The sequence below is a fragment of the Manis pentadactyla genome, chromosome 16 (genome assembly GCF_030020395.1).
Source record: "Manis pentadactyla isolate mManPen7 chromosome 16, mManPen7.hap1, whole genome shotgun sequence".
Taxonomy (NCBI): Eukaryota; Metazoa; Chordata; class Mammalia; order Pholidota; family Manidae; genus Manis; species Manis pentadactyla.
The window spans coordinates 5,177,377-5,249,465 of NC_080034.1; the positions used below are offsets into that span (position 1 = coordinate 5,177,377).

The 72,089-nt window shown below is 43.0% G+C and overlaps 1 long non-coding RNA gene across 1 annotated transcript; it reads left to right on the top strand.

Moving 5' to 3' along the window:
- Positions 1 to 2,047: 2,047 nt before the first annotated feature.
- On the top strand, positions 2,048 to 47,983 carry LOC118912746 (uncharacterized). The gene is made up of 3 exons (XR_005024901.2): positions 2,048 to 2,170; positions 2,283 to 2,340; positions 47,435 to 47,983. It is a non-coding gene; the product is annotated as an uncharacterized LOC118912746 (long non-coding RNA).
- The last annotated feature ends 24,106 nt before the right edge of the window (positions 47,984 to 72,089 follow it).

The window sequence follows — 72,089 nt, forward strand, 5'->3', positions numbered from 1 at the left end:
TCAAGTGATTTAAAAATAAGACAAAACAAAAATTAAGCTACATCTCGTATTAGGAAGACTTCAAGGTAAAAATAAACAAAACTATTAAACAGATATTACTTTCAAAGGATCAAATAGTTCTGAACGATATTCAGTGGCATATGCTGACCCCTTTGAAGTAAAGACGGTTCTTATCTTCGGATAAGTAATGGGCTGAGACACGATGTCAGGTATGAAGGCACGAACTGAACACCTGTGGTGTCATGATTACAAAGTGCCAAGTGCCTCTATTGCCTCCATCTGTCTGCTTCCTGAGGAGTATGTATATATGTTCAGGAGCTCCCCATGGCGATTATTAAGGTGCCTCTCTATTTAAGACAAAGGCCACGTCACCCTTTCCTAATTAGGTCAGGCTAACCCTTCAGTCTGCCCACCTCACGTTGGCATGCTTCAGAGAAACTAAAGGCGAACCTACACAGAAAGACATTCTAACTGAATGCCGTGAGGAGCCCCACTGTGACCGCCCTCTTCCTGCTCTAAGGTAAAGAGCCCAGCAGTGCTGTCACCCAACAGAACGTGAGAGACGTGAGATCTGCCGCGCCGGCAACCAGGCCTTGCTGAAAGAGGTGACGAGAGCAGTGTCATCGCAAAATGTTGGTTTGGGGAAAGGACTGTTCTTCCTACTAGGCAACAAATGATGGTCATAGTTAATGTTAGTTGTATTTCTCTCATGAAGTAATAAGCTAAAATGTTGCTATTCCATTGGTCTTTCTTTATCTATCTTTTAATTTATGGTTAGACATCACTGAGTACTGGGACTTCCCCAGTTCATGTGGCACAGCAGTGAGAGTGACCCCGGCAGCTGGGAATCCTGGGGGAGGTGAAGCCCAGCCAGGGGACAGGAGGGGACACAAGACAACGGGAGTCAAGATGGAATTTAGGATTAATGAATAAGATGGAAGAATTCCATAATATAAGCAAAACCTACAAATACTTAGGGACCTTAGATTTCTGTCAGCCCCACCCTCTCAGTCAAGCAGAGGAGACCTAGAGGCTGTTAACCTGAGCCGGCCGGAGGGTCAGCTCCAGGCAGAGTTGGGACTGGAAGGCCCACCAGCCTCCACGAGCAGTGTCCACTCTCTCCCCGCGCGCCGCTTCACTGGGCTCAGCCTGCTCTTTCGCGGTGAGAAAGCTGCAGTGTAGAAGCTTTGTGAGGCTAAACGCTGAAAGAAAGAAAATGTGGGTGCTTCTGTTGGGGGAAATAAGGTGGACACTATGAGAAACAAAGAGGAAAATCTGACCTCCAGTGAGAAGAGGAAACCAGAAGCCACGGTGAGAGGAGGTGCTCCGAAACAGGTGGGGGCAAGGCGGGTCTGGTGGAGGGCTGGCCCAAGAAGTGGGCCTGGGTTCTGGGCTGAAGCAGCAGCCCAAGATGCCCCCTGTCGCCCCACCCCTCGGTGCAAATCCCCTCCCCACTCTGCTGGCTGATATCTGAAATGGCTCAGAGTGGGTTCAGGTAAAAGAGAGAGAACTTTGTCACAGAAGCTCCCAAAGATCTGTGGACACCCTACAGAAGAGATGGTCATGAGAGAGGGAATTTTCTTAGCCGGCTGGACAGAAAGCAGAAAGCAGTGCAGACACAAAGCCGAGGGTGGTGCGGAGTCCACAGCAGGTTCGATGACCCACGCGCAGCAGACTGACGGCCGGTGTGGCAGGGCTGCAGAATGGCAGCACCTCTGGTGCCTGGCAAGGAAGCTCCATCCCTTCCTGGGCTTCCTAAAAGGAGTCACTAAAGACTCACAAACTGCTGGGGGAGAGGAGCTGGAAATCATCGGTAATGCAATCAGCAAGCCCAAGGGCTCATGGGACCAGCAGGGAAAGGTTATTTCTCTGGGAAAATATGGGCCTCCCGCCAGGCACAGAGCTCAGATGCCAAACAAAATGACTGGGTGTTTGTGGAAGTGTGACACATTGGTATTCACAGGCTTCAGAGTGTTGTTTGTCTGGTTATGCCTGCACATGATAACCAGCGATGGAGAGAAGACACAGCCACAGAAGGGGTGGAACAGGAAAGAAAGAGCGCCAGTCGGAGGCCATTTAGCACAGGCGAGCGGTGCCATGGGGCTGATTCACCACCTGCCTGATGCAAGGACTACAGACCCACTCCAGAAACTGTTTCTGACATAAAATGGTTTGAATGTCTCTTCACCTTATATTTTCCAATGCTGTGTCCTTATTTTTGTGATTAATCAAGGAGAAAGTTGTTGATGGCCTTTAACACTTCTTGGTCTGCCTTTTCACAGGGATGGCTCGAAATTTCAGAAGGTGTGGTAGCAGCTGGAGGACAGTCATCAGAAAGAGGTAAGACTGAGGCCGTACAAATAAAAGAAGACGATAGCAAAATCATGAGGCGCGGCTTCTACTGCACTGTTCTTACTGGACTTGACAAGTGCACCCACTTCCTGTCTCTGACTTCTTTCCGCTGTGTAACTAGTCACGGGTTAGTTAGTATGCGTACCACCTGGGAATTTGCGGTGTGGGTGAGGCAGGGGCCTGGCCTGAGACTGGCTCACATCACATACTCCAGTGCAGATTGTTAGAGAAGACGGCCTCTGGACATGATGCACTGGCTTGGTGGAGCTTAAGATACAACGCCTCCCATTTTCGCATTGGTGAGGTTTACTTCTGGGTACATCGTTTGAGTGAAGCGCCCCTTGTAAGAAATGGTGATTGACAGAGTGGGATTTGGTAAATCTTTGGTTCCAAATGATAACACTATGTGTTATGGGTTGAATGTGTCTCCTCAAACAACAAAACAAACAATAAAAACGAGATATATTGAAATCCTATGCCCCAGTACCCCAGAATATGATCTTATTTGGAAATAGGATTATTGCAGATACAGTTAGGTAAATGAAGATGAAGTTGTACTAGGTCGGGTGGTCCTTAAATCCAGTATGACTGGTGTCCTTATAAAAGGAGATTTTGGACACAGAGACAGAGAAGACAGTCATGTGATGACAGAGGTGGAGATGAGAGAGATATATCTGCACACCAAGGAATTCCACAGATTTCTGGAAAACACCAGAAACTAGGAAGAGGCAAAGAAGGCTTCTCCTTAAGTCATCAGAGAGATCAAGTTTCTTTCATCTCCTTGCTTTTGGACTCCAGCCTCCAGAACCACAAGAGAACAAATTTCCTGTGTAAGGCAGAGTTGGTACTTTATTTCCACAGCCCTGGGAAACTAAGATGCCACAGAGCACACAAAGCTGCTGTGTGTCCTGGCACTGCTGACACTTTCTTTATGGAATGTCCTATAATTTAGGAGCTAATTATCTTTTTAAACCAGTAGCCAGCAAAATACAACCTGCAGGCCAAATCTGGTGCTCTGGTTACTTTTGTAAATAAAATTTTATTGTTATACAGCGACATCATTCATTTATGACTTGTCTATAGCTATTCTTACACTGCTGAGTAATTGCAGCATAACTGCATGGCACACAAAGCTGAAAAAATGTGGCCTTTTATATAGGAAACTTTTGCCAACCTCTGCTCTAAGCCAGTCTACATTTTTCTTACTGGCTGAGATGCCGTTTTTCCCAGGCTCGTGTCTTGGAGGCAATGCAGAATGAAGCCAACAGACAAGAGTACAGGGCAGCCAGCAAAGCTTTTCATAAAGAGTGAAGAAAGAGCTCCCACCAGTCAGGAGGGCTCCACAAGCAGAGTCTGTGTGGGCAGAATGGCCGGGGTTTATAGGCACGTCAAGGAGGAAGTCCACGTGGGTGCCTGGGGCTTGTTGCTAGGGCCAAACTGGATGGTCAGAAAAACCGCTTGTCTCTCAGGCAGGACATTCCAGGGAGTGGTCCATGCATCCTGCTCAGCCAGCTGATCACAATGCCTGATGCCAGCATCCCGCTTGGCCGTTCCCTACCGGGCCTACATGTCCTGTTCTGCCTGTCCCAACGGCTCCCTTCTGCCTCCCTTTGATTCTTTCAATCATTAGACAGGATAGAAACACTAAGACACAGAAAGACAGAAACACTGACAGAATCTCACAAAATATTGTATTTCTTAATGTCACAATGTCCCCCCAAAACGTAGACTGACTTCTTCCTGAAGGTAGATGCTGTGAATCTGAGCGGCCGTGAGGCTCTGCAGGCCTGGCCCTGTTGTGGACGCACAGGGTCAGTGTCCACAGTTTAAAGCTGAGCCGGGCAGGGGCCTGTGAGGCCGTGACAACCGCACGCCTGGAGGTTCTGCTTCGACGGCTTGGAATCGTCGGGTCTGAGGGTGGGTGTTGTGGTTTCATGACCAGATGTCCTCCTAGCTTCCCTGGAGTTTAATGCCCAAGACCTCGCTGGGAAAAACGCTTGCCCAGACCCCAAACAATGACAGAGCAGCAGTCACGACAATGAAAGCAGAGAATCGAGGCCACAGAGGGGAGGAGCGTGCAGGGGAGAGCAGAGCTCCTGCGCACAGGCGGTGTTTGAGATGCGGTGCCCACCTTCGCAGCCCGCGCACGCGCGCCGCTTTCCCCTTGTCCTACCCTCCGGGGAGCAACCCGTGTGCTCCTTTCAGGGCGCCTGCAGGGCCGGCGGGGCAGGTCAGCGGCAGTAAGTCCGCCTGGGTCTCCGGAGGAGAAACTGCTCTTGGTTGAACGTTGCTGTCTCCCTAATATCCTTTCCTCCCTTCTCCTGGGCAATCAGATTCAGATTTTATTCAGGAAAATAATACATGTACCTAAAAGACGACGTTTCTCAGGCTCCTTTACAGCTAGTTTGGCTAATAACCATGCTCTGGCCACAGAGATTTAAGTAGAAGTTGGCAGGAAAATTTCTCAATGAAAAGTCAAGGATCATGACAAACGCCTTTTTAGCCTTTAGCCTTCTTCCTGATTCTTGCTTTAAATGCTGTACTTCTGACAGCAGCGCGGTGCCCTGTAGGGAGGGGGGGGGAACATCCTCAGCTTGACGAACTAGATACATTGAGGGATCCTGAATCCCCAGGGCCCCCTGAAGCAGCCATACTGTACTTGACATTATTTGAAAGAAAAATAACTCTGAGTCTTGCTTAAGCTGCTTTCATTTGTGGGGGGATCAAATGGAGCTCCCCCACCCCCACCGCCACACGCCTGGTACTGGAATGAAAAGACCCAGAATCGTCCACCATGACCCATGCCTACCCTGTTGAAAAGAAAATGACAAGCAAATGTACTTCAGCATGAAAAAAGTAAAAAAAGGGCATCCAGGGATACAAAAACAATAAACTAATAATAAGGAGAAAAGAACAAAATGCATGATTAAGCACAACTATTTATTGTAAAATAAATGGGAATGAAGTTGGGGTAGGGTAGGTATAGATAACAGGAGAGAGTGGAAATAGATATAATTGCTCTATATTTTAATATAAAAAATACAACTTTAAGGTAAACCCTGGAAGAATCAAAATAAACGCATAAATATTAAACATTTTAAAACTTTTATTATATGTGGCTGTGTAATAATTAATGCTATCTTGAATATATATATGCATATATTTATTTATTTATAAATAATTGAGCTTTAAAAAGTAAAACATGGCCCAAATATCCTAATATCTAAATTATATATGGATTTAATCTTCCCTTCCATTCATACATTTAATACATTATAAGCACCCTCACATAGCAACAAATAATCTAATTTTCACATATAAAAATATAATTTTCTTTTCCAGATAAAGGGGCATTAGCCACATAAGAGGATGCACCCCTGCTTTTCAGCTCCGTGTTAACGTTTGGCTCACAAGGGAGCCAATCAATTACCAAACCCTGTTCTGGTTGGACCGGCCTTAAATTGACTGATAAGTCAAAGTAAGTCACACATGAGCATCTCAAACACTGCAGAACAAGCATGTGGAATATTTAAAGTTTAGGCTCCGCAGGTCATCACCGATAGCTGGTGGTGTTTCCGCTAATTGGCAGAGATAACTGCAAAAGAGTATGTTCCTCCCACGCCGGTGACTCACCACGTGGTACAGTTCATGCAGGAAAGGAAACAAATGCTAGAGAGTGTCCTTTTCTTTCCTCAGTTTCCAAGAGAGGTAACTGGTTCTTTGGCACCCTCAGAAGGCATTTGGTTTGTTTTCCTTTTGTACTAAAAGCTCACTACTTTAAGCATATTCAGTAACTTGCAGCCCATTACAAGTTCATACTCACATGAAACCTTGAGTTGCTGTATTTTGAGCACTGAAGCCTCCTCAGACCGACCTGGCTGGGTGTCCCTTTGGTAGGATTCTGCTGGTTTGAATAGCTATTTTACCATCGGGTATAGATCTTCCATGCTCAGATTTTCTTTACTACCACAGACCTGGACCAGCCAATTTTCTAAAATGCCCTGTTACTTTATAGTATTTAAAGTGAAATGGTATTTCAAGTCAATTACTGTGGGAATATCAATTTTTTTTAATGTAACTGATTTGTTGTAGAGTTTCAACTTGTTGGTTTAAATCATGCAGTGGTTATTATTTTTTCTATTAATTGCCACTAATTGTGCTTAATTTTCTTCCAAAATGTTGTTATAAAGTTTTTCAAACATATACAAAAATTGAAGAAATATTTACAGTGAACACCTGTAAACCCATCAGCTAGATTCTATCCCCAATATTTTACTATTCTTGGTTCATTGCATATCCATCTAGCAATACCTCTACTGACCCCAAAATTTAGTTAATTTATTTGTAATAACTTTACTGACATATAATTTATATCACGTAAAATTCCTGCACTGTAAATGTAGTTTGATGTTAGCAAATGTTAGCGAATTTGTATAATTGTGCAACCCTCACTATAGTAACCCCAAAAAGTTTCCTTGTTCATACATAAATTCTAAGTGTCAGAAAGAAATGTCAGAATAAACTGAGTATTAGTAAATTGAATAAACTACATCTAAAACAACAATCCTTTTCTAAGCATCATCATCTGCTTAGCTGTTTCCAGTCTGTAGTGGGCTGAGGAACTGTGTAAAAAATCGTATTCCAGTTATTATGTCTAATGAGGGAGATGTTCAGATTCCTGGTAACAGTATATGCAATTCAGTGCATATGGAAATCCAGTTGATAGTCATAAAGAGGAAAGTTTTCTTTTATATTTCTGGGTATCACCTGTATTCTCAGTAAAGTGACTGGAGAAGAAATTTCTTGTAAAGTAAGACGTTACCATATTTCTTTCACCAATTTGATTCATGCTATTTCTCCAAGTGATCAAATACTGTGTGGAACATACAATCAGTTCTCAATAAATATTTGATGATGGGTTGGGAATATCCTCTCTCATAGTTATAATTTCAGGGTTTTTAAATGGAAAAGAATATAAGTAATATTTTTTCATCTCTTACAGACTCTCCATCAAGCCAGTAAACTAAGCATGATGATTGTCAATAAATGATCACTTGAGTGATAACGTGAGTATTTACTTTAGGTTAAACATGAGTATTTTATATATTACAGGATATCTTATTTGCACATTTTCTCTTAAGCATGATATAAATCTTTTGATATATTGCATCTATTGTACTCAATATCATAAATAATCTTTTGGAAAGCAATTGCTTTTGACATATGTCAAAAATCAACTATGAAGATTAATGTGGGATAGAGAATGTCTATCTGCCATGCCCTTCAAGCTCCTTGGGGTCCACATAGGAAACACACCTTAGGCATGTGGTCCTGCTCATTAACTTTGAAGTGTTCATTATTGTTTATAATGTACTAATGAGTGGACAGATGAATTTGAATATGAAATGCTAGAGGCACTGTTTGCAAAAGGCTCTTACTTTTTAAAAATTATGACATGCAGAAAGTTATTCCCAATAACCAGGGGGAAAATGTATTTAATTTGTCCCAGATTGTAATTTTCAAATTCTTTAACACATCCACTTAAAATCGATTTAGCTTTTGTTTGTAACCAAAAAGTAAAATCACATTTGTTTTCCTTAAATATAAATTCTTCTTTAACTATAGATGACTTTTAATGAAGGTCACTTTTAAGGCCAGCCTCTTAAGAGGTTTGTTTTCATTCTTTTTTAATGCTATGCTGGTGAAAGAAAAACCAAACTCTAGTGTAACATGACCTAAGAATGTATTTCATTCATGTCAACAATTTATGACAATAATTGATGTCATCTCGAACTTCATGAGGAGCAGTATGAATGCGCCTCCCTCTTATTTTCTCTTAGACTCTCCTTCCTGATGCTTCCAAAACACTCTAGACCTCGTCTTTCCAGGCAGGTCCAGAATCTATGAGTTCTGCGTCACAACACCTCTTGTGTGGGTTTTCTATATATTATTTCAGGGTAATGACTTACAGTAAAACAACTGGCTATGAAAGGGCAATTTAATTCCCCCTTAAAACTGTATTTTAGCAGGGATGATGATATCAGCAGAAAGGTTGTTAGCTGATTTCTGGTAATATATTTCTTTGTAATCCTGGTCTTCAAATTCCAATGATTTTGAACATGAGGTAGTTTATGCCGTCTGGGTTTAAAATACTAGAGTAGGATCAAGGTCATGTAGCCATCAATTCTGGACACATTTTGCTTTTTTCTTAAGAGTCTATTATCTTCCAAATAGAAAAGAAAAATTACCTAATGAATGCCACAGAAGAAAACTGTGAAAAGTATTAAAATATTTTTAGCAGTTTTTTAACCAGAATGAACATTCCAGTAATAGATGTACCATGTTTCAGGTGGGTGAGTCACCTGAACAAGGGCAAAGCATTGTAGGAGGTGACAGGGTGTGTGTGTCGGTGACAGTGACTAACTGTAACTCAACGGATTAAGCATCTGAAATTTTATGGTTCCATTTTGGAAATACCTACTCTTCAAAGGCATTGTATGAAGTGGGAGCCCCAGAAGTAGCAGATTTAATTAACAAATTTTTAAATATGTATCTTCAGTGCCCTTGACACTTAGTGTGATCACAGGCCTAATAAATTATACAAAAATAATGCATCGCTTCTGAAAAAAATTATTTTCCTCAGCTAGATATGGGATGATTTAATGACATGACCATTCACTTTGGACAAGTAAATCACAGCTTATTAAAAGATTACTGCTAAAAAACTCAAGTAGCATAACTGAAAACTTCCTGTACTGTCATGAATTTTGACTACATATTACAGTTATCATCTTTCCATACATGGGGAGGGATTTATCAAGAGTCTATTGTGTGGCAGGAACTGTTTCTCAGTCCTGGCGAACAAGCCCTGACCCTTGATGTGAGAAATTTCTTTGGCTTTATCATTTCAAATAGATTTCTTTTTCTATCAGATGCCTCAGGTTTTTTGCCATTTATTTGATACTTCTCCCTGTGTCTATTACTCCATTCTATTATTCTGACTTTTATTTGCTTCTCAAAAGGATTTAAATTCTTTTCTTACACTTACACCATTCAGACACAGGAACCATGCTCAGTATCTGTCTTTTGGATATTGTTTTTATTTTCTCATGTCTTCATCTCTAATTTGATTATCTTTCAAAAAAGTTATCATCTGGGTAATCTTGAATAAAACACAAATTTTACTTTTTTCTCTGGGTTAGTTACATTATGAAATTTAAATAATCAATTCAAATATGTTTCTTCTTTCAAGAATGATTTGAAACTATTTCTTAAAGTTTTTAATAGCCTAACTGTATGTGTTTATATTTCTCTATACAATGGCTCAAAGCATCGGTTAATAAACTGCCCTTAACCATAAAAGTAAAATTAGGAAAACATTTTCAAACTCTTTCCTCCAAGCCAAAGCGTCCATTGGTGTTTTTTACATTTATTTATTTATTTTGTATGGGAAATACCTCAGAAGCCGCAAGCAAAATGTTAAATAAACCAAATTAAGAAATTGCTGTCGCAAATCTCAGTCAATGAACGGCAGGTTACCCGCAGGCTTGACAGACCCCACGTTGGGTCGTCAGCGCGCACTGCCCCGCACTGTGGCCCGGTCCTGCTGTGGACACACCTCTCACACTCTGAGGTGTGAACAGTGTAGATCAAGGCAGGCCACTGTGATGTGCAGCGTTTCGTGGTGGTGTTGTGGTCAAAGCCAGCGTGCACCAGGACGGCGTGTCATACCTCCCCTCCGTTTTCTAGGCACACATCGATGCGCATCTGTGCAAGTGAATTAGGCTCACATTTCTATGGTCTCACTTTGCGGGGAGCTGGGAGTGGCGTCAGAACGGCATGGCCGCGAGCCGGCTCTGTACCTCAGTGTTCCCACCTAGAGTACCTTTCTCATATACTCCCAGATCTCACTTATTTAAGTGGCGTCCACTACCCACTACTGAATACATTCCTCTGTGGAAACCGTCAGGACAGCTGAATTCCCCGTCCCTCAGGGGCCTCTGGCCCCTCAGCCCCTGGGGGGTCAGGATTCCCCGGGGCCTGCCTTGTCCCTCGCCCGTCCCCCTCGCTAAAGTTTTGCTAAGAACTTGGGGTCCCTGCTAACAGCCACGAGGGACACCAGTCCCACGCTTTGCAGCCCTCAGGCAAGCTGCCAACCAGGTCATAAAGCATGGCTGCCACCAGAGCGGTTGTTTATGTGGTTCACACCCTTTCCCCCTCGCGCCAGCATCGACCAAGATGCAGGGTCTAGAATTCGGGGTTCCAGCCCCAGGTCGTCGCCATGTGCTACCGAGCTCTTCTCGTTTGCCTCTCGAGGTTGCATTTCCCCCCTTACCTGGACACGGGGCCTAAGCCCTATGCACAAGGACCTGCAGGTCACGGCAGCCCACGGGCTTTTTTGCTGGTCCTCAAAGACCCCTTCAAAGCACAGTTTTTTGATAAAAGAGATACAAAGATCCATAAACAATACAAAAGTACTTGAAGATAATGGGCGTCGTGGCATAGCTGGGGCTCCCGTGAAAGGGCAGCTTCTCTGGGCTTCCCACCCAAACCCTTAGCGTCCTGCGGCTTCTGAGCCTCCGCGGCCAGAGGGCGAAATGACCCTGAAGAGCCTTCATCTGGCTTTCCTCGCGTTTGCTCTGAGCACTGAAAAACGATGGTCCCGCTCGGGTCAGGCGCTGACCCCGGTCCCTGCGCCTGGGGAGCCGCGGGAGGTTCCGGCTCAGCGTCCAGCTCTCCCTCCGCGGTCGCCCCTGCCAAGCCCTCCCTGCCCGCCCCAGAGGAGCCTCCGCCCTTTACCAGCCTCGACCCTATCGCTGCGTTGAGTTTTAAAAAAATTTAGCACCTGATACAACCTGAATTGTCCTCTTTGCTCTCATGTGCGTTGCCCACTTTCCCACCCCGGGGCAGAAGCTTCTCTAGGGCAGATTGTCCGCCTTGCAAGTTCTCTGCCCCATTTCTAGACGTTCAGTAAGTCATCCTTGATCCAGTGAAATAAAATTGCAGTGAGGCAGTGAAGCTCCCCAAGTACATATTGGGTTGGTAATAAACATCACAGATGAAAACACTTTGGGTGCAGTCTGTGCTTCTACAGCACCCCATTCCTCCACGGCTGTGCAGCGGTCCGCGTTCAGTCTCCGTGCTCACACTTCACGTTCTGCTCAGCGTCAGCCGTGCACGCCTTGTGGCTGCGCCCCAGCCCCGGCGCCGGCGTGGTTCTAGAAGCGAAGGGGAGCTCGGTCTGCTGGCTGGAAGGGTGAGTGGGTGGATGGGTGCACTTAGTATCGATGAATAAGTGTGAGTTAGCTATTAATTTTTCTAAATAACTGTGTTGTGTTTGTGAAAATAGTCATTAGTAGATCCTGAACTGAATCCAAGATACCTCCAAGGAAATGTTTATAATGTCTCAGAATATTGTGATTCAATGCACAGCACCCAATTTATGTATGTATGTCTTCAGTTTCTGTGGGAAGATGCATAACATGGATGCAGATATTAAGGATCATTAATGATTCCACAGCCAAATCAGTCACCCACCTCCTATCACCTGACTGAGGAAGTGATCCAGGGTCCTTGGGATGCGATCCGGCTCCAGACCCCCTCCACCGGGCCGCGTTCTTGCATGTGCATCTTCTGGCACCCCACTTCTACATCTTCATCAAGCCAAAGTTTTTCTTCTGTTTTCCTTATTTTCTCTACACTCTTGCTGATAATTTTGTATTTGGAATCTCATTTGATCTTAGCCCTGAAGTTTAACAGTATATGTCCCTAGTTATTGTTATTATTAACATAGTATTATTATCTCCTTGGCTGGGAATAGAATATAAATAAGCCATCTTTTCCACACGAAGGCTTTAGTGCTTCTTGAACTACCAGATGGAAAATTACCCTCCCGCGCATCACCAAGGAGGGGCTAAGGACCCCGGGGACAGGGGCCCTCAGCATTTCTAAGAGAGTTTTGGATGTACAGCAGCCAGATTAGGAAGTTTCCTTTTCAAATTCACCTTCAGACACCTGAGAAAGTGGGGCCTGGAAGTAAGCGACATGAGGGTTTTTTCTGATGCATCATGCCCAGCGCTTCCAGAATGTTCCTCGTGGCACCAGAGCATGGAAACTACAAAAGAAGAAACTGGCTGGGAAGAATTGGTGGGGTTAAACAGATAATAAGCGGCTGTTAAAAGAAATCAGTTTTCATGAGTGAACTAGAAAGGGTGACTATGGAGACAAATAATTAGAATGGCAACTCTAATCAGCCGCTTCCAGCAGGTCATTAAAATAATTATATTATCATATTATGACTGCCAGAGAACAGCCACATGCCATAGATGAAAAATGAAGTTTACTGACTTTCAAAAGAAGTCTGGATATCTTTTAGTTTTGAAAGAAGTTTTTCTTTGTTTCTTTCCTCCTTTCTCTCTTTTCTTTTTTTTGCAATTGGGGGCAAAAAGAAGCTGTGGAGAAGCCACAGATACAAACCAGGAAAATAAGGAAAAGGTATTTTGCTGGACATGAAATAACACCTCAGAGTAGAATACAGTTAAGTTATGGAATCCCGGACGGCACATACAACTAATGAATAGTTCTCTATTAATTACTTTTTAATTTTGCTGTGGTAATGAGATTCCAGAAATACACCTTTGTACATTCCCAGTGCTGCCATCTAATTTCACTGTGCTCGGGAGTCTATCCTCTCTGACTGTAGTGTTTCATGGGGCTCTAACAGGAATTTTTCTGGACAGAAAGTGTGTGGGTTATTTTGTATTTGTCTTAATAATTATTTTTGGTAAATGAAATATGAGCATTTTATGCCAAAATATCAGCTCTGAATCAGCTTTCCATTTCTTTTCTTTCCTCAACAAGCTGCCAATGTTCCTCCTCACTTACCAATGTCTCTAGAACTTTTTCTTTTATTCATTCGTCCATCCGTCCATCCATCCACCACTCACCGATTCAACAGAGACTCTCTCCTTAAACAGATTTGACACTTGTTCTTTTCAGACCTCACCTCAGCTAAGCCCTTGCCTTGCCCCTGTCCTAACTGCAGCTTGCCCAGCCCAGTATTTGCCAAGCCTGGTAAATCAGGTCAGCAGGAATCATCCCACCCTTGACATCAGACCAAGTTCTTCATCCCCCACCTTTGATGTGTACGTCCTGAGCTGGCCTTTAGCAAAAATCCTTACATCAGTTCAGGAGGAATCCCCCCCTCTCCGTGATCCACCCACTTACTCCCTCATCTGTTCCTTGGCTGTAAATCTCCACTGTCCTGAATGTGGAGGTGAGCCAGATTCCTCTCCCCTGTTGCAATACCCTTGTTGGACAGTCTTACCTAAAGTCTTCCTTATCATTTAAACAGGGGTCAGAAAAGTTTTTCTCCAACAGTATGGCGCCCATGACTTGGATAGGGTCAGATTCACCTTGGCCTCCTGGACCTCCCACCCGGGACCCCAGGGACACCCTCTGAAGCCTCTGTCTTCACGCCCGGCTAATGGGGCTCCGCTGGTTAAGTCCAGCTCCCGCTCCAGCCCAGGGCTCTGGCTGACAGGCCACCGAAGCGCAGGAAGGACAGATTCTGATTCTTACATTCTGAGAACACTGAGACCAGGTTAGACTCCAGGGCCGCTCCGGATTGGCGGTGACGGTCTTAGCAGGAAGCTCCTGTGTTGGAAGCCCTCTGGGCTCCTTTTTGATGGGACTTGCTTCCTGATTCTTGAGTGGGATCCTCGATGGCACATAACAACTCTCCCGCGAGACGTTGCCCTTTGTACGGCAGAGATTGGATTAGAGCCCAAGTTTCTCTGTGAGGTTGAATTAACTGAAACTGTAGGAGCTTCTCAGTGAACTGAAACTTCCCTCCTCAAGCCCCTACACTAAGCTGACCACCAGACAGTGTCTGCTTCCTTTCATGTGGGTGTGATTCTACTCAGGCCAACTGGAACTTCCTTAGCTTCTTTAAGAAACCATCTCCCCAGCCTGACTCATCCGGGACCTCCCCCTTCCCATGACCTCCTTCCTGCTCTCACCACTCCAGCCTTCCCTGTGGTTCCTTGACCCTTTCAGCCTGTCACCCTTCACACCCTCACCTCCTTCTTTCCTCTCTTCTCCCCCATGTGAACCTTCCTTGCCCATTCCAGCCCCTCAGCTCCCTGAGGATGCTTGAACTCTAGGCTCCCTGCCCCCATTGGGGGCTCTCAATGGACTCAGGGACCCCCCAAAAGTTACTTCATATCAGGGCAAATTAAAATCTTAAAAGTCCCTTCCACAAATAAAGTTTATTTAGAGCTCAACCACCTAAATTTGGCCTCAGGCCCTAAGCCACTCCTCACTGTATCTCCATGCTGTTCACCTTGTTCCAGGCTGAAATGTCTCTTAACTTCATAATGATTTTCCCACTCCCCCTGCTGCAATATTTCTAGAAGATTTGTTTATGACTTTATTTTGCTTTGAGATGTTTAATCTGGAAATTGTGACCTGCATATCTGTCAGTCCTCCTTCCCTTAATAACATTCTTCCTTCAGTATCTGCTCTAATTCCCCAGGGGTGCTGTGCAAAGGACTTATATAAGCCCCGCTGGGACTCCTGCTACGATCAGAGAAGAACAGTAATTATAACAACTGGGAAATCATGTTACATTTCTCAATTCTTACTGCATCTCTGCAGTACCTTGTGCACCAGCCACTTTCTAAGCACTTTAAGTATGAAAACTCATCTAAAACCACAAAAATTCTGGAGAGTAAGCGCTGTAAAGCCTACTGCATGGAAAACGTGATTTGTCCTGGGCAGTGTGGAGCCACGAAGTATGTACGTCCAGTCCTGACCAGTCCGGCTCCAAGGCATAATCAGAAAACTACAGTAGCCTTAAATCTCATACCCGCTGGGCCATCCGTACATCAGAGAATCAGAGAACCAGAGAACCTCCCCAGTGGTTCTGCCACACATACAGCAGAGATGCTGTGCATGCTGTGCCCGCATCTGGCCTGGTTCGCTGCCTTGGAGAAGGGCCATGAATCACTTTTGGGCAGGAATTCATTTTGTGTTTCAGTGCTTAAATTGTACCAGTTCTGATCTTAGCTTTCAGAAATCTTCTTTTAGGATCTGAGCTTTTATTCCTTTGTCCTGATGTGGATTAGTGTGACACACATTTACTTTTTTGCTAGATGATGAGCTGGTCTTTAACATTCATAGGCATTTTGGGGCAGCCATGATGGCCCCGCATCTCTGCCTTACCTTGTACTTTAAAGAGAGGACTGGGGCCCTCACCTCTGTTCTCATCCTTTATTGTTTAGTCCTTTATCCAATCTCTCTTTATAAGGCATGTTTTGGCAAAGTATTTACTGTCAATCTAAACATCAAGAGCATGTATTCATTCCCATAGCACATTCCACTTGATTATGACTTCATCACGTAAGATTAATGTATGGGTATGTTAATTATTTCAAGAAATAAACTGAATTTTAAGGCCAATCTTCTGGGAACATGTATGAAATAAAACAAGTAATCAACACCCATTAGTTACTTCAATCCGTGTGACTGATAGCTTTATTATAATTCAATAAGACCAAACTACCTTGAGCATTTTAAAAATGTGGTTGTTGCCCCAATACAGGTAAAAATAGCATGTGACCTACTGCATCACAGTCCAACTAGGGAATCAGCACATAAACTAGCCTGTAACATACTTGCCAAGAGAAAGAGAGTATAACTTCCCTGCAGGACTACAGGTGTCTCGATCGCATCCAAACGAGAACTCCTGCCTCCCATGTGCCCCATCGAGTCTTCTGTTTTCCCGTCGTCACTGTCTCAGTAACAGAGCCACTGTCCACCCAGCTGCCCGAGCCGCAGCCCGAGCTTGTGCCTGAATGCTCCCCTTTTCTCACCTCGCGATAAATTCTATTAATCCACACCCTCCTACTCATCTCTGCTACTCTCATTCCATAACCCAAACCACTTCATGTCAGACTATTTCAGTGGCCTTAAACTGTTCTGACTAGTTTCACTCTTGTACCCCACTCCAAAAGCTTTTCCCAGCATAAATCAACTTATGCTGCTCTTATGATATGCATATACCCTCTAATGATTTCACATCACATATAAAATCCCAAATGTAACCATGACTATCGACAGCTGCCCCCTGTATCCCGTGGTTTCCTCCGGCCCCTCCTTGTACACAGCTCCCTCGGGAGCACGACGCTCCCCACACAAGGCCCTCCTTGTCTGTCTGGGACACACTGAGCTCAGGACGTCCAGGGCTTCTGCTCCGGGGTGCCTTTGCTCGGCCACACCCTTCTCTTCATTCAGGTAGCAGCTCAAATCAGCCTTTTCCCGATACCAGACTAAACTGAATGCTTTCAAAGTCCTCCCATTACGTCAATCCGTGGATATTTGCTGCTTTTGTTATTTACTTTTTGCTTATTTAGTTATTGGGTTTTTCTCTTCCATAAAGGCTGATACCAGATCTCTTTTGCTCAGCACTATGCCAATGAACATTTTGGAGGAATTGGGTGAGTGAATGAAGGAACAATTCACATTAAATATTAAGGGACATGTGAACATTGTGGGATTTAGATCAGGGAGCAGGGAGCGTTTATAGGGAGCTTACTGCCGTCACGACTCTGTTGGCTGGGAAGGATTTACAGAGGTCGAGAGCCAAGAGGACAACCATGCCCTTCCTGAGCTGTGGCTCAGGAAAGACCAGAAAGTGATGGGAGCTCACGGCCTGGGCATGTCCGGGAACTGGTCTGGCCCCGCCCCTCGCTGTCTCCGGCTTTAAGGTCTCTCACCACCAGGACCTCTCTCACTGCCCACTTCTGTGGAGGTGAGAACTTCATGAGAGACTCTGTGTGGAATTTGATTTCAGCTTTGCCGAAAGACGGCATCTCAGCAGCTCCCCCCCACTCCCCAGGTGCACTCGCCTTGCAAGCTCTGGCACTGCTCCTGGAAGCCCCCACCACCACCCCACAGGGGCCCTAGCTCTGGTCCTGCTCTACTCCGCAGGGTACGTGGGGACCCGGCCAGGAGCAGGTGAGGCAAAGCAGGGGAGGAATGCCAGCAGGACCTGGTGAAGAGACTTGGAGTTCAGTGCCAACATTTGATTCTGACGGGATGCCACTTCTTAGAGGGGCAGGGCCCTGCAGAGAACGTGCCTTTGAGCCTTCCAGGTTGGCACAGTGTGGATTAGGTATGCTCTTGGCAACATTTTTAGTGGTGGCGTAACTGAATAGTTTTTACACGCAGAAATTGTGCAAAGAATGGTGGTGATGGATACCAGTTAATGGTCTAAGAGTAATGTTCTACTTCTGAAAACAATAGAAATAATAACCATCGTGGTGAACACATTAACATTTATTGAGTGCCTATTAAATAGCAGGATATATGTACATATCTTCTCATTTAAACTGATGGAAAGTTGGAGGAAATAGATACTTTAGCCCCTGTTTTCAGATAAAAGAATTGGTTCTCAGTCCCAAATCTTAATTGATAAGTTGGTAAGGTTTGAATGTAAGTCTGTTTGACTCCATAAATCTTTGTTAGCACTAAATAGGTAAAGAATCACTTTGTGCGATTAGACTACTAAAAGAATAAATTAAAACAATAATTTTGTGAAAATGGCCGATATGCATGAAACAAAAAGCATATACATCTGTTTTTCTGTTATGTCTTCAACCAGTCTTATCCAGAGAAGGATTTTGATAGAACTCTTATCAAAACGTACACACTTTTACATACACTGCCAGGACAGTTAGAGCACTAAAGAGACTATCCCTTAATAACTGGGAGCATTTAAGGGAACTACCTTCTATTCTAGGACTTTTTCTTTAATTACTGATGTGCTAAGTCTAGAAAATATTAATTTGAGCATCAGGTTTTTCTAGACTGCCAAACAAGGGAAGGGAAGCTAGCAGGCTTTCCAAGATTCTGGTCAAAGACCTGCATGGTGACCCTTCTCAGTGACATTGTTAACAGTGACGAACACCAGTCACACAGCAAGAGTTCTACCTCTTACCTGAACTGGCTGCCTGCATACTGCAAAGCACTGGACAGAGATAACGTGTCTTACACCCAGGCAGCTGGGAGCCAGTCTAGGCCTTTTGCCTTAAAGACCCTGCTTTGTTCCATCTCTAACCGCACCCCACCACAGGTGGGGGAGTCCGCGGGCGCAGTAAGGCACAGCCATCCGGAGCCCGCACTCCAACCCATGCTCCAGAACCCCATGCAGACAAACTCCCTGCAGCCCATCCACAGGCTCTGCATAATCCTTTTCCCACATCAACTTCCCACGTCTGCTCAGGGTCTTAGTAGCAGTTTGGACATGTGGCTGGGTATCCACATGTGTGTGCAAAAGGCTATCTGCAACTTGTGAGAGTGTCAGGGCTGGGGAGAAGGAAGGTGACCCTCAGGTGTGCTAACTGTTGGAGCGGGCGGGAATCTGTGCATGAATCCGCAGAGGTGAATGCCTATCTATGTATTTGTCAGGGTAACAATAATAAAGTTGAAACTGCTCCATGAACCTTCACATTTTAGCATGTAATATCTACTGCTAACTGGCCCTGTAATATTCCCACATTTCCCCTCACCAAACCTCAAATTATATCAGTCTCATTCTAGTATTCAGGTAACTGACAATGAACTCTTAGGGGTGTTCTGAGAACAGTGGTGACACAGAGGTCTATTTCTCAAATACAATCCTCAAATTTGAAATTTATGAATTAGGGAACCTTCAAGTGTGTTGTTTCTATTCAGAATTGAAAAGTTGTATGATATATCTAATTATCACATTATGGCTTACATTAATGTGAAAGATATTGTATGTCAAATAATCTGAGGATAAAAGTATGTTAGTGCATCAAATATTTATCTTAAATATCTAAAGGAACTCCTTTATGTGTCCCAGAAAGCTCAGGGCTTCCTTAGGCTATGACCACACTGTCAAAATAACAAAATCAATTTAGTGAAGCTGCAACCAGAGAGAGAGGTCAAACCTGTCACTGAATCATGATCGATGTGAAGGCAAAGCAACGGACCCGTCAGTCCTTTCAAGACCGCTTACGTGGCAGTTTTATGTGGAACACGGAGCTTCCTTCTTAACGTCCTTCTCCTGCCTTATAAACAGTCATTTGCCAATCTCAGTAAAAGCTGTGTAAGTTTAGTTTTAAGAAAACAAAAATAAATCTAAATAATACCTTTGTTTTTTGGAACATTAAGCTCTAAATCTTATAGTCCAAATCACTATTTTAAATCTTATAGTCCAAATCACTATTTTTTTCTGTGTTCCAAAGGGCTCTACTCAATTGCATGTTTATTATTCTAGCTGTCCACATTTGAATATACCTCTTAAGTTTTATCACTATGCTAGCTGAAATAAAAGTAATTTGCTTCAAACAGGGAAAAAACTGTTAGGTTTGTTTTTCAGTTTGATGATACAGAATCTAGCACTGAGCTAATACATCTGTTTACATGATGAATAATGGAATGTATCATTACGGCTGGAAAATAGGATCAAAGGAAAGCATCTTTTTTTAACCCTTTCTATAAAGCGAGATGTATCACTTGGAGAATGACTAATTATCAGATAAAGGTTTGCTAAGGATGCCAGCTGAAAACAAATGAAGTGTTAGGTAAATATCTCAAGAAGAAAAGCAACATGTTTGGGGACTAGAATATAACAGACTAAAAAGGATGCAAACTGAACTAAAAAAAAAGTTTTAAAAAATGCACTTGTTTGAAGAAAATGTATGAATACTAGGAAGAATTCAGAGGACTATAAAGAAAAAGTGACTTCTGCCAAAATATTGGATCTTCAGAAGGACTTAGAAAGGACAAGGGAGTAATTAGTCATCTAACAGCGCCAGAGGGTCAAAGGAAAACCCATTCATAGAGAAAATTACTCCAGAAAGAATCTCAAATCGATGTTAAAAATATGCCATAGTCATTCAGATTGGCTTTGAACAGCTCCTCGCGTCTAAATCTGAGCGGCTCCCCTGCATTGTCCAACATGAGGCAAAGGCATTGAGAATCCTCTGGTGGAGAAACTGGGGTCCTGGCACGCAATCTTGTTGAGAAGCGTCTCAGCCGGTCCGTGAGGTGAGGGAAATCTCTTAATTCTGGGCAGATGTGGCAACATGGGGCCAAAACAGGAAGAGTGTCTGGGAGGCTTTCCACGCCTGGGTCGGTTCCACTTTTGGGGAATTTGTCCCAAGCTGAGTCTTTAAGGAACTACTGAAAAGAATTAAACACTGCCCCAGATCTTTCAGCTTTCCAACTGGGAAGGTTTTTTAGAATTTGGGTTCTTGGCCTTACCCAAAATATTTTGAATAAGAATTTACTGGGGTATACAGCGTAAATCTGCATTTTAAATAAACACCAGGTGGTTCTGATACACCGAGATGGAAATGAGTGGAGGACCTGATAAGCCAGATGGGGCAGAGACCTCAGAGGTGGGAGCGGGTGACACATTGACACAGGAATTGTGCTGGCCGGTTATCAGAATGGACTATGATTTCCATATCAAGAAATCACATAGATCATAGATCCAGGGTTTGGAAGATTAGAATCTTCCTTCAAGCCAGGTTTTCTGCAGGAGTGAATCTGAGTGTAAGCAGACCATACAGGCCTGACTAAAGAGAGATGATCTCCATGCAAACATAATGTCACCGAAAGACACACCCAACAAAATCTACCCTCCAGAGATTCGGCGTTGGTGCAACAAAATCACCAATACAGTATTGACTGAGGAGATGAAGTCCTACAAAAATAATCACCAAAAGCCAATCAGACAGGACAGGCCGTTTCTGCAATCAGAACACGCAGACGTCAGTGGCCTGCGGTGATAGCATTTATCACACACTGCGGCCCGGTTGTCTTGTGCAAACCACCGCGGGCCTGGACCCTGTTCTGAGAGTGAGCAGAGGTCTGCTTTACTGAGTGGGAGGAAACCACCCCCTGTCCGTGGGGAACCACAGGTTCAGGCCGTGGTTTGGGGCTATGCAGGCAAGTGGCAGAAATGCTAAGGAAAAATAGAAAACCAGCTCCAAGCCCAGGTTTACTATGCCCGTGGTGACTGAGGGCAAACCTGGCCACAGAGACCCACCTGCCCCCACAGACCCTGAGCGTTCAGGCCTGCTGTGCACCCCTGCTCCTGGGGGGATGACGCTCCAGCCAGGACCCCCCCTTTCGGAGCAGGTGTAGGATGACAGAGCCAGGGACACGCCACACCTGAACAATGATTTTTTAAATTAAAAATTAATGTAATAATATAATTTGGTAATTGTGTATTTTAACAAGAAAGTATGACCAATAGGTATTTACTTGAAATTATGTATTTTTCTGTACTTTTTTACTTTAATGTTTTATAAATGCTATTGATTAATCAAAACAGTAAGACTAGTTAATGGCAGTAATTAGAAATTAATAGGACTAATTAAACAAATGTAAGCAAAATATAACAGTATTTTTAGAATGTTTATATTCTGTTACAGCAATTTATTTTAACTTTTTTTTACTATTGGCAGTATTGAAGAAGTGCTGCCCTTACAGTGTCACTGAACGCTGGCCCCTAACCCAGCCGCGCGGCAGGGAAGAGTGTCTGCAGCTCAGCTCCGCCTTCATCAGGTCCCGGCTGGATGATTAACCCCCCTTGTCGACAGTCGCTGTGTGTGGACAGTGTACTGAATATGGACGTAACGCAAGGTGCTTCTGGCATTACTGACAGTCTTAGTCCAAGCAACTAACCTCATTAGATTTTTTTAATGCCCAAGGTTCCTGCAGCAATGGAAACTTCTCTACTTAAATTTGTTATTGAATTTATAAATTATAATAATTTATTATTATCTATTATAATTTGTTATCATTATAGACAGATCTGAAGTTTCATCAGAATTATGACTTACTATGTTTACTTCGTTTTTCTCAGCAAGACTGATTTACCCAAGAAAGGGAGAGGTGTTAGATTTTGATGCCAATATAAAGTTAAGTATGTGGCCCTTGGACACATAAGACAATTATGTAAGAGACGGTAACTGGCTTCTCACTGGTGGAGATCTGAGTCTGTGGCAAAGACACAACATTCCAAATTTTGTGAATGTCCAAATTAATTTATAGTAATAAAAGTCATACTCTTCTATTTGTTGTTTTTGACAAAGTAGTATATTTAACAAACTTATCTTTAATGGAATATCTACTTTCTTTGTTTGACTGTCATCTGCCCTGATAGGAGAAAGCCCCTTCAAAGGACAGCTCTGCCCACCCAGCACACACCTCATGAGAAAAGAAGAGGCGAGGGGCCAACTCATCACCATGTGTCTCCCTAGCCTAGGACCTTCTAATCTAAAATATTTTCTGACCCCTTGTTATATGAAGTGATGTTTCACACTGTATTGTTATGGAATCACACACAAATTTATCATCTATTAGGGCAAACATATTTACCCCACATCTTCAGCATTGCAGTTCTTCTCAAAGACAGTAAGTAGTATTTTTATTCCTCTTTAACTTCCCTAAGCCAATAGTTTAGATGTAGTGCTAATGCAATGTAATTTTACCATTTTGGACAAAGGATAAAGGAAGTTTTCCCCTCCTGTTGAAACTGTTCAGAATCAAAACTTCTGTTAATCTAATTATTTCTCTACCACATGGTGCCTGCTCACACCACCACATGTTAGGAAATAGCAGGAGAATCGATTCTGCAGTGTGTGAGCTTAGACGGACACTGTGGGAAAGAGAAAGACAATCCCACAACGGGAGAAGGTTTGCAAATCACGTGTTGTGATGGGCATTTGTATCCAGATTGTCTAAAGAACCCTTGCAGCTCAATAATAAAAAGACAAGTAGTCTGATTAAAAAATGAGCACAGTGTTTGAATAGACATTTCTCCAAGGAAGATAGGCAAATTACCAATAAACAGTTAAATTACCAATGAGAAAATACTCAACTGCATTAGTCGCTAAGAAAATGCAAATTAACACCACAATGACATAGCTGAAGTAAGACAGATAAAAACAAGTGTTAGCAAGGATCTTGACTCATTGAAACCTATATACATTATTACTGGTGGGACTGCAAAATGGGGAAGCTATTTGGAAAGCATTTGGGCAGTTACTCACAATGCTAAGCATGATTTACTATATGACCTTGCAACATCAGTCATGGGCATCTCCCCAAGAGAACTGAAAACAGATGTCCATGCAAAAACGTGTACATGAGTGTTAATAACTTCCTGTTCATACTAGCCCAACTGTAAAAACAACCAAAATGTCCATCAACTGATGATTGGATAAACAATATGTGGTATTGGATTATTATGTAGCCATATAAAGGGATGAAATACTGATACACACTGCAACATGAATGACTTGAGAACCTCATTCTAAGTGAAAGAAGCCAGACACAAGAGGTGACATCCACTATGTTCCACTCACAAGAAAGTTCTAGAATAGGCATAGCTATAGAATAGGGTTGGAGTAGGAAATGTGGAGTGACTGGTAATTGGTGTGGAGTTTCTTTCTGGGTGATGAAATGTTCTAAGAAGACAGAGAGGTGATGGCTGCACAGCTCTTTGAGTACAGTAAAATCCCTGAATTATGCACTTGAGGGCATGAATTTTTACTTTATGGTATGTGAATTATATCTCAGTAAAGCTGTTTTTTAAAACATAGGGGCTTCAAAGAAATATTTTATGAAGCTCACTGAATCTGTGGGTCAGGACTTCAGGCCAGGCTTTGTGGGAATGGTTTGCCAGGGTGTCTGGGGCTTCAGCTGGGAGGATTCAAAGGACTGGGTGTGACTGTATGGCTGCGGACTAGAATCTTCTGGAAGTGTCCTCACTTACACGTTGGTCAGTGTGCGCTAGTTGTTCCTGAGAGTCAGCTGAGCTTGTTAATAGCACACAGTCATCACATCTTCACGGGCCTGCCTTTCTCAGTGTGCGTGGGGGCCGCAAGGTAATCAGACTTCTTAAAAGGCAACTCAGGACTTTGCAAGACAGCGTCCTGGGACACGAGGTGGCAGTCACGCCGCTTCTCAGCCAGTGTCATGACTCACACATCAGTCCTCCTCATTCCATGGTTTCCAGCAAGTCAAATGCCCGCCTAGATCCAGGGGGAGGAGACAGAGAGCCTACCTCTCAGTAGATGTCAGAGAAAGTGTGGCTGTGTGTTTCCTTTAGTTGTGTCAAAATACACAAAACATAAAACTCACCATCTTAAACACTTCTAAGTGTAAGTTCAGTGATGTTAAGGACATTCACATTGTTGTGCAGCCAATCTCGAGAACACTAGTCATCTTGGAAAACTCAAGAATACTCTGTGCATGTTAAATACAAACCCTGCATTCTGTTCCCTGGTAAATACCATCTACCTTCTGTCTCCACGCATCCGACCACTCCAGGGAATCTCACAGAAGTAGAATCATACAGTGTTTGCCCTTTTGTGACTGGCTTCTCTCACTTAGCATATCCTCAAGGTTCGTCCATGCTGTAGCACGTGTTGGAACTTGCTCCATTTTTAAGGCTGAGTAATATTCCATTATATGCATACATCACTGTTTGTTACCCGTTCTTCTCTGGATGGGTTGCTTCCTGTCAGCACTGGGGCTGCTTCCATCATTGGCTATTAAGACTAATGCTGCTACAAACACACGTATACAAATGCCCTTTTGAATTCCTGCTGTCAATTTTTAGGGGTATATATGCAAAAGTAGACATGCTGGATCATACGGTGATTCTTTGTTTAATTATCTGAGGAAATGCCATGCTGTTTCTACAGCGGCTGCACCATTTTACACTCACACCAATAGTGTAAAAGGATTACAATTTCTTCATACCTTGTCAACACTCATTATTTTCCAGTTTGCTTGTTTCTTTGTTTTAACTTTAGTAGTCATCCTGTTGGGTGTGAGATGGTGTGGCTGTGTGGCTATATTTTTAAATACCAGTTGGGCTGACAGATGCAAGAGAAAAAGGTCACTAATTAAACTGCTTTCTTGTCTCATCAAAATGGTTTCCTGCATTGAATTTGAGCTGGTTGTGACTTGCTTGGCTGGCTGACAGAATGCAAGGAGGACAATTCTGGGAAGCAGAGCAGAGTCTCAATAGGCATAGAAGTTGCTCCTAGCGCCTTCTTGGAAATCCGCCCTGGAGCCTTCAAGTACAGACCCACAGTAGTCAGACGTGAGTGAGGCCACCTTAGTCCACCCGGTCCCCGCGGAGATGCCTCCCAACCACAGCCACAGGAGTGGCCCCACGAGAAAACAGCAGAGGAGCCACCCAGGGACCCCAGACAAAATCATTGCCCAGAATTGTAAGCAAGGACGAGCTTTGGCTTTAAGCTGGTAAGTTTCGTGGTTTGTTGTGTCACAGCAGTTCGTCGATGGCGCTGAGGCAGCGATGTGCTGGGAGGTGCTCCCACCTGTCACAGACACCACACACGCAGCTCTTCTCGGCTCCACAGACCCCACGTCTGACGACCTCATGTTGCCACATGAAACTGGCCATCCTGTGAGTATTTACACACTCACATGCGGGAATCAGCCAACAAACTGGAGCTTTTTTCACTGAGAGCTAGTAAGCATTTGTAACCGGGCAGGAGGTGCCGTCTTTCAGATGCCAATATTAGCAGCTATCCAGTGGCGAAGGAACAGACGAGGAAACCCAGTGAGCTGGTGACGGACAGTGGGAATGATGGCAGCCCCTGGTCCTGGCCACTGAAGCATCTGGAGCTGCTGCAGCCGTTGGTGTCCACTGTCGATGGGCCTCACTCGTGCTGACAGACGGCAGCTGGTTGTGTGTGTGCAGGTGACACACTCTGAGTGGGTAGGACTCTGTTAGGCCCAAAGGTTGCTGAGTTATTGGCCACAGGGCCGACTGCTGGTGCATGGGGCAGGTACACTGCATCGGATACAGGATATTTCAGGCTATAGGCTGCCTCCCTGACAAACGGCTCCTAAAAGCGATGTCACAGAACTGTCCAGTTTGTTTCAGTCATCACAATGCGAGAGGAGGCGGACAGTACACTGTGGGAAGGTGGCTTTGCATCCTGAGGCCTGCTGGGTACCCGGTCTACCCCCACGCTGCTCCTGCGTCCCGCAGGGGGAGGTCCTCGTGGGTATGCCGAGCCGCTCACTGGCATCACACCCGGTGTCTGGTCTGCTGACAGGTGATGAGAGCAGGACGCATGATTCCTTTTTATGGAGCACACACTGAAGTTGTGTGTATCACTTGTGCTCACATACTGTTGGTAAAACTTACATCCTCCACCCAAGCACATGGGGACATTTGTTTCAAACTGAGCACCCACGTGTCCAGCGACATTCAGGAGCTTAATCTATGACTGAGGCAGAAGGGAAGAAGGGTGCTGGGGACGATCACCAAGCTCTGCTGCACCAGAAATGACTGTGATAGAATCATCCATTCATCTAAGAAACATGAGTTCCACCGTGTGGGTGATACTATTTTAGATTCATGGATCACAGAGAAGAAAGACTCAGTAATGGCTCTCAAAGTGCTCACAGTGTAAGAGGCATCTGAGTAGGTGGGATGCAATAAAAGGTGAAATTATAACAATACAGGGAACAAAATATCATGGGGTCACAGAAGAAAAACCAAGTAACTGCCTGAGGGCTCTGAAAGGCTTTTACTGAGTGGAATGTAAATAGAGTCTTAAAGAAAAAACTAGGCATTCCTCAGGCAGAAAAAACAGGCATTTAAGCAGAGCAAGTCTCCAGACATCTGTGGAATGTTCCAGATGGGCTGAACCTATAATGAAACCTAAGGAAACCGAAGGCTCAGAAACCCAGCCCTCAGAATTGTGGAGGGAAATGTAGATTGAAGAAAAAAAAAAAAACCAAAAAGCCGTATCACAAATTTATAAAAGAAATGGCTTAGCGTTAAATGTTTAAATCATGCATTTATTTTTGAAGTTGATTTTAAATGCCATTTAAAAATGTAGCCACAAAATGTGACTAAGCTTTAAATGTGGGAGTGTGAGGAGGCTTTGTCTCCTGAGGCCTTCCTAGATGAGGCCACACTGACGCACTTTCCCGTCCTTGTTTCGTGATGTCACTTGTAAATATTCTCTCAGAAGACATTTTCTGAAATAATAATCCACAAAGCGAACCTCTGCTTAAAGTCTAAATGTTTTCCACAAATTTAAGGGCATTATACCCAATTAATTTAATGACAAATTTACATATTGCATTTTTTGGAATGGTATCACTAGAGTTATTTTTATTTTATTTTTTTACACTTATTTTATTTTTACACTTATTTCCAGAATTCAACTATATAATTTTCTTTTTAATCAGAAGTCTTAAAGAAAACAGTTTTTCATAGATCTGTGGAGAGGAAAGAATTCTTTGTGGTCACACATATTAGAGAAAATGATACTGATTTTGAAATAGACAACTTCATATGTTTTACTGAAGCACACCCAAATTCATTTGCTTGCACAGACTGATTACTTCTGTTTGTAATCAGCTCTCTGAGTGAATTCACTCCCCTCTCCAATTCCTGTTGTTGAAATAGTTTGTAGATAGAATTAATATGGCAGCACATTCTTGAATTCTTGACAATCTTTTAAAAAAGGAATCAGATGTCAATTATATTGTGAACCCTGTTGGATAAAGTAGAATTTCCTGATGTTTTACCAGGACTATGAAATAATAAAGCCATTAGGAAATTTGTACTTTGAAAGCACTAGTTAACTCTGTGCTATTACACCCTGGCAGCTAAAACAATGCAGTTTGTCTGTGTGACTGTCACAATCATTTCTGTCCTTCTGGTAGAAACGAGGTCTGGGAACCAACGGGCTTCTACTGAGTTGGGTACATATTTGGAAATGGGGGGAAGGATTGGGTGATTCTCCAGTTACACAGTGGAATAAAGGTTCAGTATGCCTCATGAGGTGGAAGAGAACCAGTAAGAAATCGCCTTACTCTACTCAGTAATGAGTATTAATGCATTATGGAATTATATTTTGCAAGACTTGGGAGAAGCCAGGCTCTGCATTGCTGCAAGCTTCTGCATTCTTTAAAATGCTGACAAAAATTTGTTTGTAATTCAGTAATCATCAGAAACAATCCTGAAAATAAATTAAAATGGAAGTAATTGAAAAAATTAAAGAAAAATGTAGTTTTTATTTATATATTAATGGCTATCACATTGCAAATAGTGGGCTTTTTAAAAAAAAGTAACTTTGTAAGAGCAGTCAGTGACTTCTTCACAGATCTTAAAAAGGATTCATAGAGGTATCAATCAGGCAGATTGGCTTATGCTGTGAAAACCAACAACTACAAAACTCTCAGTGGTTTAAGAGGGCAAAATGCATTTCTTGGGCACACTATATGCCTCCTTTGGCTTAGCGAGGCTGACCAGCAGAGGCATCGTCCTGACATAAGCTTCCAGGATCACAGAAGAAGGTGCCAGAGAACATGGCATGCCATGTCCGGGTTCTTACTGCTTCTGCCTGCAAGTCACACAGAGCACTTCCACTCATGTTTCACGGGCAAAAGACAGCCACAGGGAGACCTCTGACTTCCAGGGGCAGACAAGCCAAATCGCCCCCGCGTCTAGAATGCAAGCGCTCAACGTCTGTGACCGGCACTGATGACTAATGGAACCTGCCCCCCAGGACACTCTCCTTGCCGCACGCAATATCCACTTAATTTCCCCAGAAGGAAGACAACCTAAAAGGCCATCTGATTTTTAATCAGCTTCAAAGTCCAGGGCTTTGAAATAATTTGTATCAAGTCCACCATGGGTTTTTGGTTTGAAAATCGGAAGAAAGTGGTCTGGCCCTAATAAACACTATGCAAGTAGTCGCTGAGGCAAGAGATGGTGGGGATCACACGCTCCCCTTCTAGGGCTGCAGTCCGCTGCCCTGCAGTCTCAGGAGCAGGCACCGTGGGGGGCGCTGACCGAGGGAGGAGGGCGGAGGGGAGCGGCCCCTCACTGGCCTCCTGTCCACTCCCTGCAGGGGCTTCTTCGGGTCCTGGGAACTCCTAGGCCGCGACCCCACGGCTGCACCCTCGGGGCTGGGGGGTCCTCTCCTGGCTCCCGGCCACTGGAGGACGGAGGTCCAAGGTCTGCCTATTTAATAGTCATAATCTTCTGTAGGTCAAACTGTTAATACATTAGTACTCTAAGTCTGCAACTCCTTAAAAAGCTTAGTTGTGTTTTTATCTATTCACTTACAGGCAGTTCCGTGTGGTGCAACCGAACGCAGTGTTGTTAGATAGATGCCCCGCACTCCAGATTTAACTATAGGTATCTTGAACCTCTCAGGTGTCCAGTGCATGTCTAAAACTTAAATCTCTTCTCCCCAAGACGTTACTGAGCATCACATACTAAAATCAGAGAATTTAGCAATGGGAAGGCCACAGCCCTTAGCTGATCCATTCTATGGAGCTGATGTTTCATTCAGCTGTATTGAGAAGTCTCCATGCAAAATCGGCTGGCAGGTACCAGATTTCTGAATTCTGTGTCCTTTTCATTCCTGCCAGAAAACTTGCTACTTTTCCCTGAACACATTTCTTTTCAAATGCTGTAAATAGCACTTAATCCATGCATATGACTGGGATGCCTCTGTATTTTCCTTCTCTTCATGGCCAAGTAAAAATGCTACCTACCCTATGAAGATTTTGCTTAGTAACCTAGCCAGAAATACTGTCTTTTATAAACCTTTATAAACTCCTAAAGTAATTATTTTGTTTCTAACAAATATAGCATTTTCTATTAGATTTTCATATTTTACTCTATAGAATTTATTTTAACACTTATTTTTTGCCAATTAGAATAAAAGCTCTTAGAAGTTAGGATAATATTATATGTAGCCTTAGAAATACATCAGGAATTCAATAAATGCTTCCTGAGTGATTCAGTGAATATATTAATGAATGAATGATATATAAATAAATGAATACTATAATTTTATCTTCTTTAGAGCAAAGATTATTTCTCTTTTTATTTCCCCAGTATTTCCTAATAGTGTCCCTTGTATGTCACAAAGTGTATTAAATTATTAATCTGAACTAGACACTATTTTATAATGTTTAAGTAGAAAATTATAATTATTGGTATTTCCCACATTTAACATTTTTAATGTTCCCAGAGGTTATTGAACAAAGAAATTGACACTGAAGTAATTTTTAACCAAATTATTTTCAAATGTCAAATATTTATGTTTGGGATACAACAGCTGGCATGCTAAGAAGCCTCAATCTTGTATGTGTGTACCTGTCATACCGACTAAAATCAGTGTTATAGATTTCTAACAAACATTCATATTCTGTAGCCTAAACTAGAATAGTCATTTTATTTGTTGATTGCAAATATGCATAAAGGAGGCAAATGCAATTATGTTGAATTTTTGATATATGAGCCATCAAGAAACATCAGCTGTCCATCCATGACCAGATGTCATCAAAAGGACTTTGATTCTGATAAAAAGACACTACAAAGTATTACTAAGTACTTTTAAATGATTTACTTTTGAGTCACAGAAAGGATATAGTCCAAAGTTTCATTCAAATCCTTATAGCACAGTTTAAACAAATAATATCTTGATTAGTAGAGCATTTAAACACAAATAAAGTTTATTATGCTTGAAGATCACAGATAACATAAACTTGGAATTTATCCAAATACACTTGTAACTAGAGTTTAAATTAAAACAATGTAGCTCCTTTTTATCAACTTATCTCAAATTTCCCTTTCACTAACAATCTCTAAGAGGGTTAAAACATGGCCTTTCTCTATTTAGACTGATAACTAACATTTTCTGCTAACCATTTTATGAAAATCAGCTCTATATCAATATTTATTTTGATGCCCAACCTCTACTATGGGACATGAATGCATCAAGTTCTCACTTCTCCCCCATCTGAAGATGTTTGGAGATGAGTATGTGCTCCTAAGAGAATATACTGAGGATGTGCTTAGTAGTCACAGTGTCTTGATTTCTTGCTTCCAATTTCTTCATAAAAATCGTTCTTGTGTCAGAGAGACAAAGCATTGAAAATATTGCTCAAGAATGAGCAAATCCAATTCCAAGAGTTACCCAAGGAAAGATGGCGGCTTCCTGGTCAAAACTGATGAGGCACGGCCCAAAGATAATAAACTACCTTCAGATAGCACTATGCTGCATAAGCGTGTTGCATAAGTTAGCAAATAATGCCCAAATTCCTGCCAGTAAAGGATTGTTGGAAAAAAATCTGTGAAAGAATATACACAGCAGTCATTAAAACAGGAATCTTCAGTGAGCATCTGGGCCTCACAAGATCCTTGGAAAACGGCACAACTGGGCCATAGACAGGATCAGAGTTTGGGAAGTAGCCTGGCAGCTGAGCTTCCCTCTCAGCACTGGGGTGATCGCCCCCCACTTCTTCTGCTTGGCTGCTGCATTGACTGGCATTTCTTGCCTCTGCTTCTGTGCCCCTGCCTCCAACCACCCTTGCCGTGGTCCTCCTGCCTTTGTGACAGGCCCACAGGCTCCCTTCCCTCAGCTGCTGCTCATTAATTGCTCTTCCTCCCCCCTGATGCTTGTCCCCTCCTTTCTCCTTGGGGTACTTCGGCTTCCTCCCCATCACCAGCCACTCACTCTGACGTGTTCAGCTGGGATGCCCAGACTCCAAATGCAGGTCTAGGTCCAGGACACAGGAAGAGGGATGAGATGCAAACCGGAGGAGGGGGAACCTCACCCTTGGGGCCGGAGGGGAAGGAGGTGGGGGCACCGCAGCAGGCTGGGAGTGGGAAGCAGAGAGGATCGTGTCTGATGACCTCTGTCCCCTGCACGGGATCAGGGACAAGGCCTACTGACGGTGGGGGGCTGGGACTGATGGTGTGGGACGTGCAGGTTTGGACGAGCTCGGAGGGGAACGAGGGAGGAGCCAGCAGCAGGTGAGGACGCTGAGGGCAGGAGCGCTGAGGCCCGGGCGCAGGCGGGCCGAGTGCCAAGGCCGCTTGGATCATGTGATTCATTCTTGATTGTGTTATTTGAAACCCGGTCACCCCCTGGCCAGTCCCCCAGCAGTTTCCTGGGTAGGAGGGATGAGGGGGGGTGGAGGTATCGCTCGGATCGGCCACCTTCGCTGAGAAGGAAGAAGCGCCAGCAGATGGGGAGGTGGGGAGGCCAGGGGCTGGAGACACCAGGGAGGGAGGTGCTGACATGGAAGGATGGGCGACCTGGATTGGAAAGTAGGACACGCGGATGCCGGGGGCCCGTCGGGGCGAGGCTGTGGCACGTTGTGTCGGGGCGAAATGCAGCCGCTTCCTCGCAGCCCTCCTTTCCTCTCTGCGTCCGGGCCGGTCTTCCGACGTGCCTTGATCGGTGGGATGCAGACGAGGGGATGCGGGGCAAGTCCTGGAGTCCGGGCGTTGGGAGGCCTCCTGGCCTCCGCGTCCCCCTCTCGGAGCACTGTGCGGGGGCTGCCGCAGCACGAGGCAGCCCGAGACGGAGACGAGGACAAGAGAGGCCCGGCGTCCCCGCCACTCAGCCAAGCGCCGCCTCCGCCCAGTCCCAGCCATGTGCAGCCACAGGAGCGAGCCCAGGGGACACTAGCCTACAGACTGAAGAAAAATAATAAGTGTTTGCAAAATACGATGTATTTTTTAAATAAATAAATCTAGCATGTGTGAGGCCCAGCGGGTAACCCAGAGCAAGCAAGAGACAAGGTCAGAGAGGACACGGGATAAGGAGTGATGGTTGTGCTTGGAGATTATTGTCAGGACTTGGACTTGAAGAAAAATGGTGCATAAAGGAAATAGAAAATGCTGCATCATTTAAATTTGCATTCAGCCTTCCACGATGACCTCTCCTTGCATATGGCAACATATTCTAACAAAGAGCTAGGTTCTGCTAAAATCAGTGCAGCAATCTAGCTCTAACTTTTGAGGCAGCAAGATAAATGGCATATTATTTTATTTTTATATTCAATTATCTATGCCTAAAAATATAATAAAATGCTGAGTTTAAATGTGGCCAATATGACCTCAGTAATGCATTCTGCACAATTCCACCTTAAGGCATTTCCTTAACATCCTTGCTTAAAACCAAAGGGTTGTCAGGAAGAGCTTAAATAATTACAGGAATGGAAATAAAAGAGACTATTAGTAAGAAATTATAAATCAAGATAACATTTGAAGGTACAGAACTCAAGAGTCTGGAAGAAAACAGATGCTCAAAAAAATCACTCCAGCGCGATTTTAACTCATTTCTCCAAGATGCAGGCAAACCTCTGTAGTCGGGTAATATATTAATGTAATTAATTTTATGTGTTATGCATTTCCCCGATTGCCCTAAGATATTTTGTAATTCCTTGCCCTAGAAAATTTTGCTGATAGCAAAGCAGAAGTTGCTTCAAATTCGCATTTTACACAAACTTTTATGTTCAAATTTTCCCCAACTGATGTCTGGGTGTTGTTTTTGGGGGAGCTCTCATCATGCTGGGAAGTCAGGGAGGCAGACAAAGGGCAGGCGCGTTGGTGAAGCAGGAGCGCAGAGACGAGGTCCCTGCAGCCCGGCAGTACAGCTCTGGCTGAGGTCGGCACCCGTCAAGGTGATGTGACCTCGAAGCCAAGGCGCGCGGCTCGGCAGGGAACCCAGACGTTGGTTCAGCGCTCCCAAGGCCACCAAGGATCGGGGGCATCCAGCGGTGCCCCGAGAAAGCGGACTCATGCCACGGACCAGTCCGGGTCATTGAGTCTCCCTGGGTGAGCTCCCTTCAAACCGCGGCGGCTTTTACACAACCCGAGGGGAGCAGGAACCCCGGGGTACAGGGCCTCGCACAGCCGTCGATTTATATAAAATGTCAACTGCAGATTCATGTTGGTAGGTGGACTGTCCTGAGCTGACTTTCCCAAAAACACCTCTGAAGAACCTGGGAAGGAGGCAGCCGTGTGCAGTTCAGTAACTGCCTCACCAGCTGGGAAGCAAGAAGAAAACTGGGGAGGCTGACAGCCTCCAGGAGCTCCTACTCGGTGCTGGCACGATGGGGTGTCTCTGCGGCCTGGGGGACGGAGGCCAGAGGTGGCAGCCCAGGGAAGGTTAGGGAAGCTTTGGGGATGTCTAAGGAGACGGGTTTGTGCGGTGCGAGCCAAGTAGGTCCCCCTGGGCTCTTCTTTTCTTAGCTTTGCTAGGCCACGGAAGAGTTCCGAGGGGCAGCGTGTGTGTTTAAAGCTCTCCATCTTTCCTTCCGTGGCACCTGCACTTTGGCCTTGTCTCGACTTTCCTGCCTGCAAGGCGGTGAAGGATTTCTCCTCTGAGCCCCATGCATGCTGTGTATATAGTATTGCTTTTTACACTTAAATGCTGATCCATTTGGATTGTATCAAGGTACACAGTAAGAAATAGGGATCCAAAAGTTATCCAGACATGCCCTCGCTCACCCTTGTAATCACCTACTGATATGGAGATGGCTACTTCTCTCCATCCCTTGGAAACACCTATTGTATGGAGATGCACTAAGGCCAGGCGAGAGATTCTGGAAATATTGCAATTGTTACCTACAATTAATTAGTCTAAAATGATACTAAATATGACTTATAATTACAGGCAGTTTATTCATTTGGCAAAAAAATATGTTGCAGCGCAAACCGTTTTGTGTCCTTAGGTGCAGCAGAGAAGAAGACAGACACCAGTCCTCACCCACTTGGAGCCTTTATTTTCATTAGTCAGGTGTGTCTGTGCCTTGGGGACTCTGCTCACCTGATCTTTGGACATTCTGTTCTTCTAAGTCCAGGGTGGGCAGAGAATTCTAAAAAAGTTTGCTTGTATTTTGAAACATCTTTTAGTTATAGAAAACTATATAAAAATCATTAATTTCACTCATCAAGGGCTGTGTTTGAGAAGAACAATGTCAATTGTGTTATACGAAAATATATCAATGAATAAATAAAACATTGTATTTTACAAATAATGATTAAGATCTACTAGAACCAAGTGTGTTGAGGCCAGCTTATTTAAATTAGCCAAGTATCTAAGTATCTCATTGCCTACACTTCTTAGGTATTTATTCCCATACATTTTTTTTCTTTGCCCTCAAAGCTGCCACGCCCACACCCCTCCTAGCCCTGTGCCCACACCCCTCCTAGCGCTCTGCCCACACCCCTCCTAGCCCTCTGCCCACACCTCTCCTAGCCCCCACCCTGGAACCTTTTCAACCAAGGAAGGAAACGTTGGTGTGGTGTCTCTGCTCCCAGATGGGAGTTCTGAGAACCCAAAGGAGACAATTGAGACCAAAGGGCCGAATGCAGGCTAATTAATTACTATTTGAAGGGGTGGAAAAACCCATTTGTAATATAGAGGTAAAATTTAATTATTTAGGCAATGACCTTACTAACCGAATTGAAGCTGTTCCTGACATGCACTGACTACTGTATACCTGGCATTATGTAAATTCATCACACTTTGCTTTCTAAAGTAACTTTATGAATAGAAATAACTGCTCCTGACTTCTAAAACCCAGTATGGTTTTTCAAAAATTTTTAATGGCCACACAGTAGGAAATGCATTTTCCATCCATCATGATGCAAACACATAACACACATATAATGGGAATTCAAACAGAAGCCTCACAGAACAATACTCTCCTTAGCATACACAGCCAGATGTGTTCTATTATCTCCTATTCTGTTCTATATTTTCTTTATTTTATGAAATCAGTGACACTTTAATTTTTGCTCACAAGTGGAATTCTCAGCTGGCTGTGGCTCAACTACACACTGTCTTCACCCAGGACCTCAGCTGATAGAGTAGCTTTGATCTAGAACATTGTCCTTTACTGTGTCCATAGAGAAACTGAGACAGGGACCGTGGGTGTAGCCAGAGTAGGATGAGGGCCTCCGGAGAAAGCAAGGCAGGATATTTGCTGTCAGAGCAATGTAACTGCATGCAAGGAAACCCCCTACCAAAGCTCTGTGTTAAACAATAAGCTCTAGGGTCATTCTTCAGTGAGATCAGTTAATATTCCCCAGATAAAGAAGAGTAGCACATGTTTTTATAATGCTAACCATTTATAATCATGTGTAAGATTCACTGTAGCATGCTAAAAGGCCCAGGCCTATGTGCTGTCTTTCCTCCTTCAGATCTGATGAGGTGATTTTGCAAACTGGGCAGCTAATTTATCAAGTAAGCCAAGGCATTAACAACATAGTAAAAGACATAAAGGATTCCACCTAAAAGACAAGATTGCATTGTAATACCCAAGAAGTTAAGACCTTAGAAATTCTTAACTTATTCTTTAGCAAACAATACCTCAGCCCGCCTTAGCGGCTGGGCAGGTGGCCTTGTTTGATATGCCCCCAGACCAAGATGCTGGTATCTCAGGGAGAAATCATCAGAGTAGGAAGTTGCTTGTGTTAAGTTAATTCTAAATATTTAGGGACTACTTAATAAGTCCACACCCCTAAGCTTTTCTCATGTTCCCCAAAATCCTCAACTGCCTATAAAACCCCTACACAACACACCACCCCGGACTCTCTTGTCCCCTCCTGGCAAGAGCCAGGAGCTCTGTCCTCTCACTTTCTCTCTAAATAAAAGCCTGTACCTTCCTCTCCTACCTTGAGTGTTTGTGAAGCTCATTCTTCAGCTTTGTGAACAAGAACCCGGCATCAAAACCATATGCTTGTTCTTAAGACTTCTGCCCAGAAATGAAACACATTTCACTCCCGTGCATTGGCCAAGGCAGCCAGGTGGCTGAGTCTGATGTCACCAGGTCGGGGAGGCACAGTCCTCCTGCAGAGACATTTAGCAGGCATTTGTGGAAAATAATGCAGCTTACTCCAGAGCTTTACACACATACATAATTTCTTATAACTCTTAAGGCCATGTTTATGTTAGACATTATTCACCCAATTTAAATGATGATGAAAATGAGGCTTGTACTGCATAATTATTAAATAACAAAGGCTGGATCCAGAGCAGATCTGTGACATACAAATCTATTTGCATAACCTGCACATGTTTTTTTACCATATCCCAAATGACTGAGTTTTCTCTTACAAAGATCTCCTAAAACCTAACAATTATGGTCAAGAAAATACAAACTTTACAGTGATGTTCCTAGTGTATCATTTAACAATAATTATAAAAGATTCAGATCTACAGTTTGGAAAACATTGTTTATGGAAATTCAAAAAGGTTCAGAATGTGGAGAAATATCTTTGTTTTCCATATTGGCTGATTCTATAAAAGTAATATTACATTTAGAAACTAATATTGCAGAGCCGTGAGATACAGGAGTTGTAGAAGTAACACTTCTACACACGGTGATAGTTAAGTCTTATTTCAGAAAAAAATTTTGTCCAAATTAAAATTGAATTATGTTTTGGCATCTTTATTGAAAATCATTTCACTTTATAAGCAAAGGTTTATTTCTGATTCTATAACCTATTCCATTGGTCTATATGTCTGTCTTTATGCTAGTACTACACTGTTTTTATTACTGTGGCTTTGTAGTAAGCTTTGAAATCAGGAAGTGAAACTTCCAATTTTGTCCTTTTTCATGATTGTTTTGATTAGAGGTCCATTGAGATTTCATATGAATTTTAAGATTGACTTTTTCATATCTGCAGAAAATGTCATTGGAATTTTTATAGTAATTGCATGAATCTGCATAAAATTTGGGTAGTATTAACATCTTAAGAAGATTAAATTTTCTAATTCATGAACATGGGATGTTTATCCATTTATTTATTCTTTTCTTAATTTCTCTTGGCAGCGTTTTGTAGTTTTCAATGTACAAGCCTTCCACTTGCTTAATTCTGAAGCATTTTATTATCTTCATGCTGTTGTAAATGAAATCATTAATTTCCTATTTAGATTTTTCATTATTAGCATAAAGAAAAAAACATGTTTTTGTGTGTGTGTGTTGGTATGTATTCTGCTACTTTGCAGAACTTATTTCTAACCATTGTTTCCATAGAATCTTTAGGGTTTTCTCTATATACCATCATGTCATCTATGAAGAGAGATAATTTTACTTCTACCTTTCCAATTTGAATGTCTTCTATTATTTTCCTTGCCTAATTACTCTGGCTAAATTTCAGTAAATCTTGAACACAAATGGCAAAAGCATTCACCCTTGTTTAGTTCCTGTGTTTACAGCAATAAATTTCCCCCTTATCACTGCTTTTACTGCATCCCATAAGTTTTGTTATGTTGTGTTTTTGTTTTTATTCATTTGTATTTTCTACTTTCCCTTGTGATTTATTCTTTGACCTATTGGTTCTTTAAGTATGAGTTTTTTTAGTTTCCCTAAGTTTGTGAGTTTCCCAATTTTACTTGTTGTTAATTTCTAACTTAATCCTGTTGTGGTTGGAAAGGACATTTGCCTGTTTCCTGTGTTTCTAGATCTACTTAGACCTAGTTTGCAGTCTGACATATGGTCTGCCAGGGCAAAATGTTCCATGTGACTCAAGAAGAATGTGTGGTGCTTGTTGCATAGAGTGTTATGTCTTGATGGTTTACTGTGTTGTTCACAGTCCTTAATTTCTTTACTGATCTTCTACCTGGTTGTTCTACCCATCATTGAGGGCAATATTGAGGTCCACAACTATTATTGTAAAGATTTCTCTCTTCATTTCTGTTTCATATATTCTGTTTTGAGATGATGTGCAAATACTTATACTTATTCTAAATCTTTGATGTATTAAAACATGTTTCATATATAATGCCCGTCTTTGTCTCTTGCAAACTTTTTTGATGTGATGCTTCTTCTGTGTAACACTAGTAGAGTCATGTTCCCCTGGCCACCTTGTGCATGGAGTATCTTTTCCCATCATTTCACCTTCAACCTATTTGTACCTTTGGCGGTAAAGTGACTCTTGTAGACAGCATATAGTTGGGTCTTCTTTTTTAATTTACCCATTCTGTAAATCTCTGCCTTTTGATTAGAGAATTTAAGCTATTTATAATTAAAGTAATTACTGATGAGGTACTTACTTCCATCATTTCAATATTTGTGTTTTATATGCCCTATGGCTTTTTTGTCCCTCATATTGACATTACTCCCTTCTTTGTGTTTAGCTAACTTAAATTTCCACTTCATTTCTTTTTGTGTATACTCTCTGGCTATTATCTTGGTGGTTACCATGAAGATTTTACTTAACATGCTGAAGTTATAACATCCTAAAGTTATTACTTTGCATGTAAACATCCTAAATCTAGAACTTTATAAATATAAAGTTATAATACTCAAGTTAGAATTCCAATTTAAATTGATAACAGCTTATCTTCAATAGCGTAAAAAACTACACTACCATGCAACACCTTTCCCATCACCTTTTAGTTATTGAAAACATAAAATTAGTTCTTTCTGTATTGTGTGACCAAAAACATAAACTAATGATTATACTTTTATGTGTTAGTCTCTTAAATCATGTCAAAAACAAAAGTAAAGCTACAAATCAAAGTTATGAAAAAACTTTTTACAATTGTCTATGTGTTTGCCTTTACCATAGATCTTTATTTCTTTGAGTTACTAAGTTCCTTTATTTCAATCTGAAAGACTTTCTTTAGCATTAAGACTTTCTTTAGCATTTTTTGCCAGGCAAGTCTACTGGTAATGAACTCCCTCAGCTTTTGTTTATCTGGAAATGTCCTAATTTCTCCATTTTTAAAGGAAAGTTTTGCCAGATACGGATTTTTGGTTGATTTTTTTTTCTTTCATCACTTTGGAATGTTAACCCACTGTCTATGGTTTCCAATGTTTCTAACCGTCTGCTTATTACCTCACTGCAGGTCCTTCTATGGGATAAGTTACTTCTGTTTTACTGCTTTCAAGATTCTTCTTTGTCTTTCAGCAGTTCCTTATAATGTGTCTCAGTGTGTGGGTATTTTGAGTTTATCTCACTTGGAGTTTTTTTAACTCTTTAGATGCTTACATTTTGTCATTTCATTAGATTTGGGTATTTTCAATCATTATTTCTTCAAATAACCCTTGCTCCTTCCTTTCTTCTCCTTCTAGATCTCCCACATGTATAGGTTGGTTCACTTCATGGTGCCCCACAAATGCCTTAGCCTCTGCTCACTTATATTCAGTATTTTTTCCCTTCTGTTCCTCAAACTTAAATAAATACCATTGCCCTGTCAACTCAAGTTCACTGATTCTTTCTTCTTCCTGCTCTAATCTGCTTTTGAAATCCTCTAGTGAATTTCCATTTCTGTTACTGTACTTTCCATCTTTAGAACTGTGGAGGAGAGTTCTTTTTTATGTTTTCTCTCTCTTTGACATTTTTATTTTGTTCATCCATGATATTCTTGACTTTGTCCATGTCTTTTTTAAATCCCTTTGAGTATTTTTAAGACAGATGTTTTAAAGTCTGTGTCTCATTAGTTTTCCATCTAGTCTTTCTCAGGGCTGATTTATGCTGACTGATTTTTATCCTTTGAATATTCCTTTTTTAATGTTTCTGTGGATGCATTGTGCTACTGTTGTTAAAAACTGGACATCTGAACTGTTTAATGTGGTAACTGGAGAGGGGATCTCCCTTCCCCGGGACTTACTAGGATTTTTTGGTTTTGTTTTTTGTGTCTATTTTATTGCTATACGCTTTCTCTGAACCAAAAATAAGCCTGACGTATAAACTTAAGGTCTCCTCGGATGTTTTCTGAGCCCATACATTTCCCTGGGCATGTGCAATGACTTTCCAAATTTCCCTTTATATATAATTGCTTCTGAATGTGGTATATCTTAATTGTCTGGCTTCCAAAGAGGAAAAAGAGAAAAATGAAGGGGGGCAAATACAGGCAGCAGATCTTTAAACCCCCTGGAAATCACATCAGCAGGAAGGGGAGGGGTCTGCAGCAGTGGTGGTGAGGTGCTGACAGGACTGCTCATCTGTATGTCAGCACCTCCACCCTCGCAAGCACCAAGCAGCATCTGAGCACTTGGAAGGCAGGATCCTCATCTCACCCTGACCTCTGCCAGCTGCAGGGGAACTGCTCCAGGAGCATTTGCATGGCTGCCTGCCATGGGCTGTGGTGTGCGGGATCAGCATCTGTGACTGCCCTAAAAGCTGAAATCGACCAAACTTAAATGCACCTCACCATTCAAGTCTTCCCCTTGATGTTGTAGGCTCCTAATAGAATGCAGAGTTCCAAAGTAGTCACATTTGACTTATTTGTCAAAATTTGTGAGTTGGCTTCCTAATACATGGCATACATGGGATAAAGAAATCATTTTCTGGACTTCTTAAAATGAATCAAAACAAGGACTGCACTCAGGGCTCACGCTTGTCTCTTAGTCTGGGAAGCCCTGGAGTCTTCCAGCCCTGGCCGTGCTCTGCCCTCACCCTGCAACAGCCTTTCTTTCCCTCTAGAGCTAACCTAGGACTTGTTGCATAAATGATTAAGGAAATTTACTTTATTTTTCATTTTCCCTAAAACTTTAATTTACAATATTCATTTCTCTTTCAGCATCATAAGGGAAAGGGAATGGGCTGTCCCCAATGCAGAGAACCTTGAAGTATAGTTCTTTTGATTCTGTCTCCTTAATGTCTCTCTGTCCCGCTTCACACCAGGATGACTGTGGGGCAATCCCTAAGCCGGCCCTTACTCATCGCTCTCCTTAATGGTTTTTAGTCTCCTTATTAAAAATACTCTCCTGTTCTTTGCATTATGTATGTGGCATTACGATGATCTGTTTGTTTTGTCTACTGCCAACAGTGTTGTGTCCTAGCCTGAGGACAAGGATTGTATCTTTTAAAAATCTGTTTTGCAAGTATCTTGAACATAAAAATTCTTTTGAGGTGAATGAGCAAACTTTGTGATTCATTTCTAGATTGTGATCATTCATATGTATTTATTGGGATACAACTGTCATTCATTATTCAGTGTGATGGGGATATAAAGGAGGACAAAACAGGAAAATTCTCATTTCCATGGAATTTAACATTCCACTGAAAGTACATTAACTTATCTTTGCTAACATTAAGTAAGACCAGCCACCTGCTATTCTATTCTCCCTTCCTTCTCACTGACAGAAACCTGTGTTTTGATAGTGGCAGTTTAGTCACACAAGAACTCCTTTGTCATTTTCCCTGAAGCCCAGGGAGGACATTTATGTAGAAGAAGTTGTTGAATGAGAGTCTCCAGGAAGGCTCTTCAAGGGGCTGCCCCACTGACCCACGTTGCCACTTACCTTCTTTCTTCCTGGGAACCAAACGTGATGGCTGGAGCTGAGGCCACCCTCTTGCTGCCGTAAGGACAGAAACCGTGCTCAGGGCAGTGGAGAAGGATGATGGAAAGAGGCTGAGGCACTGACCTCATCACAGGGCCACCGCTCTCCCTCTGGACTCTCTGCCTCAGCGTTTAAGTGAGAGGGAAATACCTCCCTCTGTTGTTCAAGACACTGGTCTTCAGGTGGTAGTGCTGGCAGCTGAATTCAATTCCTGGCAAATGCAGGAGATGATAGGGGCCATCAGATACATGAGAGGGACCGACAGAGGAAACACAAGGGAGACTGGATAGATGCTGTGAGTGAAAGATGACTTGTTGCCTTAGTCATAAGGAGATAGAGAGGAAAGCAGGTACAAAGGAGCTTCCAGATCTTATCTGAGGAAGCCCTCAAGGGAGAAATCAAAGACAGGATGAAGAAGGGGTTGACAGCAGGTTGGAAATAATGCCAGACATGGGAATATTGAGGGAAGTTTTATTTGGTAAGGAAAATCTCAAGCCAGTTTGGGCAACTGGTACTGAGAAACCAATGAAATATCCATGAGGTGGCCTCTAAAGACATTAGGGAACGCAGTGCACAGAGAGGTCTGGGTTAGAGCCTCACATCCAGCACCCGGTGCACGCGGACTCAGGAACTCTCAGCATTACCATGGGGGTGGGAAGTGCATGGGAAGGTGTTGGAGCTCTGGCCCTGGAGGGGCAGCGACCACAAAGAGGAGCCAGAGAAGACAGCCTTCTGGGCAGGACAGCCAAAGAGCTCAGTGTCATGAACTAAAAAAAACAAAGCACTGCCTTTATGTTGCAGTACATAGACATAATGTTTCAAAGTCAGGAAATCTTGAACTTCCCTATTTTTTGTTCACTGCAGTTAGCTATCCCTCTGAGAAGTAAGTCTGTAAAGGAATATCAGGCCTGCAGAAGTAAATGTAAATGGCCCTACCTGCTGCTTTAAGACTTGTGTTGTACACGCCTGCTGCACATCAGTAAATTTGATCTTACTTAGATTGTAGCCTCTTTGAAGGTAAAGGCTAAAAACTCCAGCTTAAAGAATATTTTTAATTACCAAATTTCCTAGCAAAATCTAGTACCTAGCTGGCTCTGAAAAATTTGCTACTTGCATCTTTGTTGATACACCCAGGACGTGGGGTGGGTCTGCGCTTGGCTGACAAGACGGCGCTTGGGGGATTCTCAGACCGCTGATGCTGAAGTTCGCATGTAACTGGCTCTACAATTTGGGATTCTTTAGAAGGGAAGTATAAATATTTAAAAAGGAAAGGGTTATTACTGTGTTTTCTTTGATTGATAGAAGTGAGGAAGGAAAAACCTGAACATTTAAAGATATTCAATATGTTCTGCCATAAAACCAACTGAAATGACTTCAACTACATTTACTCCAGATTGTCTGGTAATCAATCTTTCCCAAGGTGAAATCTGAAGTCGCATGGACTCTACGTTATTATTTTAATACATGACAAGATTCCAAGGGACGCAACTTCTCCTGCACACCTGTAAGAAATCAGTTAATGACAAAATAAGCCAATTGCTATTAAAATGGGCCCAAGTTTTAGCCACAGCAAGTTGCCTAATTTGTGGATAGAAGAAATCTTTCTCTAAAATGCTATGACTTGGAAGTGAGAATTTTCCAGCCTTGTGCCATAAAAAATAACAATGGCAGAGCCCAAAAGATATGCTTTTTCTTTTGCCTCAGGAAACTTGAAAACCTGCAAAAACTGCATTTACCAGAGGTTCACATGACTTCTACATCATAATCCATTCCCCGTACACAACCGTAATCTGTTTTTCACAGGGCTGCTGTCTTGGGCCCCAGGTGCTTCCTAATATCAGCCAACACGTTCTGTGTTAGTTCACATGTCTGTGTCCTGCAGCGTCCCTGAGCACTAGCTCCGTTAAAAAGTAAGTGAAAATACGAAGATTTCATCTATACCATGGAAAGGCCAGTTTTGTTTTATTTGCTTATTTGTTTAATTCTTTTTTGCCTAACCTCTTGGGTAGCAGTAACATTTATTACTGGGAAATTTCCTTTGATATTTAACTTAAATTTCCTGAAAGTATTTAACAGAGTTATTTAGTGTTTAGTCATTTCTGTAGAGCAGAAAGTAAGGGCTCAGTGCTGCATTCAAATCTCTGCAGGGTATCCTTTTTATAGCAGTTAAGAAAGGCAAAATTTTATATGTTTTTATGCAAATATTTTAAGCCTCTATCACCAATTCTTCACAGCTCTTTCCCAGCCCATTCAGCTGTGCTTTTTGACGGGGGAGACCCCTCAGCAGACCTCTTGGCAGCTCCCATGTGCTTGAAAGAAAATGGTTTCCACTGGTGGGAGTCTTTTAAGTCAAAACTGGGACAAGCTGACTATCAGTAGGAAATGCTAGAAAATGGTACGGAGAATAAAGTCTCATTATGCTCTGTCAGTATATGTTAAAATGATACCCACTTTAAGTCCACAGTTTCCTGTACTCTTTAGGAAGATTTCAAAGAGGATATTTAAATGCATGGTTTTTTCAATATGAAAATTAGCATGCCATGCTGTAGATGAAAAATCATTTTCTTTCTTCCCATGTAGCTTATTTGTACTGCTTTTGTTTGCAATACAAATGAGGACGAATACTTACCTTCCATGTTTCAACTCCGATAATTTTCAATAATGATGATGAGATCAGTCTATGAGCAGTGGCCACCAGAGAATAGTGTATAGATCTGCCTTCATATTGCAAATGCACAGACATCATGTTCCAAAGCCAGGAAATCCTTGAACTTTTATGTTTTCCTTCACCCCAGTTTGATCCTCCTGTGAGATGTCTGTGAAAGAAGATTAGAACTGGAAAATCAAAAGGAAATGGCTCTACATGGTATTTATAATACATAAACTTGTAAATAAACCAAACAAATGAACTTTGGAGAAAAAAGATGACTTAAAACATTAATGGGAAATGATGTACTTACTCATCTTTTCACAGAGAGTGCAGTACGCCAGCAGGTTTAGGTGCTGAAAATAAAATGACAAGACAGAGAACTTGTCCTCCTGGAAATTAGCTTAGTAATGACAGTGATGTCTAATAATTAAGTACGTACACTTCATGCATCAAGATGCCTGAGGGAATCTCTGTGATGGGAGCAGACCTGCATTAGAATCCTCTCTGTTTCACTATTTTTGGTGCTTGAATAAGCTGTGGGTCTTCATATATAAAGATAAATATCAACTGATAACACAATCTTCTCTGCCTTCAGATTTATGTCTGTATCCTGGAAGTTTACACAACAAAATGTTATAACATTTTCAGACTTTTTTTAATGGCTGTGTGTTGACCATGATTTTAATCCGATAAAAAAGGTCTGGCAGAATAACAGTAACTTCAGTTAACGGCTGTTCACAACTAAAAGTAAGAAGGAAAATGGGTCTTAGAAACATAGAGGATCATTATATGAGGGCTGATGACTTAAAGGCAGATCTGATGCCAGGACTTAGGTGGCCAGGAAGCCACCGTCCCGGTGAGGAAGAGCAAACATGGTGGAATGGTGGAAATAACCACCTGTTTCAGCCATGGTCAGGCAGGTGTTTTCTTGGCTGCAGCTGAAGCCAGTCCTTAGGGTTCAGTGTAAGTCAGAAGCATGTGTGGATTAAGAACCTTTCAAACCATGACATGGATGCTAACATGGTGGCAACATGGCTGCACTGGGCCAGGTGTGACAGTGACCCAGCCTCGGGTCCCAGGGGACATCAGCGGGCATCTGCAGGAGGCACAGAATACAGAGAGTGCTGTGCCCACAACGAACGTGGCATTGGGCTGCAGCGAAGGAACTCCAGGGAAGGCTCTGCCTGAGGTGAGGGTCTGACCCGGGGCAGAGGGCGAGTCCCGTGACCGTGGCAGGCCCTCCGTCCTGGCTTCCTCCTCTCTGTGTCCTGCCCATCCAGCGCGCTTCCCAGTCCCTCACGGTGTTCACTTCTGCCCAGTATTGATCCCCGTGCAACACCGGTGCATCAAGCAGTGAGCCTTCAAGCAGTAAGCATTCTTCTCTAGCTTGGAAAGGGCAAAATTAATGAACACCTTTGGCATTTGAAGACTATGAAACTCGCCTAAGGTCACTAGAGAGGAGCCCTCGTGGGCCTTGATTAGTAACTTTTCGCTTAGTCCACTGGGTACCTGTAGACCTATTTTTGTCAGACTTTCTAAAGAAATAAATTATTTATTTCCTAATTATGAAAAGTTATTGTTTCAGCTGCTTGTTAAAAATGGCCACAGAAAATGTATCAACCAGTGAAGTAAAACCATATTCACTGAACATAAAAAAAAAAATGGAAGATTTTCTTTTGTGAAGGGAAAGAAAAAAAAGGTGGTGGGTTTGGGAAAGTAAAGATATAGATAAAAGATATACACACATCTTTTAAAACCAAAGTGAAAACTAGTAGAGATTTTAAAAATAGTTGGCTGCATTCTTCAGAGAATTTTGGGAAAAAAAATTAGCAGCATAAGAAAGAAACCTTAACAAACAGCTCTTCAGTTCACCCTTACAAAGCAAACATCGAATGTTTGAAGGTTTTGTAAATTGTTTCCAGACCCTGGGTTGACTGAGTTCTTTTGCCAAAATTAAGAACATTGTGAATGTAGCACAATGCCTAACAGGACATAGAAGGTGAAGCAGTCTCTCTCTCAGGAGTATTGCCAGTGATCTTGCTGTTCCCTAGAAATAGAGCAGGGCAAAATCAACTCCAAGTCCTCACTTATTACTGATTTTTCTTTGTTCGACATATAAACTTTCCTGCTAAGAGCTCTCCAGAATGGCCAGGAGTCCAGGGAAGGGGACCACGGAATAGAGCTGTTCAAAAAGCTTTCAATTAGAATTCTAGAAGCGATGCCATTGAGAACAGTACTATATTACTAAGCACCACATTTTTCTCCTCTCAGTGCATTGAACTAAAAGAAACACAGGTGGTGTGAAATGAAGGGCAGAGCAGGACCAGAGCCCATCCCTGACTTATGCCGGGCTTCCTCTCAGCACCCGCCACCCCGACACGGTCTGCCAGCCAGCACTAGTTACCTTCTTCCTCAGCCTTAGTCATTAAAGACAATGAATATCATCTTATATAACAAGTGCTAAATTATGAAACTATTTTAAGGTTTGGAGAAAATGAATTAAACCCCTTACAGTTTATAAAGGATGCGCATGATTTTCCTTAAAAAATGTTGATTGTATTGTCATGTGCAGATTTCAGGAAAATGCAAATAAAAATCAAAATTCAAAGAAACAGCAACTGTCTAAATAAAACGTAATTTTTCCACCCTGCAATATGTGGTGACATAGTATTTTGAATGTTTAATGTAGAGTTCTTTTGTTCAGCAGGAGAGATGTACACTGTCTTTTAAGAGAAAACGAATCAGATCTTGGCAAAATCCCATTTTTTGTTAAAGAGAGCTGGTATGTGTGGAGTTTCTGCACCCTCGGAATGCACGGGGAGAAAAGTATAGAGTGGGGCACAATTATAGCGGTGCTCTCTGCGTCGGGAGGTTTTTTTTTTTAAGCAGATCTTAATTTTTTTCTTTCTGTTTTATTCTTGACTTTGATTAAGAGAAAAATGCTATTTTAAAAAACTGATATTGTAGAACTTAAATTCAGAGAGAAATTTGATGTTCATCCAGCCAGTCTGCTCCTTACAGGGCGTGGCTCCTCAGGGGAAGGGCAGCAGCCCTGGCGTCTGGGCAGGCCGAGTGGAAAGCTTCCAGGAAGAGAGGTTTCGGGTTTTTTGGTTCAAGCCTCCTCCTGACTTGCAGCCCCTCTTCAGCGCCCCTCGCCCTCCGTAAGGAGTCAGTGCATTGGGCAGGCGCATTCTTTAAACAGCAGGCCTCCCAGTTCCTCAGGACTGCTTCGTACCCAAGTGTTTTCCAAGCCTCCTTAATCTCTTGGAGCAGGCATGTGGGGCAGGGTGGGGACAGCAGGGAGGTGAAGAAACCGAGCCTGCTGACCCCCTATCCTGCACAGGCACCAGGAGGCGCCTCTTGCAGACACCCCATTTTTTGCAAGTGTCTCTCTGAGGCTGGGGATAGGTAGCATCTTATGTTGGGAAAGTAAAAACATGCATTCCTCCTAGTCTAAGAACACAGAATTCTGACTCACCTGCTGTCAAAATGATCTTTTTAATATCCAGACACCTCCAAATGGTTTTTGATGGACTCAAAACTAGACATCGTTGAATTGAAGATAATACCTGGAGAAATATTTTAAAATTGACTTTTTCTGTAATCCACAACTAGCTCCATAGATTTTAAATATTTCCACTGTTGGGTTGTCAGCTACTAGAGCACTGGAAGGCTGAGGCGTTTCTCCTGGACTCAATCATGACACCTGATGTGGTTACGTGACCCTCAGTGGTATTTCCTGGGCTTGACGCATGCTGTGCTATCTGGACATTCACACCCACAGCCACACAGACCCTATCAGAATCACACATGTATAAATTTTCTTGAAACAGGCATATCAGAAAACTAATATTTCAAAATATCCATATGGAAAAATAAACAACCCATAATTACACGTTGGTCAGCTGACATACACCCAGGACATGAGTGAATAAATTCACAAAGTATTCTATCCCCTGTGGATGGGGACTTTCTTATAGCCTTATTAATATATCAGCTTATAAATTAATTAAAGAAAATTACCCATAGTATCTTCAAGGGATCAAATGGGCACCTGCTGGTTCCAGTTAAGGTTTTTAAATACTTGGTGGTCTCAGTTCAGACTCCAGAAGTAAGCCTTGGTCCCCTGAATCTTCTTGGCCAAGGAAAATACAGTAATTGAGAAGTGAATCTGACTGTGCAAAAAGAGTGAGAAAAATTTGATCCTTTGGGAAATATTAACTCATGCACGTTATAAAAGTAGGCAATAATTCAAACTGCTATTTTCTGGGATCCTAAAAACATCCCACAGAGGCCCTTTTATCTGGGCTTTCAGACAAGCTCAGCACAGAATGGAGCGTGAAAGGCATTCGGGCCGCGGGAGTATCTCGGTGACTCAGCAGTCAGTCGGCTTTCTGTCCCATGCGTCCTAGACCAGCCGGTTCAAAGCCCCGAGAAGGAGAATTCCTGTCAGGTTATTTAGGGGGAGAGTTCTCTCACCAGCGCAGGAGCGCAGCTCTCCCCAGGGCTGTTTTAGTCCTGCTCACTGGTCAGCTGGGGTGCCACCGGCTCAGATTCTTGGGGATGGGCAGGGACAGCCGGTGTCACCCACCTGTGTGCCTCAGAGCAGAGCAGGAATGCGGCAGAACCGACCCCGATCCACGACTGAGCCTCAGGCCCGAATGCGCAGGCGACCTCCAGAGCCCAAGGAGGAGCCGAGTGTGCGAAGGGCAGGGTGGGAGCCGGGGGCAGCCAGGACGGCGCGCGGGGACAGAGACGCAGGGGCCCGCCCCGCGGCAATGCGTCTGTGTCCCTTGTACCGTGGACGTGTCTGTGCAGTGGTTCGATCCGCCGTGGGGTCTTTGGCTCCCGCTACCTTGCACGTCGTTTCTAGGAGGGCTCGCTCTTCTCTCGGATCAGATTGGTTTGTCTGGTGGTCACCTCTCTGGTCACGGTGCACCCTGTTGTGTTTCTCCAAGCCCGCGGTGCACCTGTTCTGCACCGTGTCTGAGAACCTAACACCGGAGGCTGCTGTGGGGCGTTAGCCCTGCGCTGCATCTGCTGGTTCTCACTCTCAGGGCCCTTGCTTGTGACTTTTGATTCTAAGTGGATTTTTCCTTACAACATCTGGGAATTTGTAAAGATGCGAGTTGAAGCCAAGTTCCTAGGATGCACAGCGCTTTGGCCAATGGGCACTTCTGACCCAGAGCCACCAGCCGTCACATTATTAGCTTGAGGTTGTCAGTCCACTCTGGTTGTGTGAATTCAGCCCCAGCCCATGAAGGACACCCAGTGCTGTGGATTCTCAGTACCGATCTCGCTGCCACGCCTCAAGCTCCAGCACCCATGCCTCCCGCTCAGCGGGGCTCCCTTCCCTTAGCACTGTGTTCACGGCTGTTTGCAGACCCCCTCACACCAGCTTCCTGTTCTTCATTGTCTGACTTCCCTACCCTGCAGCTGACAAAAAAGGAGGCTGATTTATCTCCCAGGATTCTGATTCTCACATCATTTTTTTTTTCAATTTTGAGTTTTCATTATTTTTTGTGCCAGCTCAGCTCAGCATTTTAATTGTTTCAAACAGGAGGGTAATTCAGGATTTCTATTCGCCCAAACTGCCAAAAATAAAAGTTATTCCTGCCTTAAAAAGGTTGATGTTCTCCTATTTTCCCCCATTGGACTATGTGAATCATCAGTGTCTTTCCAGGACCTTGCCCGAGCTGACCTGGAGCCAGACTGATAAAACTTAGGTGAGCAGAGCAGATGGTTCCACGATGCTCATCCCATGTGGCTCTGACCTCGGCCAGACGGTCGTTTTGTGGTTACTATTTGTTTTGTTGATTTCCACGTGAGACATTTGCGAGACCCATTCCTTCTTCACCTCCCACCTTCTGTGATTCCACTTTAGAGATCTCTTCCTTAAGAAGCCCTCCTAATGTGAAGACAAGGTCAAGTTTGCCTAATTTAAATTTATGTAACCCTCTGTGCTCTCCTTCTATGGCATTATCAGAATCACAAGGAAATTATTAATCTGGGGATTAGTTGTTGTTTAATGTTTGTGTCCCTGAGAGCTAGAAAGAAGTGACAGTGTATGTCTTGTTCATGGAAATATCTCTGGCACCTAGCACGGTGCCTGGCATATGGCGGTCCTTTGTAAATTCTCCATAGAATCAATTCTTAAATGAATAATTGAAAGGCTTTATACAAAAATACTAAAAGGGGAGGAATTGCATGGTAACCTCTTTCTTACCTTTTACTTTAAGTGTATAACAAATGTGGATTAATAGTTGTGTAGATGATCAACAGTGTGTAATCAGTTCTTCCTTCACAGGAGGCTGGCCGAGGGAAGGAGGTGCAGTCGAGCAGGCGGCCACCCATCGAGCCTCTGTTCAGCACCAGGAAGGTGCATTATTTACAACCTCAAGGGTTTAAAGAAGGGAATAACACTTATTTTAGACCACTTATATGATTCAAGCTTTTTATCACCTCAAATTTATTTGAATTGGGAAATTGCATGCTTACTATATCTAATTACTTATCATTCAACCTTATAATATTCCCTGTGGGGCATTATAAAATGAAGATAATGGAAAAGATGACTGCTGTGTATACAAACAAGGGAACACACAGACACTCTGGCAGCAGCCATTAAGTACACGTTTTCCCCTTCACTGAGTTACATCACTTTGTATGTCCAGTAAACCCTGTGACAGTCTCGCTTGATAAAGTTCCATTTTATTTGAGCATGAAACAAAACTTAGAAAAGAAAACAATAAAATAAAATAATGCTGTCAAGAAATATTATATTTATTTTGGAGTCTTTTAGTGGCATTCTCTTTATGATGTGATATAGGGAAATTACCTTTAAAATATTGGAAATAAATTTATGCTAAACCCTAAAGCACTACCTGAATATTTCCAAATAAAATTAGTATAATCACTCCAATTAGAACATTCCATAATTATAGTTAATGCCATATATTTGCTTGACAACTTGTTTCCTATTTTTCTTGTGAAAAAGCAACACCACCACTAACAAGAACAGAAAACCCGAAATCAAACATGCAAGTTCACATTAGAAGAGAATTTAAAAGATAATTTCACTCCAGAAATGAATCTGTAGTCATCTTTTGTGGCATTTTTATTCTGAAAGATTTTTAAAAGTTTTCTTTGTAAACAAAACAAGATAAATAGGGCCACTTACAGTTTTACAACAAGCAGCCTACCTTCTGTACACAGAGGACCTAGAGCCCTCCAAATTATGTGTGACAATTGGCACAGTGATTCCAAAGTGCCACAGCCGAAAACTCACTTTGCTGGCCCAAAATTACTTGTTCTTTTCACTTGGCTACAGAAAGTATTGAAGAAGAGAGAGCAAAAATAGAAATTGAGAAGAAGAAGATCGCCCAGAGTGACAACTGAATCTAACAGAGGAGGTTTAACCAGGATAATACCAAGTAACATTGGGACAAATTTGGGGCCTATAAACCACTTACCCAACATGCCGTCGTCTGCACACAAAAATTACATGTGGTGACTTGAAAGCATCAGAGCACCTTTTCCAAAAATGAGACCTCTTGGACAGAAAAGCCCTTTTTCTCGAGATCAAAAAAGCTAAGAAACAGCAAAATCAAACTGGAGGCGGGGTCTTCACTCTACGCATGGATGCTTTTCCCGTTAGCTGGACACCCGAACGCCGGCTGAGGAAGTGAATGGCCCTGGGTGGGAGGGGAAGAGGCAGTCCAGCAGCAGGAATGGAAGGAGTGGGACCCGAGGGCACGCGCGATGCCAGTGAAGCGGCACCTCTGCGGCGGGCGGGGCTCATGGGCGCAGGGGCTGGGTGCCCTCGGACCACCCCGGGGGTGGCTCACCCAGTGAGGGCCCTGCCTGAGAAGGAGCAACGTCCAGGATCAGTCCCGCCAGCCCGGCGCTGTCATCGCCCAGCCGGAGAGGTGACGGGACACTTGGCATGCGCAGGCCTCAGGGCGCCCCGGCCCGTCAGGGTTCCAGCGGCCTCACCACCCCCAGGGTCTCATCCCCGGGAATTGGACACATTTATTCTCTCCCTGCCACTCGTGGAGGTTCGACTTTCCAGGCTACTGATCTATGCATAAATTAAAGGATTTTTTGAAATGAATCGTCAGGCAGGGAAGAGATAAACTGTCTTCTGGGAAGTGATCTGAAAGCTGGTGGCCTGACCAAGGGAGACTTGACTGCGGGGTCCAGTGGAATTTGGGGCTGAGCTCAGCGCGCGCTGCGGACCATCGGCCGTCCGAAGGCGGCCCCTGCCTGCGGGGCAAATACCAGATGTTCAGCAAGTCCAAACGGGCTCCGTCCAGTGCAGGCTGACATCCTCGCGGTGAGCAAACCGCAGTGAGCGCCTGACCCCCGCAGCCCGCGACGCCGGTCTGCAGCCTAGAGCCTCCGACGTGGGGGTTTTGGGTCACCGTTCGCCTGCTCCGGTCATCTTTCTGCAGTGCGGCTCAAGCACCCCTCTCCCCCTAGCGCTCCTGACGGGTCCGCGCTGGGCTGGTGAGACTGTGCAGACCAGCCATCCAGGCTCCCTCCTTCTCCCGCATCGCAGGCCTTTCAGGAAGGGGGCCCGTCTGCTCTTGAGCCTCTTCATCCTCAGCTGGTGCCAGGCATGTGGCAGGCGCCCCAGTGACGCTGATAGACGGCCCTGATGTGGCCCCTTCCGCATGTGAGCCCCTGGAGAATGGAGGAGCAATTAGATTCCCCGGTGTGGGTGCGGTGGGAGTTAGGAGGGGTGAGCCGAAGGCGCAGGAATACAGATTCTGGGCTAGCGCGGGAGACCTTCCCTGGGACCAGCCTGCGCGGCAGGAAGGCTTCCCGGGCAGAGAGGCGCCAGCGCGAGCTGGGAGCAGAGGCGGCCCTGAAAACTGCTTCGGATCCGTGGGCCTTGAAGTTCCCCTCAGTCCTGGGCCCAGGGACTCTCCGGATGAATTCCTGCTGTGCACCCAGCGGCTGCCCAGAGGCCTGAGACTTGGGGGAGCTGTGTCCTCCCTGGGGCTGCGTGTGGGGGGGATCTCCAGGGCAACACAGTGGACCTTAAGGGGAAGGATGATAAGAGGGGTCAATCTGGTAATCAGAGTGCGTCTGATGACTCTTGCTGACGTTTTCAGAGTTCCAAGTCCCTCTGGCATCTCACACAGAGACTCTGTCTGGCAATGTGGCTTCCTCAGGGTCAAGACCAGAAATCACACCCACGTGCTTCTCTTGTTGAGGGGTAGACGTTATGCTCTTTAAAGCTCCAGGAATCTGGGAACCTTGAATTAAAGTTCATAAATGAAGACCAAAAGTGCCTTTAAAAACATCTCAGTGGTAGAGAGGCACTGAGGCCACATGACCCCAAGTTCTTGGACTCACTACGACCCAGTGAACAGAGTAAAACCCAAATCCTTTGGCATTTAAGTATACACTACTGCTTATAAGAACTATCTGACACTGTAAATGAATCATTATAAAATTTTTCTGCTATATGGAGAAATAACTCAAACACACTAGATGTCATTCATCCATTCATTCATTTGAAACTCACACATATTTCTTGATTTCTACCTGGGTACTGAGGATGGATGTGAGGCCAGCTCATTCTCAGCATTGCTGATGGGAGGCCCCGTAGCATTTCCTTTGGCAACTGGGGGATATAAGGAGTAAGCAAGACCCAGCTTATAGCTTTATTTTAAACATAAACTTCCAGGGATGGGGCCCCCAGTGAACTGTCCCCGTATACCCCTCAGTATTTTTGTTTCCTTGGGTAAAAGCAAATTGATTCATATTATGTAAATGGAGTGACTGAACAGTCAAGTCTTAAGTGATGTAAGAAAATAAGACATCGCAGAGGCCTGCAGAAAGCTTGTTCACTATTATGCATGTAAGGCTCAATCACATGGCTAATTTTTTATTGTGCTCGCATGTGACTGCAGTGCCCAGTAGACACTGAATTTCTAAACAGTGTGTGCACAGGGCATGGGCACTGATGCCGCCTGGACTTCATAGTCCAACCCACACAAGTCACACAGCAGGACACGGTCACAGATGAGACCCGGTGTTTCCCAGTCTCTCTCTCACATGCACAGAGACACACATGCACAAAAATAAAAAAATAAAAGTTATTTTCCATGAGTGAGGAGCAACTGCTTATTAGCAATTCTTTTCCTGAAGTACTACTTGATTTAGAACAGAAATATTCTGTTGAAAAAGTCTCTTCTTCCCAGTGAGAATTCCATTGAAAGGAATTTCCTGTAGATAGTCAGCTAACATTAAGGAACTTCTGTTCTGTCAGTACCGTGAGTGATTCCAGCTGCCCCCGTAATGCCAGGATTCCATTTTGCTTTCATTTTCTCTTGATTATAGCAAGGCTTTCAAATCTAACTGTAATTCAAGAAATTAAAATCTTGTAGCTTCCCACCCTCTGAATAAATTTTCATCATAGCTGCCTTTCATTTCTAAGTCTACTCCATTTCTTGTGAGTTTTCACTTCTCTTTGGCTTGGATGATTGATAAATTACCCTAATGATGCTTTCTGTGTTGAAGCTAATGGCCTGCCTAAAGGAATTAGAGATTTATTTTACAAAATGAGAAATATGACAGCAATCAGAAGGCAAGAAAAACTTTGTCTGAAATCACAGTTTTGGGGCTAGAGTGAGAGCAATTATTTTAGATTTGCTAAAATCATACCATCTGACTAGTGTTTATAGTAGATATCAAAGGTGAGCTTCAGCATGCTGAATAAAACATTTGGTAGAAATAGTATACAAAGGCACAGTTTTAAGCAGTGAGAAATGAAAGAGATAAGTGTTTCATATAATTTTACACAGAAGATCAAATTAGATCTGCTTTAAGACAGAAGATGTAAAAACTTAAAATGGTTCTTCATAGTGCAGCCGCACTGACAATGTTTTGTTTAAAGCAGCTATTTCATGGACTGATGCATGGGGGATTGTTTCCTATTCAGAATAATTCTGTATGATTCTTCAAATAACATATTTCAAATGCGGCCCACATCATTCCTGCCCTTGCTGGACCCGGCTTCAATGTCTTTCAGGGGAAGGCTCAAAACTTGACTTGAAATAATCAATGATTATTAAAAAACTGCCTTCTGGGTGGAGCCAAGACGGCGGCGTGAGTAGGATAGTGGGAATCTCCTCCCAAAAACATATATATTTTTGAAAATACAACAAATACAACTCTTCCTAAAAGAGAGACCAGAAGACACAGGACAACAGCCAGACTACATCCACACGTGTGAGAGCCCAGCGCCTGGTGAAGGGGGTAAGATACAAGCCCCGGCCCGGCAGGACCCGAGCACCCCTCCCCCCAGCTCCCGGTGGGAGGAGAGGAGTCGGAGTGGGAGGGAGACGGAGCCCAGGACTGCTGAACACCCAGCCCCCACCATCCGGGCCAGAGCGCAGACACAGTGCATGCGTGGGGTGCTGGAAACTAGGGAAACAGGACAGCAAGACCTCTGAGCGGGTCCTGAAGCTGATGCCCCTGTGACAAAGAAAAGCGAGTGCTTTTTGAAAGACTTAAAGGGACAGGGACGCCACAGCTGGACAGAAGCATCCCAGGTCACAGTCCAGCAGCTGGAATTTCCAGGGAAATCTGGGTGCACTAACCCCCTGGGCAACAGCTCTGAGACCCCTCACGGAGGTAAACAGCCAAACAGCCCCCCCGTCCATTACCCCTCCTGGGCCCCGCCATAGCAGAGCAGCGGCCTGAGGCTGGCCACACTCACAGCAAGGGAGCTTCCTCCATACAGGCCGGGCAAGACACAGAGACCCAGTCTACACACAGTTGCCCAACACAAGCCACTAGGGGGTCGCAGCTGTCCCAGTAAAGAGGCCAGGAGCAAGTGGAAAGAGTCTTGGTTCTCCCAGCTGACAGAAAGTCAATAGCTCACCACTGCACCTATCAACATGAAAAGGCAAAAAAATTTGATGCAGACAAGACTAACCCACACAGCTTTAGCATCTGCTACATCTTCCCCTGAGAAGGAACCTGGGGAGATAGATTTAATCACTCTTCCTGAAAAAGAATTCAAAACAAAAGTCATAACCATGCTGATGGATTTGCAGAGAAATATGCAAGAACAAAGGAAGGAGAACACAGAAATAAAACAAGCTCTGGAAGGACTTCAAAACAGAATGGATGAGACGCAAGAGACCATTAATGGACTAGAAAACAGAAAACAGCAATGCAGAGAAGCTGATGCAGAGAGAGATAAAAGGATCTCCAAGAATGAAAGAATTTTAAGAGAACTGAGTGACCAATCGAAATGGAAAAATATCCACATTACAGGGGTACCAGAAGAAGAAGAGAGAGAAAAAGGGATAGAAAGTGACTTTGAAGAAATAATTGCTGAAAACTTCCCAAACTAGGGGAGGAAATGGCCTCTCAGAGCACAGAGGTACACAGAACTCCCATGACAAGGGATCCAAGGAGGGTAACACCAAGACACATAATAATTAAAATGGCAAAAGATAAAGACAAGGACAAAGTATTAAAGGGAGCCAGAGAGAAAAAAAGGTCACCTACAAAGGAAAACCGATCAGGCTATCATCAGACTTCTCAACAGAAACCCTACAGGCCAGAAGAGAATGGCATGATATACTTAATGCAATGAAACAGAAGGGCCTCGAACCAAGATTACTGTATCCAGCACGATTATCATTTAAATATGAAGGAGGGATTAAACAATTCCCAGACAAGCAAAAGTTGAGGGAATTTTCCTCCCACAAACCACCTCTACAGGGCATCTTACAGGGACTGCTCTAGATGGGAGCAATCCTAAAAAGAGCACAGAACAAAACACCCAACATATGAAGAAGGGAGGAGGAGGAATAAGAAGGAAGAGAAAAAAACAATTATCAGACCATGTTTATAATAGCTCAATAAGCGAGTTAAGTTAGACAGTAAGATAGTAAAGAAGCTAACCTTGAACCGTTGGTAACCACAAACTTAAAGCCTGCAATAGCAATAAGTACATACCTTTCAATAATCACCCTAAATGTAAATGGACTGAATGCACCAATCAAAAGACACAGAGTAATAGAATGGATAAAAAAGCAAGACCCATCTATATGCTGCTTACAAGAGACTCACCTCAAACCCAAAGACACGCACAGACTTAAAGTCAAGGGATGGAAAAAGATATTTCATGCAAACAACAGAGAGAAAAAAGCAGGTGTTGCAATACTAGCATAAGACAAAATAGACTTCAAAATATAGAAAGTAATAAAACATAAAGGAGGATATTACATAATGATAAAGGGCTCAGTCCAACAAGAGGATATAACCATTATAAATATATATGCACCCAAAAGAGGACCACCAACATATGTGAAACAAATACTAACAGAATTAAAGGAGGAAATAGATTGCAATGCACTCATTCTGGGAGACTTCAACACACCACTCACTCCAAAGGACAGATCCACCAGACAGAAAATAAGTAAGGACACAGAGGCACTGAACAAGACACTAGAACAGAAGGACCTAATAGACATCTACAGAACTCTACATCCAAAAGCAACAGGATACACATTCTTCTCAAGTACACATGCAACATTCACCAGAATAGACCACATACTAGGCCACAAAAAGAGCCTCAGTAAATTCCAAAAGATTGAAATCCTACCAACCAACTTTTCAGACCACAAAGGCATAAAACTAGAAATAAACTGTACAAAGAAAGCAAAAAGGCTCACAAACACATGGAGGCTTAACAACACGCTCCAAAATAATCAATGGATCAATGACCAAATCAAAATGGAGATCCAGCAATATATGGAAACAAACGACAACAACAACACAAAGCCCCAACTACTGTGGGATACAGCAAAAGCAGTCTTAATAGGAAAGTATATAGCAATCCAGGCATATTTAAAGAAGGAAGAACAATCCCAAATGAATGGTCTAATGTCATAATTATCGAAATTGGAAAAAGAACAAATGAGGCCTAAGGTCAACAGAAGGAGGGACATAATAAAGATCAGAGAAGAAATAAATAAAATTGAGAAGAATAAAACAATAGCAAAAATCAATGAAACAAAGAGCTGGTTCTTCGAGAAAATAAACAAACTAGATAAGCCTCTAGCCAGACTTATTAAGAGGAAAAGAGAGTCAACACAAATCAACAGTATCAGAGATGAGAAAGGAAAAATCACGACAGACCCCACAGAAATACAAAGAATTATTAGAGAATACTATGAAAACCTATATACTAACAAGCTGGGAAACCTAGGAGAAATGGACAACTTCCTAGAAAAATACAACCTTCCAAGACTGACCCAGAAAGAAACAGAAAATCTAAACAGACCAATTACCAGCAATGAAATTGAAGCGGTAATCAAAAAACTACCAAAGAACAAAACCCCCGGGCCAGATGGATTTACCTCGGAATTTTATCAGACATACAGAGAAGATATAATACCCATTCTCCTTAAAGTTTTCCAAAAAATAGAGGAGGAGGGGATAGTCCCAAACGCATTCTATGAAGCCAACATCACCCTAATACCAAAACCAGGCAAAGACCCCACCGAAAAAGAAAACTACAGACCAATATCCCTGATGAACGTAGATGCAAAAATACTCAACAAAATATCAACAAACCGAATTCAAAAATACATCAAAAGGAACGTACACCATGACCAAGTGGGATTCATCCCAGGGATGCAAGGATGGTACAACATTCGAAAAATCCATCAACATCATCCACCACATCAACAAAAAGAAAGACAAAAACCACATGATCATCTCCATAGATGCTGAAAAAGCATTTGATAAAATTCAACATCCATTCATGATAAAAACTCTCAACAAAATGGGAATAGAGGGCAAGTACCTCAATATAATAAAGGCCATATATGATGAGCCCACAGCCAAAATTATATTGAACAGCGAGAAGCTAAAAGCATTTCCTCTGAGATTGGGAACTAGACAGTGATGCCCACTCTCCCCACTGTTATTTAACATAGTACTGGGGGTCCTAGCCACAGCAATCAGACAAAACAAAAAAATACAAGGAATCCAGATTGGTAAAGAAGAAGTTAAACTGTCACTATTTGCAGATGATATGATACTGTACATAAAAAACCCTAAAGACTCCACCCCAAAACTACTAGAACTGGTATCGGAATACAGCAAAGTTGCAGGATACAAAATCAACACACAGAAATCTGTGGCTTTCCTATACACTAACAATAAACTAATAGAAAGAGAAATCAGGAAGACAATTCCATTCACAATAGCATCAAAAGAATAAAATACCTAGGAATAAACCTATCCAAGGAATTGAAAGACCTATACCCTGAAAACTATAAGACACTCTTGAGAGAAATTAAAGAGGTCACTAACAAATGGAAACTCATCCCATATTCGTGGCTAGGAAGAATTAATATCGTCAAAATGGCCATCCTGCCCAAAGCAATATACAGATTTGAGGCAATCCCTATGAAACTACCAGCAACATTCTTCAATGAACTGGAACAAATAATTCAAAAATTCATATGGAAACACCAAAGACCCCGAATAGCCAAAGCAATCCTGAGCAGGAAGAATAAAGTGGGGGGGATCACACTCCCCAACTTCAAGCTCTACTACAAAACCACAGTAATCAAGACAATTTGGTACTGGCACAGGAACAGAGCCACAGACCAATGGAACAGAATAGAGACTCCCGACATTAACCCAAACATATATGGTCAACTAATATTCAATAAAGGGGCCATGAACATACAATGGGGAAATGACAGTCTCTTCAACAGATGGTGCTGGCAAAACTGGACAGATACATGTAAGAGAATGAAACTGGATCACTGTCTAACCCCATACAGAAAAGTAAATTCGAAATGGATCAAAGACTTGAATGTAAGTCATGAAACCATAAAACTCTTAGAAAAAAACATAGGCAAAAATCTGTTATACATAAACATGAGTGACCTCTTCTTGAATATATCTCCCCAGGCAAGGGAAACAAATGCAAAAATGAACAAATGGGACTATATCAAGCTGAAAAGCTGTACAGCAAAGGACACCATCAATAGAATAAAAAGGTATCCTACAGTATGGGAGAATATATTCGTAAATGACAGATCCGATAAAGGGTTGACATCCAAAATATATAAAGAGCTCACACACCTCAACAAACAAAAAGCAAATAATCCAATTAAAAAATGGCAGAGGAGCTGAATAGACAGTTCTCTAAAGAAGAAATTCAGATGGCCAACAGACACATGAAAAGATGCTCCACATCGCTAGTCATCAGAGAAATGCAAATTAAAACCACAATGAGATATCACCTCACACCAGTAAGGATGGCTGCCATCCAAAAGACAAACAACAACAAATGTTGGCGAGGCTGTGGAGAAAGGGGAACCCTCCTACACTGCTGGTGGGAATGTAAATTAGTTCAACCACTGTGGAAAGCAGTACGGAGGTTCCTCAAAATGATCAAAATAGAAATACCATTTGACCCAGGAATTCCACTTCTAGGAATTTACCCTAAGAATGCAGCACTCCAGTTTGAAAAAGACAGATGCACCCCTATGTTTATCGCTGCACTATTTACAATAGCCAAGATATGGAAGCAACCTCAATGTCCATCAGTAGATGAATGGATAAAGAAGATGTGGTACATAGGCACAATGGAATATTATTCAGCCATAAGAAAAAAACAAATCCTACCATTTGCAACAACATGGATGGAGCTAGAGGGTATTATGTTCAGTGAAATAATCCAGGCAGAGAAAGACAAGTGCCAAATGATTTTACTCATATGTAGAGTATTCGAACAAAAGAAAACTGAAGGAACAAAACAGCAGCAGAAGCACAGAACCCAAGAATGGACTTATAGTTACCAAAGGGAAAGGGACTGGGGAGGACAGGTGGGAAGGGAGGGATAAGGGTGGGAAGAAAAGAAAGGGGGCATTACGATTAGCATGTATAGTGTTGGGGGGACATGGGGAGGGCTGTGCAACACAGAGAAGATAAGTAGTGATTTTACAGCATCTTACTGTGTTGATGGACAGTGACTGTGAATGGGGATGTGGGGGGGACTTGGTGAAGGGGGGAGCTTGGTAAACATAATGTCCTTCATTTAATTGTAGATTAATGATAACAAAATAAAAAAAATTTAAAAAAAACTGCCTTCTCTTCAGTCTCATATTTTTGGTTCTGGACAAGCAAATTAATTTTGGTGCCCCACAGGTAAAATTATGAAAATCTCTAAAAATCTTGGAAACGGGGAATTTGTTTATTATAGTGTAAGAAAATTCCAACCTATGAAGAAAAAATCCTAGAAAAATACAAAACAGTAAAAGTCTTAAAATCTACTTTCGAATAAATTGAATTGAGAAAAATCTGTGCTGTACACTTACAGTTGCTGTTTAAGCAATTAGAAACCTAGAGGACTAGATGTTATAACCTAATTTATAATAGAAGCTTGATAAGTATGAAATAATAGCTTTCTGGCTGGTAAATAAAAGTAGGTCACATATTTTAGAAATGTAGCCTCATCACTACCAGTCGAAGCAATACATCTCACATGTTTTTTGGTATGAAAAGTGTATTTTCTTTTTTTTGAGGGCATCTCCATATTTATTGATCAAATGGTTGTTAACAACAGTAAAATTCTGTATAGGGGAGTCAATGCTCAATGCACAATCATTAATCCACCCCAAGCCTAATTTTCATCAGTCTCCAAAATTCTGAAGCATAACAAACAAGTTCTTACATGGAGAACAAATTCTTACATAGTGAATAAGTTACATGGTGAACAGTACAAGGGAAGTCATTACAGAAACTTTCAGTTTTGCTCATGCATTATGAACTATAAACAGTCAGTTCAAATATGAATACTCATTTGATTTTTATACTTGATTTATATGTGGATACCACATTTCTCTCTTTATTATTATTATTTTTAATAAAATGCTGAAGTGGTAGGTAGATACAAGATAAAGGTAGAAAACATAGTTTAGTGTTGTAAGAGAGCAAATGTAGATGATCAGGTGTGTGCCTGTAGACTATGTGTTAATCCAAGCTAGACAAGGGCAATAAAACATCCACGTATGCAGAAGATTTCTCTCAGAACAGGGGGGGTGAGGTTCTAAGCCTCACCTCTGTTGATCCCCAATTTCTCACCTGATGGCCCCCCCTGCGACTGTGCCTGTCTTAGGTTGTTCCTCCCTTGAGGAATCTTACCCGTCTCTGGCTAACCACTCATCTTCCGGAGCCATACAGGGAAATGTAAAGTTGGTAAGTGAGAGAGAAGCCTTATTGTTTGAAAAGGTTAGCTTTTTACTTCTTTGCATATTAATGTCCTGTGGCTTCTATGCCCAGCATTTGTCTTGAGGTATCTTTACCACTTGGAAGAATTATGATACTCGGTAAGTTTGATATGAGGCACAAATTCTATTTAAGGGTTGTAATTAGGAAGGAAGAAGAAAAGCTATAGAAGTAGCAGGCGGAAGAAAACATGGGAAGATTGCTTATTTCTTTGACATATCTTCTTATAGAATAACTTTAGCATGTATAGGTTTTAAACTACTAATTAAACTGCACACACACATTAACATAATAGGAGTATAGTTACATAACCAAAGCATACCTGTAATTACCAGCCATCTCCAGTGAAACCAAGAAAACCAGTTAGGCACCTTAGGCATTTGTGAAAACTTATCTATGATATGGTGGATATTGTCCAACTGAACTTGAACAGTCTGAGAGAAATCAGACAAATTAAAACAACCCATTCCTGGGGACTGTTCGCATCCCATATGTTCTTTTAACAGTAAATAGTCTGTAGTTGTAAGATTTTGGAGTGCTACAATTTGTACTTCTCCTAATTCTTGGTTGAGTTCCAACAGTATAGATCCAGTCAAATTTGTTGTTTTACTGTATGCACAGACCAGGTTAGATATCTCCTTCCTCATTCCCATGGCAAGCCCAGGAACTGGTGGGATGAGTGCATCTACACCTGTAGCAGTGCTTGGATCATTATTGGGGTTTTTTGATGATCATCTTCTGGCATGAGTCTTCCAGAGAGTGCAGATGTTGGAAGTTCTTTTTCATATCGTATCGTAGTTGATTTTTGGGGTAGCCAAATTAGGCTTTGATCCTCTGTATAAACACAAACAGACCCTTTGCCTACACTTTTATATGCCCTTTATACCCTTGGGTAGAACTCATTGGAGGTCACCACGCACGAACTGCCTTTTTTTTTCTTGTATCATTAATCTACACTTACATGACGAATATTATGTTTACTAGGCTCTCCCCTATACCAGGTGCCCGCTATAAACCCCATTACAGTCACTGTCCATCAGCATAGCAAAATGTTATAGAATCACTACTTGCCTTCTCTGTGTTGTACAGCCCTTCCTTTTCTCCCACACCCCCATGCATGCTAATCTTAATACCCCCTTTCTTCTCACCCCCTTATCCCCCCCTACGCACCCATCCTCCCCAGTCCCTTTCCCTTTGTTACCTGTTAGTCCGTTCTTGAGTTCTGTGATTCTGTTGCTGTTTTGTTCCTTCACTTTTTACTTTGTACTTATATTCCACAGATGAGTGAAATCATTTGGTATTTCTCTTTCTCTGCTTGGCTTGTTTCACTGAGCATAATACCCTCCAGCTCCATCCATGTTGCTGCAAATGGTAGGATTTGCCCTTTTTTTTTTTTTCTGGATAATTATTTTTTATTGAAGGGTAGTTGACACACAGTATTACATTAGTTTCAGGATTTGCCCTTTTCTTATGACTGAGTAGTATTCCATTGTGTATATGTACCACATCTTCTTTATCCATTCATCTATCGATGGACATTTAGGTTGCTTCCAATTCTTGGCTATTGTAAATAGTGCTGCGATAAACATAGGGGTGCATTGGTCTTTCTCACACTTGATTGCTGCATTCTTGGGGTAAATTCCTAGGAGTGCAATTTCTGGGTCAAATGGTAAGTCTCTTTTGAGCATTTTGATGTACCTCCATACTGCTTTCCACAATGATTGAACTAATTTACATTCCCACCAGCAGTGTAGGAGGGTTCCCCATTCTCCACAGCCTCGCCAACATTTGTTGCTGTTTGTCTTTTGGATGGCAGCCATCCTTACTAGTGTGAGGTGATACCTCATTGTAGTTTTAATTTGCATTTCTCTGATAATTAGCAATGTGGAGCATCTTTTCATGTGTCTGTTGGCCATCTGTATTTCTTTTTTGGAGAACTGTCTGTTCAGTTCCTCTGCCCATTTTTTAATTGGGTTATTTGTTTTTTTGTTTGTTGAGGCGTGTGAGCTCTTTATATATTCTGGACGTCAAGCCTTTATCAGATCTGTCATTTTCAAATATATTCTCCCATACTGTAGGGTTCCTTTTTGTTCTATTGATGGTGTCTTTTGCTGTACAGAAGCTTTTCAGCTTAATATAGTCCCACTTGTTCATTTTTGCTGTTGTTTTCCTTGCCCAGGGAGATATGTTCAAGAAGAGGTCACTCATGTTTATGTCTAAGAGGTTTTTGCCTATGTTTTCTTCCATGAGTTTAATGGTTTCATGACTTACATTCAGGTCTTTGATCCATTTTGAGTTTACTTTTGTATATGGGGTTAGACAATGGTCCAGTTTCATTCTCCTACATGTAGCTGTCCAGTTTTGCCAGCACCATCTGTTGAAGAGACTGTCATTTCACCATTGTATGTCCATGGCTCCTTTATCAAATATTAATTGACCATGTATGTCTGGGTTAATGTCTGGATTCTCTAGTCAGTTCCATTGGTCTGTGGCTCTGTTCTTGTGCCAGTACCAAATTGTCTTGATTACTATGGCTTTATAATAGAGCTTGAAGTTGGGGAGTGAGATCCCCCCTACTTTATTCTTCTTTCTCAGGATTGCTTTGGCTATTCGGGGTCTTTGGTCTTTCCATATGAATTTTTGAATTATTTGTTCCAGTTCATTAAAGAATGCTGCTGGTAGTTTCATAGGGATTGCATCAAATCTGTATATTGCTTTGGGCAGGATGGCCATTTTGATGATATTAATTCTTTCTAGCCACGAGCATGGGATGAGTTTCCATCTGTTAGTGTCCCCTTTAATTTCTCTTAAGAGTGACTTGTAGTTTTCAGAGTATAAGTCTTTCATTCTTTGGTTAGGTTTATTCCTAGGTATTTTATTTTTTTTGATGCAATTGTGAATGGAGTTGCTTTCCTGATTTCTCTTTCTGTTGGTTCATTGTTATTGTATAGGAAAGCCACAGATTTCTGTGTGTTGATTTTGTATCCTGCAACTTTGCTGTATTCCGATATCAGTTCTAGTAGTTTTGGGGTGGAGTCTTTAGGGTTTTTTATATACAGTAACATGTCATCTGCAAATAGTGACAGTTTAACTTCTTCTTTACCAATCTGGATTCCTTGTATTTTTTGTTTTGTCTGATTGCCGTGGCTAGGACCCCCAGTACTATGTTAAATAACAGTGGGGAGAGTGGGCATCACTGTCTAGCTCCCAATCTCAGAGGAAATGCTTTCAGTTTCTCGCTGTTCAATATAATGTTGGCTGTGAGTTTATCATAGATGGCCTTTATTATGTTGAGGTACTTGCCCTCTATTCCCATTTTGCTGTGAGTTTTAATCATGAATGGATGTTGAACTTTGTCAAATGCTTTTTCAGCATCTATGGAGATGATCATGTGGTTTTTGTCTTTCTTTCTGTTGATGTGGTGGATGATGTTGATGGACTTCCGAATGTTGTACCATCCTTGCATCCGTGGGATGAGTCCCACTTGGTCATGGTGTATGATCCTTTTGATGTATTTTTGAATTCAGTTTGCTAATATTTTGTTGAGTATTTTTGCATCTACGTTCATCAAGGATATTGGTCTGTAGTTTTCTTTTTTGGTGTGGTGTTTGTCTGGTTTTGGTATTAGGGTTATGTTACCTTCAAAGAATGAGGTTGGGAGTATCCCCTTCTCCTCTATTTTTTGGAAAACTTTAAGGAGAATGGGTATTATGTTTTCCCTGTATGTCTGATAAAATTCCGAGGTAAATCCATCTGGCCCGGGGGTTTTGTTCTTTGGTAGTTTTTTGATTACTGCTTCAATTTCATTGCTGGTAATTGGTCTGTTTAGATTTTCTGTTTCTTTCTGGGTCAGTCTTGGAAGGTTGTATTTTTCTAGGAAGTTGTCCATTTCTCCTAGGTTTCCCAGCTTGTTAGTATATAGGTTTTCATAGTATTCTCTAATAATTCTTTGTATTTCTGTGGGGTCTGTCATGATTTTTCCTTTCTCATCTCTGATACTGTTGATTTGCGTTGACTCTCTTTTCCTCTTAATAAGTCTGGCTAGAGGCTTATCTATTTTGTTTATTTTCTCGAAGAACCAGCTCTTGGTTTCATTGATTTTTGCTATTGTTTTATTCTTCTCAATTTTATTTATTTCTTCTCTGATCTTAATTATGTCCCTCCTTCTGCTGACCTTAGGCCTCATTTGTTCTTCTTTTTCCAATTTCGATAATTATGACATTAGACCATTCATTTGGGATTGTTCTTACTTTTTTAAATATGCCTGGATTGCTATATACTTTCCTCTTAAGACTGCTTTTGCTGTGTCTCACAGAAGTTGGGGCTTAGTGTTGTTGTTGTCATTTGTCTCCATATATTGCTGGATCTCCATTTTGATTTGGTCATTGATCCATTGATTATTTAGGAGCATGTTGTTAAGCCTCCATGTGTTTGTGAGCCTTTTTGCTTTCTTTGTACAGTTTATTTCTAGTTTTATGCCTTTGTGGTCTGAAAAGTTGGTTGGTAGGATTTCAATCTTTTGGAATTTACTGAGGCTCTTTTTGTGGCCTAGAATGTGGTCTATTCTGGTGAATGTTGCATGTGCACTTGAGAAGAATGTGTATCCTGTTGCTTTTGGATGTAGAGTTCTATAGATGTCTATTAGGTCCATCTGCTCTACTGTGCTGTTCAGTGCTTCCGTGTCCTTACTTATTTTCTTCCCGGTGGATCTGTCCTTTGGGGTGAGTGGTGTGTTGAAGTCTACTAGAATGAATGCATTGCAGTCTATTTCCCCCTTTAGTTCTGTTAGTATTTGTTTCACATATTCTGGTGCTCCTATGATGGGTGCATATATATTTAGAATGGTTATATCCTCTTGTTGGACTGAGCCCTTTATCATTATGTAACGTCCTTCTTTATCTCTTGTTACTTTCTTTGTTTTGAGGTGTATTTTGTCTGATATTAGTACTGCAACCCCTGCTTTCTTCTCGCTGTTGTTTGCCTGAAATATGTTTTTCTATCCCTTGACTTTTAGTCTGTACATGTCTTTGGGTTTGAGTTGAATTTCTTGTAAGCAGCATATAGATGGGTCTTGCTTTTTTATCCATTCTATTACTCTGTGTCTTTTGATTGGTGCATTCAGTCCATTAACATTTAGGGTGACTATTGAAAGATATGTACTTTTTGTCATTGCAGGCTTTAAATTCGTGGTTACCAAAGGTTCAAGGTTAGCCTCTTTAGTATCTTACTGCCTAACTTAGCTCGCTTATTGAGCTGTTATATACACTGTCTGGAGATTCTTTTCTTCTCTCCCTTCTTGTTCCTCCTCCTCGATTCTTCATATGTTGGGTGTTTTGTGCTGTGCTCCTTCTAGGAGTGCTCCCATCTAGAGCAGTCCCTGTAAGATGTTCTGTAGAGGTGGTTTGTGGGAAGCAAATTCCCTCAGCTTTTGTTTGTCTGGGAATTGTTTAATCCCACTGTCATATTTGAATGATAGTCGTGCTGGATACAGTATCCTTGGTTCAAGGCCCTTCTGTTTCATTGTGTTAAATATATCATGCCATTCTCTTCTGGCCTGTAGGGTTTCTGTCGAGAAGTCTGATGTTAGCCTGATGGGTTTTCCTTTATATGTGACCTTTTTCTCTCTAGCTGCCTTTACAACTCTTTCTTTGTCCTTGATCTTTGCCATTTTAATTATTATGTGTCTTGGTGTTGTCCTCCTTGGATCCTTTCTGTTGGGGGTTCTGTGTATTTCTGTGGTCTGTTCGATTATTTCCTTCCCCAGTTTGGGGAAGTTTTCAGCAATTATTTCTTCTAAGATACTTTCCATCTCTTTTCCTCTCTCTTCTTCTTCTGGAACCCCTATAATATGGATATTGTTCCTTTTGGATTGGTAACACAGTTCTCTTAATATTGTTTCATTCCTGGAGATCCTTTTGTCTCTCTCTATGTCAGCTTCTATGCGTTCCTGTTCTCTGGTTTCAGTTCCATCAATGGCCTCTTGCATCCTATCCATTCTGCTTATAAACCCTTCCAGAGTTTGTTTCATTTCTGCGATCTCCTTTCTGGCATCTGTGATCTCCCTCCGGACTTCATCCCATTTCTCTTGCGTATTTCTCTGCATCTCTTTCAGCATGTTTATGATTCTTATTTTGAATTCTTTTTTAGGAAGACTGGTTAGGTCTGTCTCCTTCTCTTGTGTTGTCTCTGTGATCTTTGTCTGCCTGTAGCTTTGCCTTTTCATGGTGGTAGGAATAGTTTGCAGAGCTGGGACAAGTGACAGCTGGAAGGACTTCCCTTCTTGTTGGTTTGTGGCCCTCCTCTCCTGGGAGAACAGCGACCTCTAGTGGCTTGTGCTGGGCAGCTGCGCGCAGACAGGGTTTCTGCTTCCTGCCCGGCTGCTATGGAGTTAATCTCCGCTGTTGCTGTGGGCGTGGCCTGGCTCGGGCAGCTACTCCAAAATGGTGGAGTCGCGTTGGAGCAGGAGCTGCTGGGAGGCTATTTATCTCTGTAAGGGGCCTCCCTGCTCCCTGCAGCCCAGGGGTTAGGGTGCCCAGAGATCCCCGGATTCCCTACCTCTGGATTAAGTGACCCACCCTGCCCCTTTAAGACTTCCAAAAAGCACTCTCCAAAACAAAATAATGACCACAATAAAATTTAAAAAAAATTAAAAAATTTTAAAATAAATAAATAAATAAATAATGGCCGCTCGTTTTTCTTTATTCTCCGACGCCAGCCTCAGGCATCTGCTCACCATTCTTGTTGCCCTGTTTCCCTAGTATTGGGGTCCCTATCCCTTTAAGACTTCCAAAAAGCACTCGCCAAAACAAAAAAAAAAAAAAAAAAATGGCCCCTCGCTTTTCTTACGTCCTCCGGCGCCCGGCTTCCGGTGCCCGCTCACCGTTCTTGCTGCCCTGTTTCCCTAGAATCCAGGGCCCCGCACACGCACTGTGTCTGCACTCTGGCCCGGATGGCTGGGGCTGGGTGTTCGGCAGTCCTGGGCTCCGTCTCCCTCCCCCTCTGCCTGCTCTTCTCCCGCCGGGAGCTGGGGGGAGGGGTGCTCGGCTCCCGCGGGGCCGGGGCTTGTATCTTACCCCCTTCGCGAGGCGCTGGGTTCTCTCAGGTGTGGATGTGGTCTGGATATTGTCCTGTGTCCTCTGGTCTTTATTCTAGGAAGGGTTGTCTTTGTTATATTTTCATAGATATATGTGGTTTTGGGAGGAGATTTCCGCTGCTCTACTCATGCTGCCATCTTGGCTCCACCTCTGAAAAGTGTATTTTCAATTGGAAAATTCATCAAGCAGCCCGATTTGTCAGTTACAAAATGTGGTGCCTCAGATTCAAGACCGCCCTTGAGTAGCTGTGTAGCTTCTTCCCGGATGATTGACAGACTCTACCAGAGAGGCGGTCCGTCACTGTGCAAGCAGGTCCGTCACCGTGCAAGGAGGTGACCCGGCCTCCAGCCTGTGGCTGTGATGAGGCTCCAGCAGCGCCCCCACCCCACCCCCCGCCCTGGGCTGCAGCCGGGGCTTCCCGACGGGGCTGCTGCAGGGGCAGCAGGCGAGGGGCCCGGGGCTCCTGGCTGTGCCCGGCCGGGCTCCTCGGGCCCTGGGTGTGCCTCTCCCTGCCCCGGGCCCCATGGTGCCCCCCCCGGCGCCTCCCAGCCGGAGTGGGTGGCACGTCCCTGGGTGGAGGGAAGGTGGCCTGGACCGCTGAACGGTGGCGGGAGTCCTGCTCCTCGGCCCGGCCTCCGGGGGAAAGCCTGGGGTAGGCGGGCTGGTGGGGGCAGCGCGGGTGCCCACAGGGCCCCCAGCGACGCCGAGGAGAGACGGCCGGCAGGGCCCTGCTCTCGGCCTCCGCTCCGGGGCTCGGCCGCGAGGCCACCACTTTCCCGGGGCCTCCGGCTGCTGGAGTGCCGTCATTGTCTGCAAGTCCTGGTCCGCAGCTGCACCGAGCAAGCTCGTGCTTGGCCTTGTTATGTTGTCTGCACCCTCTGACTTTTTCCAGCCCTTCATCTGGGATGTACGAGGCAGAAATACAACCCAGGGAGCTGACTGTCATTCTGTTCTCTGGGTCGAGAGAGTCCACGGCGGTCATCTGCTTCTCTTTATCTCTGCACTGTTACCCTTGTTTTGCATCCACGGTGTTTAGTTGTACTTGGCTGGAAGAACAGACCTCCATCTTCCCAGAACCAGAAGTCTGCCGTGGAATTTTTTAAGATAAATAAAATGCACAGCGACCACAGTGACCGGGCGTGTCAATCCAGGATCAGACCGATTTCCAGGTCCAGCATGTTTCAGCTTTGTGACAGTGCGAGAAACAATGAATCATTAATCACAAGCGCCAGTTTCCTCGTCTCCAGTAGATAGATTAGTACTAGGATCTGGAAAATACCATGTAAGTTTTGTTAATATTGGCGTATAAAACGCAGACTTTTCATGATGAGAACAGTTCCCGTCCGTGTGAGTGACGGCTGTGTGCGTCTCATGGAGGCCTCTGTGCGTCAAGCCTGCTGCAGACCACAGGCTGGGACCTGGGTGCTGGGCCGATGACCACGGATTCTCCCTGCTTTGTCCACGCCTCATGGTTGCCTGACTCCTTGACATTATTAGTAAAGCCTGATATTGGGTAAAATCTCTGGTTTTATGTGCATCTGATTTGG